Raw genomic sequence first — 60,948 nt, 5'->3', positions numbered from 1 at the left:
TAGCAGCTCGTTGGCTGTGGGGCAGCCCTAGAACTCAGGCTCCTTTGCACATGCCGGCCAGTGGAGAGGTGGCGCCTGCAGGGTCAGGTGCCAGCTGGGCAGGGGGTTGTCAGTGCCGATGGCGGATGCCCCTTGGCAATGTTGCGGGCCTGTCCCTGCCCCCCAGAGGGGAGATGCCACTAGCTGCAGCTTGGCAGGCCTGGGTCACATCCTGCTCCAAACAGGCCCCCAGCGTGGCCCTCGTCTGTTGCCAAGCCCAGCTCCTGTCCCCTCCCGGCATGGCCCCCGCGGGAGCGGCTTTGGGGACACTGGGGATCACAGCTGCGGGGGGGCAGACAAACCAGCTTACACTGCCTTGGCCCTGGGGTCAGTAACCCCCAGAGTAAGGCCCCTGGATGGCTCTGGGGGGATTCAGCCCAAGCTCTCCGCATAACTGAGCGGCTGGGAAGCGCTGGCGGTTCTGGCCCTAGAGGGGGGCAAAGAGCCATGAGCAGGCCTGGAGCCTGACATCCCACCCGGGCCGCCTGCCCCCCTGGGGTCTCCTGCAGCTGGGCTGGGCTCCGACTGGCTGCTTCCCAACTCGCGCGAGCAAGAGGGCAGTGCCGGGATGGGGAGATGGGACAGAGCTCAGCAGGTGTGGGGCTGTGCATGCTGTCCCCTGCCTGCCTGTGCCCCGGGGGGACCGACAGCTCCCCGCTGCCCACATTCAGCACTGGATGGCGCCGGGGGGAGTGAAAACAGGTCCAATGGCTGCCAGTTTCTGGGGGGCTTCAGGGGCTGTGGACAATTCTCTACCGGCTTGTCAGGGCAGCTGCCAACGTGGAGGGGGCTGTGCTCTCGGAGTGCATCCATGCAGAGGGCTGGGGTTCCCGTCGTGGCTGCTCCCAGGAAATGGATCCATGGGTGCAGGGCAGGGCGGACGTGTGAGGGGCTGATAGTGGGCGCTGCTGCAGGAGAGCTGGGCCCGAGGCCTGCTTGAGGAGGGCAACAGGGAAAGGGGCAGGTGGGGCAGAAGGTGGGCTTGGGGGCAGAAGGCTTATGGGTCCAAGGCAGGAGTCAGGAGAGCTGAGCTGGCTGGGTGAGCTCCTCGGGGCAGTGCCCAGCACTGGGAGAGGTGTGGGGGGCACCTCATTCAGAGCCGCTACTGCACCAGGCCAAGGGGCTGAGCTGGAACTCGGGGGGGGGGGGGGCAAATGGGCAGGAGTGGGGGAGGGGAGGCAGCAGACTGCAAAGGGAGGGGGGAAAGCGGGGGAGGGAATGAAGGGCAGAGCACTGCAGAGATTCTCTCAGCCTGACACAAATTTTTGAAGCCTCCCTTAATTATTTAGCGCCGGCTGCCCCTGGGGAGGGCGAGGGGGAGGTCAGTGGGTTGTGAACTCTGGGTGAACCTGAGCTACTGAATCTGTGTAATTGTGTCACACCCACCCACGGGGGAGGGGGGAAAGAGCTGGCACATTTAAAGGGAAAGTGTCCCGCTTTGGCCGGCGGGTAGGATGGGCTGGCGGGGGTGTTTGGGCCCACGTGCAATGTTCAGGCCAGTCTTCATGGGTGGGGGGGCACGTCTAGGGCCCCTGAGGCTCAGGAGAGGGGCCAAGGGCAAACTCAGCCCCCTCCCCACCCCACACATTCACCAGAGGATGGACCACACCTGGGCACTGGGCCTGGCACCCTCTGACCCTTGGCCTGCACTTTGCATCCCTGCATTAAAGTCTGGTGGTTACAGCACAGAACTGGGAGCCGGGATGCCTGGGTTCCATCCCCAGCACTGGGAGAGGAGTGGGTGCTAGTGGTTGGGGGGGCTGGGAGCCAGGACGCCTGGGTTCTATCCCTAGCTCTGACTTGCTGTGTGCTTTGGGGTAAGCGGGTAAGCAGCTATTCCTGCTGGCGAGGGGGCACATGATGGGTAGTTGGGGACATGGGGCTCTGTGTGTGGCAAGGGCGGGGCTGGGCATGGCCCATGCTCGGCGAGGGTACCCTGGGCTGGGAAAAGGGGGAGCTCCAGGGGTGGGGCTGGGGCAGTAACCCTCCCCCCGCCTCGCCGCGCGCGGCTCCCGATGCAGCATGGGGGGCGGAGGCGGGGCCGTTCGGGGGCGGGGCCGGCGGGTTACAAAGACGCTGGCCCCGGCACCCCAGAGCAGCGCAGACTCCCGGGCTGCAGGAGCCACCCCGCGGACGGGACGGGGTCCCAGCGGCGGGTCCCTCCCGGGGGTGGCTCGGCGGTGTCTCTGCGCGCCCGGACCAGCTCGTGAGTTGCAGCCCCCGGCCGGCCGGATCCCGCCCCCAACCCGGCTCCGAGGGGAGCCCCCGGTCCAGTTCCAAGCTGCCGCCTCCCCTGGGCTGGGATCCTGCTCGGACGGAGCGAAAGATACCCAGGGCAGCTGGGGAAACTGAGGCAGTGGAAGCTGGGGCGCCGCGGTGTGAGTGGCCCGGGCGGCTGGACCCGAACACGTGTTCGCAGGTGGCGTGTCCCCAGGACAGCGCCGGGACATCCCGGGGGGAGTCCCCGTGTGACAACCCGCTCGGGAACTGGGGGGGCCGTGGGGCAGGGAGGGACGGATATGGGGGGGCTGTAACCCATTTGCACTTGCTCCGGGGGGTCTGGCTCAGGCTGCCCGGGGCAGGCGGTGTTAGGTCACCTACCCCCCCGCCCCTTGACCCCTCCCTGTGGCCGGGATCGCCCCGGGCCTGGGCGGGTGCTTTTAACCCTCGCCTCGCCGGGCGGGCTCAGAGGAGGGGGGGGGTCCGGGTAGTGGGGGGCTGGTGCTGCTGGGGCCGATCGCCGCGTCTCTTTAAACCAACGAGGGGCCTAGACCCATAGACCCGACCCCACTCCCAGCACAAGCCGGGGCCGTGTCGCTCCACCAGCGCCATGGGGGATTTCTGCCCCTGGCTCCCAGCCCGGCCGGGAACTCCGCCGCCGCCTCAGGTGAGAGACCTGCCGGCTCCCTGGCTGGCACCTCGCCCCCTGCTCACCCCCCACGGGGGGCACCCGGGAGAGCGGCGCCAGACTGGGGTCCCGGAGCAGGAGCGAGTGGGAGGGCAGGCTCCGGTCCAGATGCCATCTGGGGGGGGGGGGGCAGATGGGGGCCGGGTCCTTGGTACGGGGCTGTCCCGGGCTGGGTCCCTGGTATGACGCCAGTCGGGGTCATTGGCACTAGGTGCCCCCCAGGAAAGAGGCGCTGGGGCTCGAGCCAGGCCTGGGGTGCCCGGGCTAGGAACTGCCGGGCCCAGGGGTGCCAGGCTCGGCCCAGACACGCCAGGGCACAAATTGAGCCCTGGTGCTCCCTCCCCCCTCCTCGGCGGGCAGTTGGGCCCCTGGCTGGGTCCCTGGGGCGCTGCAGCTACGTGGGGCCCGGCGGGCTGGGGCTCAATCTCCCCCATCCCCATAGTGAGGCGTTTGTCCCTTTAAAAGCCCTCCGCGACCGCAGTGACAGTCTGCGCTGCCCCCCCGCCGCCTGGTTCCCCCTAATTAGCATCCGCCAGGAAGTGGGGATCGTCCCGCGGGGCCCGCCTCATTAGAGCAAGACACGTCACCGAGCCAAACAGCGTCCCCCCGAGAGACGGGCAGGCCCAGCCCCCAGCCCTGCCCCAGCCCCTCCCGGGCGGGCGTCACTAGCCCCAGGGGGAGCTAAGAGGGGGAGCCCCAGCCAAGACCGCGCAGTTCCTTAACTGCAGAGCCGGGGAGAGAACCCAGGAGTCCTGGCTCCCAGCCCCCCCCTCTAACCACCACTCCCGTCCCTGAGCCGGGATGGAACCCAGGAGTCCTGGCTCCCAGCCTCCCCACCCCATTCCCCTCCCAGAGCCGGGGATGGAACCCAGGAGTCCTGGCTCCCAGCGTCGTCGTCCCCCCCCCCCCCCATTCCCCTCCCAGAGCCGCGGCGATCACAGTGGCTCGGTCTGTGCCGGTGGCGGATGCCGGGTCTGTCCGGCCCGGCTGTGACAGGGACTGGGCCGTTTCCAGCAGGGTTCCCGGCGCGCTACCCGCTGCCCCCGGCTGCCCCCTCTGACCCCCGGCCCAGCCAGGCTCCCCGAGCCGGGGAACGCGACCCCCTCCCGGCCGGCAGCTGGGGTCCTCCCCCGCAGCACAGGGCGCTGAGAGCGGCACCGCCAGCCTCGGTTTCCCCTCGGCCTGGGGAGCGGAGTTTGCTGGGTCTCAGCAGCCCCCGCTCCCCCGCGCGGTGTCCATGGCGACACACCTGCCCCCCCCCGGGGGGGGCTGGGACACGGGGCTCGACGCTCGGTGACGCCAGCCGGGCTCCCCGGGGCTCGGTTAGGGCGTCAGGCGGGCGGGGGAAGTGCGTCGCCGAGGATCCCTCGTGGCCCGCAGCAGCTCCTGTGGGGCGGGGCTGGCTGGGCACCTGGGGGTGTTTGTGTGTGTGTGGGGGGTTGATCGCTGCACGCGGGGTGGGAAGAACCCCCCCCCGGGGGGGGTCACTACGGGTTTAAACTGGTGTAAATGGGAGAGCCTGGAACGTGGAGTCTTTAAATGCAGCTTGGAGGAGCCGCGTGACCCCGCCGGAGGCTCTGGGGGGCTGGGCCTGTGGGGAGTACATGGCTGACGCGGTGGGGCTGGGGCTCGTGGGCTCTGCGGGGCCCTACATGCCAGGAGATGCCTGCCCCGGGGGCTGTTATTTCATCCCGGTTGGTCCTGCTCCATCCCTGGGCTGCTCCGGCTGGGGATGGGGGGAGCCCTGTTAGTCTGAATCCACAAGAACAACGAGGAGTCCGGTCGCACTTTAACGACGAACCGATTTCTTTGGGTATCAGCTTTTGTGGGCGCTGGGACATGTTTTCCGAAGCCCCTGGGGGAGATCCCAGTGGGGTCCCGACCCAGGGAAGATTGTCCATGGGACCAAGGCTCTCCCCTTGCTGAGCTGGCAGGCCGGTGCCCTCCTGCACCGGGACAGCAGCGATGCGGCTCAAAGCTCTGCCCCCACTGCCAGCCCGCTGCCCTGAGGTTAGTCCCTCCGCTGGGGTGGGGAAAGGGAGGCAGAGAGGGAACGGGACCTGCCCGGGGTTGCAGTGTGAGTCAGTGGCAGAGGTGAGAACAGAACCCAGGTCCCTCGAGGCCTGTGCCACCTAATCTCCTAGCTCTGGGCTCAGCTTGTCCAGAATCCAGGGGGACTTGTCTCCACTGGCCCCTTCCCAGGGCTGCTCCCTGGGCCGGGAACAGGAGGGTGCAATTCTTCATGCCCACACGTCTGGGTCCGTGTCTGCCCACCCCTGCCTCTGCTCAGCCAGTGCAGCCCAGCCCCCCCCCCCCCCCCCCCATGCAGTCACAGCTTGTGACATCTCCTACCTGCCCTGCCTGTGGACAAGAGCCCAAGGCCTGTGCCTTCCAGCCAGGGATAGGGGAACAACCTGGGGGTGAGGGCTGCGGAATCCTGGAGCAAACGGCAGGTGGTTTCCAGAGCCTGGGAAACCATCTGCACAGCAGCAACTTTCCAGGGCTGGAGTGAAAGTCCCCTGAGCTCAGGAGTGGGGCCCTTCCTTCACAGCCCCACCCCATACATGAATGGTTGGCACTGCAATGCCAGCAGTGGCCACTAGAGGGCAGGCATTGGCCCACAGTGTCCTTCATGGGGCAAGGAGCAGCTGGGTTTGGGGCTCCGGCCTGGGTCCCAGCCCAGCCGATCAGGAGGGGCTGGGGAGCAGGGCCCAGTAGCGGAACGGAAATCCCCCAGCTCAGCTCCTTCTCACTCCCCCGCCCAGGATGGGCACCTGGAGACCATGAGAGAGGGAGCCCGCCCCATCGTACTGGCCCCACTGGTCTGAGCTGCTCCAGCTGATGCCCCGTTTCTCCCCTTCCTCCCGCAGGTGGCCACCAGCCCCGGGCTGTGGTGGCTGCGCCAGACATTGAGGAGCCGGATACTCGAACGAGGGGCCCAAGAGAGGGCTGCGGCAGGAAGCCGACTGGGGCCGTAGTGCTCCGCTGCCCCTCTGAGCAGAGACGGTGCCAGGGAAGGGGCTCTGCCAGCCAGGATCAGGGTGGGACCCCACTGGGGGCAAGAGATGGGAGCCCCTAGAGTGAACCCTGGTCATGGAAGGGGGTTGGGTGTGAGCTGAGCAGCCTTTAGTCTACGCAGCAGACCCCCAGCTCCTACCACGAGCCCAGTCTACTTGTGCCCATCTATCCTGGGCAAAGGCAGCCATGGCCTGTTGGTGGGCCGGCTGGCTGCTCCTGCTCGTGGAGGCTTGGGGGGCCCACCTGGCGCAGGGGATGCTGGAGCCCTGGGCCCAGGAGGCTGCGTGGCTGGGAAACACATCCGCGTTCCAGGCCAGCAGCCTGCAGCGCCGCCTGCCTCAGGGGATCATCATCGGGGTGCGGAAGGGGGGCACACGGGCCCTGTTGGAGATGCTGGCGCTGCACCCCCAGGTGGCCGCTGCCCGTGCCGAGGTGCACTTCTTCAACCGGGAGGAGAACTACCGCCGGGGGCTGGGCTGGTACCGCCAGCAGATGCCCCTCTCGCGCCCTGGCCAGCTCACCATGGAGAAGACCCCAGGCTACTTCTCCTCCCCGCGGGCCCCCGAGCGCGTCCGCGCCATGGACCCTGCCGTGCGGTTGCTGCTCATCGTGCGGGACCCGGTGGAGCGGCTGGTGTCAGACTACACCCAGATCCTGCACAACCGCCGGGCACGGCGCAAGCCCTACCCACCCCTGGAGCGGCTCCTGCTGCGGGGGGACCAGGGCCTCGACACCCGCTACAAGGCTATCCAGCGCAGCCTCTATGCCCTGCAACTGGCCCGCTGGCTGGCCGCCTTCCCCTCGGCCCACATCCACGTGGTGGACGGGGGCGGCCTGATCCGCGAGCCCCTGCCCGAGCTGCGCCGTGTGGAGCAGTTCCTGGGCCTGGTACCCAGCCTGGGCCCCGACAACTTCTACTTCAACCAGACCAAGGGCTTCTACTGCCTGCGGGCTGGGGCCCGCCAGCGCTGCCTGGACGAGTCCAAGGGGCGGCCCCACCCGCCCATCGCCGAGCAGCTGCTGGAGCAGCTCTGCACCTACTTCAGCGCCCACAACGAGCACTTCTTCAGCCTGGTGGGGCGCACGTTCAACTGGTGCTGAGCTGGGCAGGGCCAGACCCCCCCCAGCGTGCCGAGCCCTGCGGGGACAGAGCCCCCCCCCCCGGGCAGAGGCTGTGAAATCGGGGGTGGGGGGGAGGAGTTGGTACCACAACAGGCTGGGCAGCTCTCCCTGCCCCCCCCCCCCCCCAGCTCAGAGGGCTTAGGTACTCAGAGCAGGCTGTGAGGGGACTCCTGCTGGGGCTGTATCCCCTGGACACGGGAGGGTAGATGGGAAACAGGGTGGGAGAAACCAATCAGGGCAGGAGTGGGTGGCTCTTCCCCCCCCCCCCCCCCCCCGCAGGGACAAGGCAGAGGCCCACAGCTGCCCCGGAAGCACTCCTAAAAGGGTCCAGAAAGAAACATTTGCCCCACAGAGCCATGGGGCAAGGCAGGTAGGATGAAGGGACAGGGGGCTTCTACAATTCAGGGCATCTGCCCCCTCAGGCTGCCAGCCCCCCACCCATCACCTCCCGGGGGGGGGGGGGAAGAGACCCACATCTCCCAACAGAGGCTGCCTGTTTTCCTGCCCACTCAATTCCCCAGCCAGCCTGTAGGGCCTTCTCTGCGGGCTATACGCAGCGTTGCAGGCCCTAGCTCTTCCTAAGCAAGCCTCAGCCTAAGGCAAAAACCCAACAGACACCCCCCTCCCTTGGTTTAGGGGTTGTCTTTTGCAGCCCAGGTGTGTCAGGCTCACTCTGGCTGGGGCAGGCTGGCAGCTGAAGCCAGGTGCCCCCTTATCCTGGCTTTTGGCTGACTCCTGCCTGGAGGGGAGCGCAGCATGTGGTCACAGTGCAAGCCATTCAGGCTGCAGCCCACAAGACTTCCTGCTCCCCCCCCCCCCCCACTGGGCCGGAAGCCCAGCCAACACCTAGCCCAGCTGCTCCATCTCTGCTGCCCCCTGGTCACCCATGGCCATTGCAGGTTGGTGCCTGTGGAACAGGTGGCCCATCCCCCCCCAGCAGCCAGCTCCTCCCTCAGGCAGAACACCCAGGCCTTGCAACTTTGCCTGCACAGGTGTAACAGCAGCTTAGTGCAAGGTGGTTATTGCTCTCTAGTGTCTGGCTCTGGGAACTACAGGTACCTGTAGCCCAGTTGCATCATTAGAAATGGCAGTGGGGTGTGGTTCTGGTGCTGGAGTCACTCAGACCCCAGGGGTAGACACATTTCACCCCCCCCCCCACCCTGTTACATAAACTCAGAACACAGCCTCATAACTCTAGTACTGAAGTATGCCCCTGCCAGCATACCTAGCACGAGTGTTAACAGTGCCAGCCCCCTGTCCTGCATGGGGTTTGAGCCATCAAAGCCCCAACTGCCTTAGCCTTGCAGCCAAGGAAATAGGGATGAACTCCCTCAGCTATAGCACTAGGTAGGAGCACACAGAGAAGCCCCAGAACAGCCCATGGGGGTCACACGGCTATGCACACAACCTCACACCCAGCCTGTACCTTAGTTCAGCTCCTGGGGTCCCCACCCACAGGGTAACAAAGGTGACTGTCTTTTCATTCTTGTATCCCACTGAATGTCAGTGCTCTAACTCTTTGTCTGACAAAAAGTTTGCCATGGGTCTTCAGCACATGTCAGGGAGCCCCAGCTGAGCGGAGGCAGTGGCAGTGCTGGCACTGAGGATGGCTACTGCCAGCTGAACATGGATTAAGTTTGTTGAGATTTTTTTAATTGGGTACAAACACACACTAGGGAAATGGTGTCTACATTGTTGGGGTGGTTTGTTCCCCCAACCAGTTCACTCAGTGCATGGTAATGAGGCACAGAATTGAGTCCTGAGCAAAAATCCCAGGGTCAAATTCCAATTTAGGTCTTTGCTCTGTAATAGATACAAGAGGAAAGTTCTTCCCCTCCACCCAAAGCTTTGAAATAAGAAAATTTTCCCTCTAAAAAAATATATATTTGAATGGAAAATGTAGTTAAAATTCTTCCACTGATGGGATTAGATCCAATACATGCCACTGGCAGGAGTGTGAGGATTGATTTACCACCCTGCCCCCTGCCCCAAACATCCTGTTACGTAACTGCCAGACCGGACATGAGAATGCAGATGGTTATTCCCAGATTGACCACTTCCAATGTCAATTTCCAGGTCTGACCTGAATGGACATTACCATGCTGAGCACCTTCCCCAGGAACCTGTAAGAGCTCCACGCACTGAGGGCTAAGAGGATGGGCCCTCTATCAAGTCTCTGTTCCCTATGTACATATTTTAGATTATGTTCAAGTCACTCCTTAACCTTCTCTTTGAAGAGTTACATAGCTCAGTCTCCTGGAGTCCCTCACTATAAGGCATGTTTTCCAACACTTTAACGGTTCTCATGTCTCTCTTCTCAACCCTCTCCAATTTTTCAGCACCTTTTGTTAATTGTGGACACCAGAGCTGGACACAGTATTCCAGAAGCAACACCAGTGCCAAATACTTTCACAGTTTAGCTGTTTGATGCAAGAGCCCCATTTTCACCGTTCTGATCTCAGCAGCACTGTTTCAGAGGTTTAGAAAGCCAAACCATATAGATAGTTCCCTCCCCTCCTCTAAGTACTGGTATGTAGCGTTTACTGTTTATACAAGCATGGCAGACAAAGGACCTTTAGAGTTCTTCAGATTCAAAGCTTTGAAAAAAGGCCAATTCTAGAGCAGGCTGAAAATATTTAAACCAGTCTGATCAGCATTACAAGATACGCTAGTCTGCACATTTCACCACACCAAGCTATTTTGCCACAGTCCTTGCTGCTTTCATATTCAAACACAGAAAAGTCTCTCCTCAGATCTGACAGTGTTTGGTGCAGTGATAGTTCTCATAAGTGAAACTCGTTCTCATGGGGAATGACTGGTAGATAAGTTGGTGGGTAAAAAAAATAAAATAAAACCTCTATCTGAATTGAGACTTATTTATGAATGCACAGATCCGTAATATTTTTGCTGTTGTTACAAAAAGTGATGGACTCAGAATTGTGCCAACATTAACAACATCCACCAGGTTGGACTTGTGCTATAAAAAAAAATAAAATCTGAAAGACAGAATCAGATGCTTTCAAGCAGCCATAAGGGGATGGAAATCAGAAACTGGTTAAATGACAGTTTACACTGTCAAAAAAAATTGCTCATTTAATCTCTGAAGCAGTAGGCAGAAGCAATAGATTTCAGCCCCATTTTCACCTCAGCATTTGCTCAGAAAGTGTTTTAAGGAAAGATCGTACTTGCTGTTTGAACAGCATCTTAAAACTGTCTCCCTAACCAGAAGCTTTTGTTAACAGCAAGTGTCTCCTGAACTACAGTACTCTTACCAGAACTAATGATTGCAGGTGAAGTGTCTTAAATGATGCTCAGAAGACCTAGCTTGAAACAAGTTGAGCACCAAGAGTTGAGCACTTGAACTATGTCACTTATTTCAAAGGTGCTGAGCACATCTTACTCCCATTGCCTTGCATGAGCACTGCAGGTGATCAACACCTTTTTTTTTTGTGGGGGGGGGGGTGGAGAGAATCTGGCCACATTCTCTCCCACCTCTCACCCCTTCTGAATAAGGCCTGATCAACCTGAACTTTTGGCTAAAGCAAATGGGAGCTCTAGATAACACCTGTGAAATATCAAGGCATTGTGTTTCAATATCTAAATCTGCATTTGTTTAACTTTGGGTACCCAAATTCCAAACTGAAGAAGATTTTACTCGGGAACGGCTTTAAGGCTTAGAAGGGAAGTGATGCAGACACCCATTTGATTTATCCACAGCACACTGGAAAGTAACTTGCGATGCTGCCATTCTACTCTTTCTATTCTGACAGCTGAAATCACTCATGGGTCAGGGCACAATCCCCACTACCACGATGAGCTGTTCTTCGTGGCTAAGAAAATAAGTACGTTTTTGTAAAAAAAAAAAAAAAAAAAAAAGATATATGAAGAGTTATCACAGGTCTCTAGGGCAGTGTGTTAATCCACACACATACTGCACATTTTAAATGAATAGAAAATGTATCTGTGATCCTTACTAGTGACAACAGGTATACTTAACAATGGAAAATGCATTCTAACCGTTGTGGTCAGCCCCTCCATTGACCTGTCAGCAGCAGTGATAGCAGAGCTGCTATCAGAAACACAAGTCAAATAGTTTCTTCCTTTAGATACCTGTGGTGTCCTCAGCTCTTGCAATGCAACTGGAACCCTGAATTCAGATCTTGGCAGATAAGTGAGAGAATGATTTTCCAGCAACATTTAGTAAGTTAAATTTTAAGTAGCAAATCAATTTTGTCATTACTTTAACAGTGATAGCATTTACCTTTAAATAGATTCCTATACTATAGGCCAATTCAATTTTTTTTGCACCATTAAAAGTTTACTCATTTGCTACCAAGATTGCCCATCCATTCAACAGGTTATATTACAAACCATCCAAGTGAAGTAGTCATGGATGTGGCTGATCTAAAGAGGGAAAGAGCTTTTGCCTGTATACCTAGTCCAGTGGAGTTTGAGGGAGCCAGCTTCACAGAGAAGATGTGAAGTCTCTACTACATGATTTTTGCACCTGAACACCACGAGAGCAAATTTTGTAAAAAATGGTTTTATCAGTTCCATTTTTGTATAAAACACACGGGAGAAACCTAGCCAATCAACACACGAATTGCTGCCACATGACAAGATACTTTTTGTCAAACTTTGAATCTAAAGAACATACAAATGTTTTCTCATGTCTACAGTCAATTGTCTATGCTCTTCCATTTAACTATTTCTTAAAAAATTCCACATATCCCCATATTTCTTCTGTCCCAGTTACAGTACAATGACAGGGAGGAAGAGGGTTGGTTAAAACTCCTCTCTATGCAGTTTTCTGCTGTCCCTTCTTTCCAATCAGAGACTTATGGATGTGAGGGATTACACCTGCAGAGAGAACAATGGATTAGAATAGTGGTGCACACGACATTTTTCAACAGAGTAAGTTCTGTTAGTTCAAAGGTTTGTCCATTGCCTGAATAGCTAGAAAGCTTTCAGTGTTCTGTTCTCTAAGTTTTCACCTCTTCTTGTTCTTTGACTATCCTAGAATTCCCCGATAATAATGCACATTCTCCAGCTGTAATTTCATCCCACCCCAATGGATCCCACCTTATCATTTCAATCATAGGTTTGTTGATCCAACAGCCCATTTCTAAGCTGTAAAGCTAAAATGGAAGTTGTAAGGGTACATAAAACAGACATAATTAAGTTGCCCTATACTTACTCCTAAAGTTGATTATGGCGATGTCTGCAGGTAGAGCAGGCTGTAGAGCACAGACACGGCACGCTCAGCTAGCACAGGCATAATGGCAGTGTAGATAGGGAGGCACTGCTTAGGCAAGTGGAGTACAGATATGCCAGAACCCGAGAGTACATACCCAACACAGCTCTCTACATGCCCAAGTAGTGCCTCCCACATCTACACTGCTATTCTTCTGCAGCATACTGTCCTGCTGCCAGAGCCTTTCCCCGTCGCAGTGAAAAGTTCAGGTAGCAAGGAAAGGCTCTGGCAGCTCCCCAAGCAGAGCCTTTTACTGCTGTGGGTAGTTACATGGTGCAGAGTGGACGCAGCCTGCTTTTCACTGCAGCATGTAGCTACATGTACCCTGCATGCCACCGGGCATATCCCAATATTCCACGTATCTCAACAGAACATCCACAAAGGAAAGCACAAAGGCATGGATGCAGCAACAGAAGAGTTAAGTAGGACCATTCATTTAAGTCTCTCAAATTACTGCAGGCTATTTTTTACAGTATAGAATTTCAACGAACTCAACATCGTTATTACACGATATATGAAGAGCACTTCTGTGAAGCTTAGTCTTCTTCCTACCTAAACTACCTCATACAGCCCAGTTCTATCTGTAAGGAAAGTTGCAGTAAAGAAGTAAGGGTTATAAAGAGGGAGGGTGGACAGAGAAGCTGCAATCCTAGGATCTTTAATAAAAGTGAAACAAATCCAGATTTCCCTCAATTTACAGTTACTTTAAGTTTAATGCTCATGGAAGGTGCTGAGTGGATTATCCATAGAATATGCACTACAAGGAGAAGAGTAATTCAGTGGCCCATCCAGTCCTCTTTCTCTGAGACTGCCAAATGTCAATTGCTATGATATTTTAGATGGAAAACGATACAAATCTGGCCAGAATGTCTGCCATTATTGATCTATGTGAAGTAGTGTGACAGAAGAAATTAAAGTGACGTTAACTTATTGTCTGTCACCTTCCTTGCAACTGGCTGTGCACTTTTGTATCAACCCAGTCAGTTATGAAGCCCAGCTATACATACCTCCACCAGCAATGGTAGCTTTAATAAGGGAATCCAACTCTTCATCCCCACGAATAGCAAGTTGCAAGTGACGAGGAGTGATACGCTTTACTTTGAGATCCTTGGAGGCATTACCTGCCAACTCCAGCACCTGACAAATTAGGAGGCTATTTTAGTAAGAGTTAGACCTGTTAAAGTTTACAGAAAGCAAAATGTGGTGTCAGCTGGAACATGAAATCATGAACAACTCTCAATTAGGTACTTACATGATGCGCATTACTGCAGTATGCAAGTGCCTCAATATCTAATGTATTTATCTTCATAACACTCCTGTGCAGTAAGGCAGTGCTACTGTCCTCATTTTACAGATGGGAAAATGAGGCACAGAAACAATAACCAATTTGACCACGGTCACAAAGGGAGTTTGTGGTAAAGCAGGGAATCGAATCCAGGTCTCCCAAGTCCTAAGCTAGCACCGTAGCCACTGGACCTTCCTTCCTCTAACCATTCATTGATTCCAAGGCCAAAAGGGACCAATGTGATTACTTAAAATTTTACACCTTATTTCCAGTCTGAATTTGTCTAGCTTCAACTTCCAGCCATTGGACTGTGTTGTCTGCTAGACTGAGGAGCCCATTATGAAATATTTGTTTCCCATGTAGGTACTTACAGGCTGCAATCAATTCAACCCTTAACCTTCTTTGTTAAACTAAATAGTTTGAGTTCAAGTGTGTCACTATAAAGCATGTTTTCTAATCCTTTAATCATTCTCATAGGTCTTATCTGAACCCTCTCTTATTTATCAACATACTCCTGGACACAGTATTCCAGCTGCAGTAGCACCAGTGCCAAGTATAGAGGTAAAAGAACCTCTACTCTTACTTGAGATTCCCTCGTTTATGGATTGCTTTAGCCCTTTTGGCCACAGTGTTACATTGGGAGCTCATATTCAAGTCCACCGTGACCCCCAAAATCTTTTTCCAGCGTCACTGCTTCCCAGGATAGAGTCCCCCATCTTGCAAATATGGCCTACATTCTTTGTTCATGGCACCCACTCACTGTTTAGTTACAATCAAAAGCCTATTCTGGACAAACAAGGTATACCTAGGATAGCTTGCCTTTAATATAAGTGGCCTTCATCCATTAGTTATAGATGTAAAGGTCCACTTGTCTTTTAACCGGTTATCCAGTGTATTTTTTGCAGTTGACATAGCTTATGGAGAATCAGACTGATCTGCTTAGTCAGTTTCACTTTTGAGCTCTTATACAGCATCACAAAGCTGCACAAACAGGGGGATGCAAGTTCAAAAATCCTGTGTGTTGAAATGAAGTTTATTAGGTTTTTACAAAATAAGAAGCTGAAGTTTGTGAGCCTAAACAGATTTTCCAATAGTTTAATCAACTCTTTGCATCTATCACCCAGCTTAACCAACTGGAGGGAAAAAAAAAAACAACTATTGTCATTTAGATTTTAATATTGCCATGCTGCTTGGTTTCTACCACATACATTTGGAAGAATATTTTAGAGAGAAACTATTTGCTGCTATTTGTTTAATTTATTAGGATAAATCAAGTTAAAGTTTAACAGAGAGGAAAACTGAACGCAATGAAGGTCTAAACCAGGGGTCTCAAACTCAAATGACCACGAGGGCCACATGAGGGCTAGTTCATTGGCCCAAGGGCCACATCACTGACCCCTCCCCCCCCGCTGCCCCCATCCCTGCCCCCACTCCACCCCTTCCATGAGGCCCCGCCTCTTCCCACCCCGTCCCTGCCCCCATTCCAACCCCTTCCCTGAAGTCCCCACCCCAACTCCGCCCCCTCCCTGCCCCCAGAGGGTGCATGAGGGGTGTGGTGGGGGCTCAGGGCAGGGAGCTGAGGTACAGCAGGGGGTTGGGGTGCAGCAGGGGGCTCAGGGTAGGGAGTTGGGGTGCAGGAGGGGTGTGGGATGCGGCAGGGGGTTGGGGTGCAGCAGGGGGTTCAAGGCAGGGAGTTGGGGTACAGCAGGGAGTTCAAGGCAGGGAGTTGGGGGGCAGGGTGCAGGAGGGCTCCGGGGTGGCAGCGGCACACACCAGGGCAGGCTGCCGGCCCCGGCCCCGCTCCGGGAAGTAGCTGGAACCATGTCCCTGCGGCCCCTGGGGGAGGGGGACGCAGGGCTCTGCACACTGCTTGCTGTGCCTCCAGGTACCTCCCCCGAAGCTCCCATTGGCCACGGTTCCCCGTTCCCGGCCAATGGGAGCTGCAGGGGGGGAGGGGTGTGTCTGGAAGCCAGGGCAACACCCCCCCATGGCTGCAGGGGGCTGATGCCAGCCGCTTCAGGGAGCGGCGCGGGGCTTGAGGGGGGCAATCCTGCGGCTGTAGTCACCCCTGGCCTGGAGGGGGGGGGCGCGCGGGCGCAGGCCGCTTGGCGGGCCGCAGGAAATAGCCCCGCGGGCCGTGTGTTTGAGACCCCTGGTCTAATCACTATGTGCTCTGCAAAACAAAAGCTGGGATAATCATTCATATCACATTTGCAACAAACGGAATTACAAACATCTTTCTTTCGGTATCCAAACAATGCTGCAGTTCGGTGTCAGCAGCTTCCAATACTTACATCCCACTTGTCTTCAACATATTTATTTGGGTAGCTATTCAGAGCTACCAAGAATATATTTAGTTTCTTGTAATATCAGGCAAATTTAGTTGCAGACACTTCTCCGATCTTTCTGCCCAGCTGACTGGACGTTTGTTCTCCATAGGTTTGGAAACACGAGCATGCGAAATAAGGAGGACTATAGACAAACAGAAATATATCCACCTACCTATCTCTCTATTCGGTTATGTACAATGTGGTTTTGACAGTGGTTACTTCAAAACCTACCTCAGCAGTGAGATACTCAAGAATTGCAGCACTGTACACTGCAGCAGTAGCACCAACTCGCCCATGACTCGTAGTGCGAGTCTTCAAGTGTCTGTGGATACGACCCACTGGGAACTGAAGTAGAAACATTTGTTAGGCACTTGAGATCAAAGTCTATGCTGAAGCACTAAATTCTTGCCTAATGTTGATTAATGTCTATAATAATCTGGTGTAAGAAATGTAAATGGAGTAAAAACTTACTGAAGTAGAATACTGGATTAACCCCCACAGTGAATACAAATAAATGGCGAGCTTATTTTCAATGGGGCTGGCGAGTTTTACATCTCTAAATTTTCCTCAACAGGGACACCTCTGAAAAGTATGTTAGTTTAAAGTCAGGATTAAGTTACACGGCCTTTACATACTAGTCAGTCAAGTGTCAAATCACATACAGGGTTTGTGTTGTAAAAAACCAAAACTTTTTAAGATGCAGATCTGTACAACTAAAGAGATTACACTGTGTACTGTCAAATCAGCAGAACAATTTACATAAACCATGCAACAGGAGAGTGTTCATTGACTACTACCAGAACTGCCTGAATTCACTCTACAACCAAGGAAGTTCCAATACAGAAAGTTACATTTTACAACTAAGTTTTTGGTCACATGGTGGGAGTGGACTTTAAACGGTCATATGCAGGCATAGGAACTTATTGAATGGGCACAGCAGACTGTTTGGACTTATATATAGTGCTGTGTTTCCAAAGCACTCTGGAAGTATCCAAGTTAATCCCCACAACCCTGAAAGGCTGGTAAGTAACAAACATTAATATGATAGACAAGAATTGACACAAGTACTATTTGGGGACAAATAACACATTCAAAGCTTTTAAAGAAGTCCAATCAATCATTGCATTTAGTTACAAATTGTGATAAATACCAAAAAATTCAAAGTAATAGGAATTGTAAAATTTAATTCACGTTAGAGGGTCAGAGTAGCAGGAAAAAGCATGTCTATAGGAGCCAGAAGAAACCTTAGCATTTGATTTTGTAGTTATAAGTAGTCATGCAAAATTTCACAATAAAGCTAGAAGTGCATTTCCATTTTCCTTCCACCTCCCCGCCCCTGAACTTGCTCCACAAAAATGAAAGTTTTACTTAACAAGATTAATTATTACATTCAAATTGTAAATACTAAAGCAATACATGATTTAGCACCACTTTACCTGCAGTCCTGCTCTTTGTGAGCGAGAAACTGCCTTCGCCTTGGCCTTTCCACTGTCCTTTCCAGCCTTGCCACCAGCCTGAATAAGAGAGCAATATTAAGAATTAAGAAAGCAAGCCCATGCAGAGAAGAAAAATCTGCACTGCTTCACCTTACCTCCACCACCACCACACTTAAGAATCCAGGAGTCTTACCTCTTCTGCTTAAACTTGGAAAATTTATCCCAAAAACGAGTAAGGAACATCTCTCAGTGGTTTGAGCATTGGCCTGCTAAACCCAGGGTTGAGAGTTCAATCCTTGAGGGGGCCATTTAGGGATCTGGGACAAAAATCTGTCTAGGGATTGGTCCTGCTTTGAGCAGGGGGTTGGACTAGATGACCTCCTGAGGTTCCTTCCAACCCGGATATTCTAGGATTCTTTAAAACAAGTCACTTTTGTATACAACAGTTGGATATGCAATGTCTCGAGAGAAACTCCCAAATATGCTTCACTGCAAACTTTCCTCAAGCATCAAGAGTTCTCTATATTAAAAATTCTTGAGCATGAAGGCTTAACTATTTAGTTGCACCTAACTTTTCAGGTCTGCAGCTGCTTAAAAATGTTTACATAAAACGCTGTAACCAAACCCACCCCATACATATATTCCTTTCTCACCAGTTTTCTTAAGATCTCATGACTGCTTCATGCTAGAGCCAGAAAAATTTGAGAACACAGCCATGCTATTTCAAAAGTCAGTACTTGTGCTGATATAACAGTTTGTTAGCAGACCAGAATCTTAAGCAATTCTATTTCAATTCTATTCTATTTCAGTTGTAATTTTCCACAATGAATTTTCATGAATTAGCTGATCACCTAATGGATATTCTTACCTGAACTATTTTATTCGGCTGAATAGGTAAATTTATCTGACAATCCCAAAAAATCTAGACACTAACCCCACCCCCGCCGGTTTTTGTTATACTAAACTGCAAGGCTCACCATGCAATTATGTTGATAAATTACCTAAGGTGTAGAAGCTGGGGGTGGGTGGGGGGTGTGTGAAAATTCATAGATTCCAAGGCCACAAGGGACCACTGCGATCATTTAGTCTGAGCTCCTATTAACAGGTCGTAGAACTTCCTCAAAATTCCTAGAGCATAGACGCGCTCCATGGGTTACGCAAACCCGACTTATGGAAATCCGGACTTACGGAAAAAGTTCCGTAAGCTCCCCCCCCCACACCACCCGTAATTGTCAGAGATACGTTCCCGACTTATGCAAGGCATTCCGGAACGGAATGCTTGCGTAAGTCGGGGAGCTTCTGTATCTTGATTTTAAAATAGTCTGTGATGGACAATCCATCACGACCCTTGATAAATTGTTCCAATGATTAATTGCTCTCAGTTAAAAATTTACGCCTTATTTCCAATCTGTATTTGTCTAACTTCAACTTCCAGCCATTGGATCATGTTAGACCGTTCTCTGCTATACTGAAGAGCCTGTCATCAAATATTTGTTTCCCCATGTAGATACTTACAGACTAATCATGTCACACCTTAACCTTCTCTTTGTAAACTAAGTAGATTGAGCTCCTTGAGTCTATCACTATGAAGCACGTTTTCTAATCCTTTAATCATTCTCATGGCTCTTCTCTGACCGCTCTCCAATTTATCTCCTTGAATTGTGCACATCAAAGCTGAATAAAGTATACCAGCAGTATAACCTCTCTACTCCTACTTGAGATTCCCTGGATTAGCCCTTTTGGTCACAGCACAGGACTGGAAGCGGATTATTCACCACAAACCCTAAATCTTTTTCACAGATACTACTTCCTATGGTAGAGTCCCCCTACTTATAAGTATGGCCTGTATCTTTTGTTCCTAGATGTATACATTTACATTTAGATATTAAAACGCCCATTGTTTGCTTGTGCCCATCTTACAGAATTTTCTGGATCGCTTGGTATCTTCATTGTTTACCACTCTCCCAAACTGTGTCATCTGAAAGCTTTATCAGGGATGATGATTTTATGTTTTCTTCCATGTCATTAATAAAAAACGTTAATAGCATAGGGCCAAGAACGGATACCTGCAGGATCCTACTAGAACAGTGATTCTCAAACTTTTGTACTGGTGACCCCTTTCACATAGGGAGCCTCTGAGTACGATCCCCCTTATAAATTAAAAACACTTTTAAATATATTTAACACCATTATAAATGCTGGAGGCAAAGCAGGGTTTGGGGTGGAGGATGATAGTTCGCGACCCCCCACATAATAACCTAACGACCCCCCGAGGGGTCCTGACCCCGTTTGAGAACCCCTGCACTAGAAACACACCTGTTCAGTGATGAATACCCATTTGAGAGAAAGTGCATCTCCCACCCCTGCACACACCACATATGGCCAGATGTTAAGCTTTGGCCCTGTCAACACTGGTTCTCCACTTGTGAGGTAACTCCCTTCTCTTCATGTGTCACTATATAATGCCTGCATTTGTAATTTTCACTCCATGCATCTGAAGAAGTGAGGTTTTTTACCCACAAAAGCTTATGCCCAAATAAATCTGTTAGTCTTTAAGATGCCACCGGACTCCTTGTTCTTTTTAGCAAAGTCATCCAACCCCATTAAAATAATGCTTTCTTCTGCTAATGCTGTGAACTAGATTCACTTGTAGTGAGGATGCAGTGCCGCCTACTGGATAGAGAACTGGACTGGGACTCCAGACAGGAGACAAGGTTCTATTTCTGCTCTGCCACTAGCCTAGTGGGTGACTATGGGCAAGTCACTTCACCTCTATGCCTGAGTTTCGCCATCTGTAAAATGGAGATAATGATGTTTACCTCTTTTATAAAGTGCTTTGAGATCAACTGATAAAGATAACGTATTATTGTGTTGAAAGAGTAGTTTTGATACTCCTGGATCTTTTGGAAAGCAATGAACATGCAGCTTTCAATTCACCTACTATTTCCCTACTCCTCAATTAAGCCAGTTTTCAAAACAGGAACATTGTTTCCACTTAAAGAAAAATACCTACCTCCACACTAAGGAAACCCACTACCTAACCATCTTTAGCTTTCAACAGCAGCTAAGATAAATGAAGGCGTTAAACAATGTAAATCCTCAAATTTAGTGTAATCCTCCCAAAAACAGACTGGCCTCTTAGTGTAAAGTGACATCCCATCAACTTGCACATGCCTGGCAGACTGCCTGATAACTGTCTAAAATTTCAGCCACTTTTTTTGCTCCCAACACTGAATTACAAAATACAATAGTACTTATTACCTGCCAGGGAAAACTACTGTCTTGACATAGTCCCACCTCTCCCAGACCCAATTATGAGGTACAGGGTGCAACATTTCCTTCCCTTTAATATATTTGGGCAGTTTAGCAATTTATTTCAATGAGACATCACTAACCAGAAATCTAAGCAAGCTGTAAGTATCTGAACCCTATATCTGCCCCAACTTTCCTTACCAATTTACATTAAAAAAATAAAAATAAAAAATAAAAATCATAATTTCCCCTACTGTTCACAGTCTTCACAAAGTGTTGTCAAATGCATACAAGTAAATAGATGGAAAAAGGGTCTCTTTCCCTTGCGTGTCCTCTCCCCCTGTTTTTCAGCTACAATCTCCAATACTACTTGTAACATTAGTAGGTAAAAAGATTTCAAACAGAAGTATGATTTTTAAGTTGTGTCCCTTTAAGACTAGTCCTACTTTTATTTCCTTATAAAATGCTTGATACATTTTTATTTCCTGTTGCCACCCAACAGTTCCATTATTTTTCAGAAGGTGGAAACATTTAAAAAATGCAGGGCAGGGTTTGTGCATAATAAACTATTTGCACAGCGGCAGTTTAGAAGACTACATCAGCTTTATCTACTCAAGGTGGGGGAAGGGGGAAAAAAAAAAATCACAGATGACTTTGTATATTGATGTATTAATCCTCGAGTCCCAATTGCTACTATCAGAAAAATGAGTAACAGAACAGAAAGTTCTTTCAGAGAGATTTATACGAAAGGTACGAGTGAATTTGCTATTTGGGACTACTGATTTCAAGGATTACCCTTCGCCACCCTAACGTAGTAAAGTTAGGGTTAGGGAAACTGGGGAATCCCCCTAAACCAGGCTTTTAATAGAAACACCCCTGAAACTTTACCATGCAATGAATACCACTGCCCCATAATTAGTGTAATTTCCCTTTGATTTCATCTCTTCATATACATACACATTACATATAAAAAATCTGAACTCTACTTTTCTGTGAGCTGCACAACATTTTGGGGCTATTAAGAAATGAACAAGGAGGGGATTTACGAGTTTTCCCACAAACTCCTAAAGAAAACTAAATTAAGACTTCCACACACATGGACTCAAGTGACAATGGAAGTAATTGTGGAGTCAGTTAATAACTGAAGATAGGACTGGATAGAATGTTTCCCGACTAGGAATTGCTAAGGACCAACCAGCCAAAAAACTAAACCATTCAGAAATATTAAGTTCCACTAAAATTGGGAAGATTGCAGCTGGCCCAGAATTTCCAGTGGCACTGTACCATATTACCACAGTGGGGAAACAGCTTCACAATGAATTAAAGAAGAGAACAGGGACATTATGAAACATATTATTGTACTGGGTGTAATAGTAGCTATCTGAAAGTGGCACTCAGGTCAGAGCACCCTCCACTTCACAGTACGGCTTGAAGGTTCTGATTAGGCTACTTCTCAAAGAGGACTAAGGAATACAGATGGAGTTAAAAAATTGGATGACATTTTCCATTCAACATTCCACATCCAGAGGGAAAGAGAGCTCCCTGACCAAGATAGAGCTTAAAGTTTAAAAAGCTAATGTCTATATTAAAGGGTCATTACCAACTTGAAATCTAGCCTATTTAAAAAATTGTTAGAAGTCCCCCCCACTAATTTTTGATACTTAAAAAAATATATTTTTTTTTACACACACAGCATCAGGAAAGACAAAAAAACCCTACATAAACAAGGGAAAAGGAAAAAGGAAAATAGTAAAAGTGACTAGAGCACAAAACTCAGACAAATGTGGTGGTTTTATTTTTTTTTATTTTTTAACCTGATGTTATCTAGATATCTTGGGTACTTATATGGCCCAATTATCATCTCTGTGACCTCACAATTGTTAATGTATTTATGAGGTAGCAAAGTACTATTCTCCCCATTTTACAGATTGGGAATGATGGCACAGAGAGACTAAGTGACTGTCAGAGGTCACACAGGAAGTCTCTGGTAGAGCTGGGAACTGAACCATGGTCTCTAGAGACCTAAGCTAGTGTCCTAACTAGTGGGCTAATCTGTCTCTACCCTTTAAAGAATTGTATCCTGCTCAAGCAGAGATCTCTTGGAGACAAATCATCATCAACACAACAATGGCTTACACTAAACATGCATACTATTTTAGTGATTAACATGTGAAAAGCACCACTGTTTAAGCAAGTGCAAAGTCTTCACACCTGTGTATAGTAATTTGGTAGTTTAACATTTAAATACTGTACCTGCTCCAGATGTTACAGTGTTACTCCAGTTAAGCTAGTTTAAAGACTGAAAAGCTTAAGAAGAGAAGCTGTTTTTGGAAACTCATTTGAGCCACTGTTGCCACACACATGCATTGTATGTTAGGCCAGGTCTATGCTACCAGTGCTTTGGTGATATAGCTATACCACCAAAGCACTCCTAACATGTATGCTGCTTAAGAACATAAGAATGACTATTCTGGGTCAGACCAATGGTCCATCAAGCCCGGTATCCAGTCTTCCGACAGTGCTCAGTGCCAGTGCTTCAGAGGACAATTATCGAGTAATCCATCCTGTCATCCACTCCCAGCTTCTGGCCATCACTGGTTTAGAGACACAGAGCATGGGATTGCGTCCTATCTTGGCTAATAGTCACTGATGGACCTACCCTCCTTGAACTTATCTAATTCTTTTTTGAACCCAAGTTATATTTGGGTCTTCAAAACATTCTCTGGCAAAGAGTTCCATAAGTTGTGCATTGTGTGAAGTACTTCCTTATGTTTGTTGTAAACCTGTTGCCTATTAATTTCATTGGGGTAAATAACACTTCCCTATTCACTTTCTCCACACCATTCATGATTTTATAGACCTCTATTGTATCCCCTCCCCCCTTAGTTATTTCTTTTCTAAGCTGAACAGTCCCAGTTTTTCTTAGCTCTCCTCATATGGATGCTGTTCCATATCCCTAATCATTTTTGTTGACCTTCTCTGTACCTTTTCCAATTCTAATACAACTTTTTTGAGATGGGGGCCCAGATATGCACACAGTATTCAAGTATGAATGGACCATGGATTTATATGGTGGCATTATAATATTTTCCTATCCCTTTCCTAATGGTTGCTAATATTAGCTTTTTGACTGCCACTGCACACTGAGCAGGTGTTTTCAAAGAACTATCCACGATGAGTCCAAGATCTCTTTCTTGAATGGTAACAGCTAATTTAGACCCCATCACTTTGTATGTACAGTCGGGATGTTTTCCAATGTACATCATTTTGCATTTATCAACATAAAAATGTCATTGCCATTTTGTTTCCCAGTCACCCAGTTTTGTGAGATCCTTTTGTAAGTCTCTGCAGTCAGCTTTGGACTTAACTATCTTGAGTGATTTTGTATCATCTGCAAGCTTTTCCAACCCCTTTTTTCAGATAATGTATGAATAAGCCGAACAGCATTTGTCCCAGTACAGATCTTGGGGGGACCCTGCTATTTACCTCTCCACTGTGAAAACAGACCATTTATTCCTATCCTTTGTTTTAACCAGATCCATGAGAGGACCTTCCCTCTTAGCCCATGACTGCTTACTTTGTTTAAGAGCCTTTGGTGAGAAACCTTGTCAAATGCTTTCTGAAAGTCCAAGTACACTATATCTGCTGGATCACTCACGTCCATATATTTGCTGACAGCCTCAAACAATTGTAACCGATTAGTGAGGTATGATTTCCCTTGACAAAAACCATGTTGACTCTTCCCCAACATACCATGTTCATCTATGTGTCTGATCATTCCGTTCTTTAATACAGTTTCAGCCAATTAGCCTGGTACTGAAGTTAGGCTTACCGGCCTGTAATTGTCAGGACCGCCTCTGGAGCCTCTTTAAAAAAGAAAAATCAGCATTACAGTAGCTATCCTCCAGTCTCCTGCTACAGAGGCTGATTTAAGCGATAGATTACACAACACAAAGTAGTAGTCCTGCAATTTTATATCAAGGTCTTTCAGAACTCTTAGGGTGAATACCATCTAATCCTGGTGACATATTATTGTTTAATTTATCAATTTCTTCCAAAACTACTTCTACTGACAGCTCAGTCTGGGACATTTCCTCAGAACTGTCACCTAAAAAGAATGGCTCAGATGTGGGAATCTCCGGAACATCCTCTGTTATGAAGACTGGTGCAAAGAATTTATTTAGCTTCTCTGCAACGGCCTTGTCTTCCTTGAGTGCTCCTTCAGCTTATACTGGAAAGACTGCTTTTGCCTCTACAACTTATTCCAGGCCCCACCCACAAGAGCAAAATAAATTATACCAGCAAAGGCGCAATTTTGCCAGCACACTGTATCAGTGAGAGATCACAACTCTTCATACCCCTGACCAACATAGCTGTGCCAGCAAGTGTGTAGTATAGTCCTGACCTACTTTACTATAGAAGAGGACAAATTTATATAAAAATCAGTAAGGTTTTCAGAGGGTCACTGCTCTCTAATCCTGACCACTAGTCATTCTTCTGGCAAAGAATGACTAAATGAGGCTTTGTTCCAAAACAGTCAGTTCTATCCCTTAAAGAAAAAGGCCACTGATTATAAATTGTCTAAATTAGCTATCCAAATTACAACATTTTCAAAACAGTTTACCTGTCACAGATTTGGCATTTACATGCCTGTGAAGGGGGCTGTTTTTGGTTCAATATCAAGTAGTACTGAGTCAGCTTTACCATTAGAAATCAAAATTTCAAAGTTTGTTGCAAGACTTCTTAGTTAATCTTTTGAAACCAATTTCTGCTGCTTTCTAGTAGAGAAGCTCAACCTCTCCCCTAGTTTTCATAAAATTGTCAAGATGGCAGGTTCTTGTCTGCTCATTAGTGTGAGCTTATAGCGGGGCAGTTACCCTGCTCCTGAGAGAAAAGGCTAGGCTGACTGAGGAAGCAGCCCCAATCAGGCCACACCTGGCCCGGTTATAAGGGCTCAGGGATAAGCTGGGTCAGTCTCTCTCTAGCTGTGGAAAGGGAAGGACCTAGCTGTTGGGGAGAAAAGGGTACCTGGAGTGGAGCAGGGCTGGGGAAAGGCCAGAGGAGCTGGGGAGCTCCAGCCTGGCAACTCCCTGGGCTGAGGCCTTGGTAAAGGCCTATGCAGGTATTTGGGCTGGGAGGTGCAGCCCAGAGATAGGCAGAGGGTCCAACCTCCTTGCCAATGATGAGTAGCCATGACAGACTGCAGTTTGCCCCAGTGAGTGGGGGGGCTAGATGATGACTGGCAGAAGCCACTGAGGCAAGGTGGGTGAGAGGGTTGGGGGTTCCCCTGGGAGGGGAGACCTAGACTGTGGTGGGGTACTGCTGCGGCAGCACCCCAAGGTAAAGGGCACGGGGGTCCAGGAGGGACCTGGAGGGCCAGCGGCATGCGAGACACTAGCCAGTAGGAGGTACTCTGTATGCTGGAGAGCTAATTCTCGAGATAACCAGCAGGAGGTGCTGCACCGGTGAGTCTCACTTTGCTACAGTACTATATTTGACAGGTGAAACCAACTTGTCAAAAAAATCCACTAGGTCATCCTGAATACATCCCCTGCCATCTGACATTGTTTAGGGCAGTGGTCTCCAAACTTTCTGATCGTGCACCCCATCAGTAAAAAAAAAAAAAAAAAAATGGCTCTACCATTGCCACCCCAAGTGCGCAAAAAAAAAAAAGCGCTCAGACTCCTGCCCGAACTGCTGAGCACACACACAAAAAGCTGCCCAAACTGTCATGCACCCCAAAGGATCCTCTTGTGCACCCCACTTTGGAGACCACTGGTTTAGGGCACAAATAAGACTCCATCACCCATCTATCTTGGGCTACACTTTGCATGACCACTATGTTAAGTCCCATAAGCCTTCCCTCTCTGGTAGCATCCAGAGGGATTCTTTCAGTCGGCTCCTTTAGCTACAAGATTTATCCTACTCACCATAGGTGCTCAAATGGCACACACGATTTGGAATGGACATGGGTTGGCCAGAGAGGGTTGAAACTTTGCAGAAGTTCAAGACGTACAATAGCTTTGAGGAATAAGACTAAGATAGAATATAGCAAGGTTTCAGATATAGTACTTCCACTCAGGTCTTGCAGTTTCTGAGCAGAACAACAATAATTTGTCTAAAAAGTCTCTTGCTTCATCAGTGAAGCTGCATTTAAGGAGCCCAACCAAGGGGCAAGCAAACTGTCTCTGCTCTGCTGGATCTCTGAGTGCCAATGCACAGCAAGGATTCAGGAGCATAGCTGATAGTTCCACCTCTATATTTAGTGGCAGACAGTATATAATAACTATAGAGCTGTTCTATCAGGATGAGTACACCACCTGGTTGCTGAGGTTGTTCACGAGGATTTGAATCTTAGGCAGTTAAGTCACACCTCCATCACTCAAGGTTGCCTGCAGAATCAAGGTAACTACAACATTGGTCCAAGTTTTCTTCACGATCATAGTGAGACTTTAGATTTTAAAAAAGTAATTTCTACAGAAGCAACATTTCTCTCAAGGGAAATCTCACTATATGCCACAGGTAAGCAAATGCTTGAGCAGGACTTGGCCTACCTTAGTAATTTACACTTTGTAATTAAAACAGTTCTTTATACTGGCATTTTCTTTTAGTATAGGTTGCAAGCCAAGCTTGCTGTTACCATACCCACAGCCCAGGAGCAATGACTTGGAAAGTAACCTGGATACTAAGCATAAGTGACTATTACTACCATTAGGCTAATTTAAAGTACTTAGATGGTGGAATTCAAGAGGACTAATGATATTTTCCTATTCAGGAGAGCAAAAAGACTCTTTTGGATTTAGAAATTTACATTTTTCTTGCAATCTTAATAGTTGTAATATGTTTTATTGTTTAAATTAAACATCTCCTGTGCAGGATCACTGTTCAGCACAACTCTGGAAATGTTTCCTGACTGAAGCTGATGCTCCAGCAGAGACAGAACAGTATGGTGTTGTGTCCCCACTCTCTCTCCTTCCTCCCCCCCACCGCCCCTTTCAGCTCAAGAAAGTTTGGTTTAAAAGAATTTTAAACTATTATGTGTTGTCTTAGTAGATTCCACATTTTACCTGCACAGCCATATTTTAGCATTTGGGGGGAGGGGGGAAGAAAGCAATCAAACTTTAGCCCTAATCTTATGACAACTACTTTAAGTCTCAGAGTGAGTCATTTGAGTGTTTTATTTCTGCTTTTATACATTTTGAAGAAGTGGAAGAGTCTCAGTACTAAGTGTTGTTTTCTTAAGCAATAAATCTAGATGTTCAGTCTTTTCTAACCACCATGCTAAACTTCCTTTTGTTATTTAGGTACTGCCATGGGTGAAGTTTGATGTGCAATAAATATTTGTGTCTTGTGACACTATGGGGCTCTCTTACCCTATTGATGATATGGATTAAGTCCAAGATAAAGGACTAGGCAAATAAATATCAGAACTTCTGGAAAGATTCACTGGTTCCCAGAGATCATTGGTCACCCAAGGAAAGAAGCATTTAAGTCAGGTAAATCCCTGTATTCTATTTACCATCATGATTATGCTACTAGAAGATATTCCTAGAATATGCTGCTACATTTAACCTGATGTTGTGTTTATAATATTGCTTGTTTATGATATAGTAGCAATGCTTCACTTAATTTGAGACAGCATTTAATAATACAATTTGTTAATCAGTTGCCAAGAAGTAGGAGATGAGCTTATCAGACAGTTATTCAAGGATAATTTCTTAAATCTTGCAAAGCACTCCTACTTTAACCCTTACAATTACATCCCTTTGCTTTGGGTCAGGAAAGACCATATGCACAAAAGGGAAAATGCCCATAAAACACAGCCTGTAGAGAGCTCCTTGTGACTATTTTGATTGATGATTAAATCTGCAATGAATTAAAAAATGAATTCAGTTCAAGACAGAAGCAAATATGGCTATGTGCATTTTTAAAATTTAAATACATCTATACAATCTAGGTGCAGTTCTCGAGCTTCTGCAAATTTCCAATGTGAACTTGTTCAAAGTTTGCATATTCCTGCCATAAGTGTGCAAAACCCTGTATAAGCATTAATGTTAATACTCCCCTGAAGCTGGAAATACTATCCCCATTTTATGGATGTAGTTTCTGTGAGTTTGAAATTCAAGGTCACAAGTTCTCAACGGAATAGCCTTCCCTCACCATCCTGTATTCATTCCTCCAGATTCTGTACTGCTTAATGGGGTTACAGCTGTCTTTAAGAGCCCTCACTGAACTGTAATTTGACAGTGAGAAGAGCCTCAGTGGAGTACAGAGTAGATCTTAACTCATGTCTAGAGATTAAACTTGAATACTGTGGTCTAATAACTTTGAGCAATGACATCCTGCTTGCGCTATCCATTAAGTGGAAACATGGTCCCTGACCCATGGGTTTTACTACCTTAGACAAAAATAACTGACTTTTCTAGCATTACCTACTCCTGTAAAGGAAGACAATTCTTAACTGCAGAAGACACCTCCAAGTACCTCAACCCAGAAAAAGTTTCAAAGAAGTTACCTTAAGACTATTTACAACCAAACTATTTACTACCACAGCCTTCTGTGGTAGAAAGCAAATTTTGAAAAAGCATAACATGTATATGAGACTCAAGTAAACTTTTTAATGCAGTCTCCCTCTTGAGTTGACTCCGCTCTCTGATCCGGCTTCCAGATGTGCAATTATTAATGCGCGTTTACTACACTTTGCAGCCCCAGCTTTCGAAGAGCGCAGACATCGCTACACTCTCAAGGGAGAGGATGAGACAAAACTAAGCTTGGCCGAAGGTTCTTTTCTACCTTCAATTCCCTGCGTATCACGTGCAGTTTTGAAAATCTTCAGATTACTTCCTACACCCCCTTGGAGCACGGAGGGGGGCAGCTACCACTTCGCCAGCGGGGAAACTGAGCGGTCACAGCGGGTCACTGGCGAACTTCGGACCGGCACCTCCCAGTCCAGCCCCCCGCCGCGGGAGCCGCGGAAACGCGAGTGACGGCTGCAGGGCTGGATGGGAGGCACGGACGGTGACCGAGGGTAACGCAGCCCGGCGCGCGGTCTGACAGCCGAGGACAGGGCCGCTGCTTGGGGAGTCACTAACCCGCCGTCCCGGGCCGGCGCCAGGAGCGCGCTCGCACCCCGCCGGCCGGACTTTCACCCGCTCGCCGCAGGCAGCGCCCGGCCCAGCTGCTTTGGAGAGGCTTCCGCGGGACGCGGGCCCCACTCGCCCGCTTAGGAGTCCCAAGGCGCCCGGCGCAATCGCGGCCCGAGGCAGCTCGGCGGCCCCGCTCCACACTGCGGGCAGGGGGCCCCGCGCGACCCCGCCCCGGGAGCTAGGGCAGGGGCGCCCCCCGCCTGAGGGACCCCCGGGAGCCAGGTGCCCTCTCTCAGCGCTGCCGCTTTGGAAGAGGGCGCAGGCACCCGGCGCTTCCCGCCAACAGGAGCCCGGCCGGGTCGGCCGCCGGCCCCGTCCCTCCCGCCCCTCACCATGGTTTCGCCGCTGCCGTTCGAGGTCCGGTCCCGATTCCGCCGCGCTAGAGCCGCCTCAGGAGCCGCGAGACAATAAACCGCCTGAGCGCGAGGAGGGAGCCTGGCCTGCCGCGGCCGCTCCAAGCCAATCAGGCCGCCCCATGCTAGTTTGAACCTCCCGCCCCGACCAATCCCGCCATCGCTTCTTGCCTCCTCGGCTGGCTGGCCCCGCCCCGCGGCCCGTTTAACGGCTGTTTTTCCTTTGCACACGGCACGCAGGGGCGAGGGAAGTGAGGCCGAGGGGGCTCGGCGTGGGAGGGAGGAATGGGAGAGTGACGTGGCCAGTGGCCAATAGTAGCAGCAAAACCGTCCTCGGAAGGCGGGGCTACACAAATGATTGCTCTCACTGCCAATGGAAAGAACAGAAAGTTTCCCGCCCATTCTCTCCCCTTCCCCCCACTTGTTTGTTTGCGCTCAGAAAAAATGGAGACGGGGGTTCCGGGCGGAGTCGTCTCTCCGGCTGCCCACGTAGGGGAGTAACAGTGCACCCCCCATATACACCCCTCCCTCCCGCCCGCAACGGGGACCGAGCCCCCATCTCCTTCCTCCGCTGCAACGGGATGGGGCAACCCCCAAGCCCCCATCTACACCCCTCCCCCATTCAGTGGGGCATGCACCCATCCCCCATATACACCCGCAGCTGCCCCTTAGTCTACATGGTGGGGAACTTGCAGCCTCAATGGGTGTGACCTTCCTCCCCCATACAGAGGCCCCACACCTATCACCTCATGTATGCGGCAGCCCCCAAGATGCCTTCCCACCTACACAGGTAGGTGCCCCACCCCGACACAATTATTACATAGTTGCATTACCTGAGCACGCAGAGGCCTCTCTCAGGTGCTGGGTCCACAGTGCTGGGCACTGTACATGTCTGAAGAAGACACACCTAGTCCATGCCCTCACTGAGCTTCTCGGGAAAGACAAATGCCATTCGAAGGGTGGGGGCAGAGCAATACAATGACATTTGCACATTTCTGTTTACTGTTATTATTTACATTATGGTAACATCATCTAGAGGCCTCAGCTGGAATCAGGCCCCCACTATGCCAGGTGCTGTACAAACATGGTAAGAGACAGTTTCTAGGGATCTGACAAATAAATAAGACTGGGTGGGAGGAGAGGGGACTTGTCCAAGGTCAATGGTCAAGTCGGGAGTAGAACACGGATCTCCTGGTATCTAGTTTGTTGCTCTGCTCTACTCACTGGATCACACTGCCTCCCAGTTTCTTTTTATTAGATGTGCCACCCTCACCCAGAAGGGGGCTCCCATCTTCTAGTATGTATCCTCTCCCCTAATATGACCCACTCTTGATGGAGGGTGCCCAAACTCACACAAAGGTAGGTCTGCCCAATATGTGTCCCTCCATCACACACATAAATGAAATAGGATTGCCAACTTTCTAACTGCACAAAACCGAACACCTTAGGTCCGCCCTTACCCCGAGGCCATGCCCCCTGCCCCACCCCTTCCCCGAGGCCATGCCCTCCGCTCACTTCTCCCACACCCTCACTCACTTTCACTGGGCTGGGGCAGGGATGCAGGAGCGGGTGAGGGCTCTAACTGAGGGTGTGGGCTCTGGGTGGGGCCAGAAATGAGGGGTTCAGCGTGTGGGAGGGGGCTCTGGGCTGGAGCAGGGGGTTGGGGTGCAGGAGGGGGTGAGGACTACGGCTAGGGGTGTGGGCTCTGGGGTGGGGCCAGGGATGAGCGGTTTGGGGTGCAGGAGGGGGCTCGGGGTTGGGGCACGGGCTTACCTCTGGCGGCTCCCAGTCAACGACACAGCAGGGCTAAGGCAGGCTCCCCGCCTGTCCTGGCTCCGCACTGCACCCCGGAAGCGGTCAGCAGGTCCAGCTCCTAGGCGGGGCGGCCACAGCCAATGGGAGTGTGGAGCCAGTGTTTGGGGCAGGGGCAGCACGCGGAGCCCCGTGACCCCCCACCTAGGAGCTGGACTAGTCTGCCTTAGCTCCTCACCACTGCCGACCAGACGTTTAACTGCCTGGTCGGTGGTGCTGCCCGGAGCTGCCAGGGTTCCTTTTCGACCGGGTGTTCCGGTTGAAAATCGGACACCTGGTCACCTTAAATTGGAAGGCTTACCACTATGTGCCTCTTCCCTGAACCCCACTGTGATGGGGGTCCCTGGGGTGAAACCTGGACTGTGGGACTGCTGTGCCCTCCAAACCCACCAGCTGGGGCTGTCCCTCACACTGTGATGCTGATGTCAAGCTACAACCTCTGATAGGCACTGCACTTACCATCCACAGGCAGGGCCACACCCAGCTGAGTTACATGAATGATCTCCCAGCCACTCATGAACCACCAATAAAGAGGCTTCAGCCTCATGCAGTGTTTTTTTCATACCCCTGACCAACAAAAGTCTTACAACAAAAGTGCTAGTGTAGACAAAGCTCTGCAAAGAGATTATAGGTCCGAGTGTGCAATGTTCCAATTTGCCTGACTCATAGGGGTCTGTTACGAAGTCCCACCTAACTTGGATACACAAGTGCGACCCACAAAGGCTAAAGTCCTACTGCAAAGTGATCTGCCCTGGAACACGTAGTCTGCACAGTCTGGTCCTTGGCAAGCTTGTAACACCCGGAGCTGTTAATGCCAAGGGTGACCTTTGTGAGAACAGGTGATGGAACTTTCTCAGCAAATGGCCCAACTTCTCTATTACAAGAAATCAGCATGACTGCAAATCTCACCCCTTTCAGAACAAAATGTAAGGCAGGGCTTTCCCCACAATAATAAATTCCTATCTGCGCTGTGCATCCTCTCCTCCGATCTGGGGAAGATAGAACCAAAGGTCATCTAGTAAATTCACTTCTGCCATGATGCCCACAATGTACCCAGCTGACAACAGCTAGAGGTGTTGAATCATCATGACTGTTTAGCTGTGCTGAGGTAAGGTTGTGGTACCATTACTTTGCCCATCAAACTCTCCCCGCCACTTTGTTTTCTTTGTATACCTGCTATGTTCTATTGCAACCTAGCTTGTAAGCTCATTGGGGCAGGGAATTAGTATCTGTACAATGACTAGCTCAATGGAACATTGGTCACTGGGATCTTTAGGCATTAACTATTATTAGTGTTAAGATGATAACTGCATGTAATTCTATGTGGCTCTCGGGTATCATGGAGGTAGACGTGGTATATGGCAAATGCTAAAACTCCATGAGCCAAACCGCACTGCTCAAAAAGGAGTGCTGCATGTTGGGGCTCGTAGCACTAGGGCCACGCCTTCGGTACTAGCGATGATGGTGGCTGGCGGCAGGTAGGTGTGGTTCTGGTTCCCCCACCTCTGTCCTGCAGGGTCTAGGAAAGTTGCCAACACAGCACCTTGGCTGGGCAAAGTTTAGAATTGCACTTGTGCTAACAGGCCACACCTAATTTATATCGACTGGAGCTAATTACAGCCACCCCCTTTGTAACTGGGGCTTGGCGGAGGGAAGAATTTGTTTTTAACTTCTGTTGAGAACCTTTTATATGAGAACACCTTTCTAGCTGACACCTCAGTAAGTAAGGGTTCAAGTGTGTACTTTCCCCACCCTTGTGGATGTTGGCCAGGATTCCCATGTGGTATCAGATCAGTCCAGCCACTGAAATACACTAGAATGTGTGGAAAGATAGTATTTTTTTAAAAAAAAAAGCTCTAGTCAGTTGCAAACAAAAACCCCACACAACTGACGCCAGGGCCTAACTTCCCATTTTGCCTCTCTTAGGCCTGGTCTACACTACGAGTTTAGGTCGACTTTAGCAGGGTTAAATCGAATTAAGCCTGGACACGTCCACACGACGAAGCCCTTTCTTTCGACTTAAAGGGCCCTTTAAACCGGTTTCTTTACTCCACCTCCGACGAGGGGATTAGCGCTAAAATCAGCCTTTGCGGGTCGGATTTGGGGTAGTGTGGACGGAATTCGACGTTATTGGCCTCCGGGAGCTATCCCACAGTGCTTCATTGTAACCGCTCTGGACAGCACTCTCAACTCAGATGCACTGACCAGGTAGACAGGAAAAGCCCCGCGAACTTTTGAATTTCATTTCCTGTTTGCCCAGCGTGGAGAGCACAGGTGATCACGCAGAGCTCATCAGCACAGGTAACCATGATGGAGTCCCAGGATCGCAAAAGAGCTCCAGCATGGACAGAACGGGAGGTACGGGATCTGCTCGCCATATGGGGAGACGAATCAGTGCTAGCTGAACTCTGTAGCAGTAAACGAAATGGCAAAATATTAGAAAAGGTCTCAAAGGCCATGAAGGACAGAGGCCATAACAGGGACACACAGCAGTGCCGCGTGAAAATTAAGGAGCTAGGGCAAGCCTACCACAAAGCCAGAGAGGCAAACGGAAGGTCTGGGGCAGAGCTGCAAACATGCCGCTTCTACGCGGAGCTGCATGCCATTCTAGGGGGTGCAGCCACCACTACCCCAACCGTGTGCTTTGACTCCGTCAATGGAGAAACACGCAACAGGGAAGCGGGTTCGGGGTACACGGAAGATGATGATGATGATGATGAAGACAATGAAGATAGCTCACAGCAAGGAAGCGGAGAAACCGGTTTCCCCAACAGCCAGGATATGTTTATCACCCTGGACCTGGAACCAGTAACCCCCGAACTCATCCAAGGTGTGCTCCCAGACCCTGTGGGCACACAGGGGACCTCTGGTGAGTGTACCTTTGTAAATATTACACATGGTTTAAAAGCAAGCGTGTTTAATGATTAATGATTAATTTGCCCTGGCAATCGCGGCCAGTACAGCTACTGGAAAAGTCTGTTAACATGTATGGGGATGGAGCGGAAATCCTCCAGGGACATCTCCAGAAAGCTCTCCTTCATGTACTCCCAAAGCCTTTGCAAAAGGTTTCTGGGGAGGGCTGCCTTATCCCGTCCGCCACGGTAGGACACTTTACCACGCCAGGCCAGTAGCATGTAGTCTGGAATCATTGCATAACAAAGCATGGCAGCGTATGGTCCTGGTGTTTGCTGGCATGCAGACAACATCCATTCCTTATCTCTCTTTGTTATCCTCAGGAGAGTGATATCATTCACGGTCACCTGGTTGAAATGGGGTGATTTTATTAAGGGGGCATTCAGAGGTGCCCGTTCCTGCTCAGCTGAACAGAAATGTTCCCCGCTGTTAGCCACGCGGTGTGGGGGGAGGGGTGAAGGGATCATCCCAGAGAATTGGGTGTGTGTGTGGGGGGGGGGGGCGGGTAGTTGGGTTTGTGCTGCATGTTAACCCGGAAACCCCAGCCCCTCCTTTTACATTGCAAACCCATTTTAAATGGCCAACCCAACGGGTCCTTGGTATGGGAAATGAGGGCGCTACTGTTTGAAACCATTCCCACATGTTATGAGGGTTAAAAAAGCCAAAAGACTGTGGCTTACCATGGCTGCCTGCAAGCCGAATTCTGTTGCCTGGCACCGTGTGAGTGATCTCTCACACCAAACCGGTAGGCCCTCAATATAAGAGGAAAAATGCAACCTTGTAACGAAAGCACATGTGCTGTGTAATGTGAACAGCAAAATTTAACGTGAAAGAGTGTACCCATTGTTCTCTAAAATGTGTCTTTTTTAACCACCTCTCCCTTGTCCTCCACCAGCTGCAAATGTTTCTCCTTCGCAGAGGCTAGCAAAGATTAGAAGGAGAAAACGGTGGACTCGGGATGATATGTTCACGGAGCTCCAGATGTCCTCCCACGCTGAAAGAGCACAGCAGAATGCGTGGAGGCAGTCAATGTCAGACTACAGAAAAGCACAATATGAACGAGAGGAGAGGTGGCAGGCTGAATCGCGGGATGAACAGAGCAAGTGGCGGGCTGAAGATGATAGGTGGCGTCAGCTTGCAGACAGCAGGCAAGAGTCGATGCTCCGGCTGCTGGAGCATCAAACTGATATGCTCCAGCGTATGGTTGAGCTGCCAGGAAAGGCAGCAGGAGCAGAGACCGCCACTACAGCCCCTGTGTAACCAACAGCCCTCCTCCCCAAGTCCCATTGCCTCCTCACCCAGACGCCCAAGAACACGGTAGGGGGGCCTCCGGCCACCCAGTCACTCCACCCCAGATGATTGCCCGAGCATCGGAAGGCTGGCCTTCAATAAGTGTTAAAGTTTTAAAGTTTTAAACTGCAGTGTGTCCTTTTCCTTCCCTCCTCCCCCACCCCTCTCGGGCTACCTTGGCAATTATCCCCCTAGTTGTGTGATGAATTAATAGAGAATGCATGAATATGAAGTAACAATGACTTTATTGCCTCTGCAAGTGGTGCTCGAAGGGGGGAGGGGAGGGTGGGGTGGTTGGTTTACAGGGAAGTAGAGTGAACCGGGTGTGGGGGCGGAGGGTTCATCAAGGAGAAACAAACAGAAGTTTCACACCGTAGCCTGGCCAGTCACAAAACTCATTTTCAAAGCTTCTCTGATGCGCACCGCGCCCTGCTGTACTCTTCTAACCGCCCTGGTGTCTGGCTGCGCGTAATCAGCGGCCAGGCGATTTGCCTCAACCTCCCACTCCGCCATAAATGTCTCCCCCTTACTCTCACAGATATTGTGGAGCGCACAGCAAGCAGCAATAACAATGGGGATATTCTTTTCGCTGAGGTCTGAGCGAGTCAGTAAGCTGCGCCAGCGCGCTTTTAAACGTCCAAATGCACATTCTACCACCATTCGGCACTTGCTCAGCCTGTAGTTGAACAGGTCCTGACTACTGTCCAGGCTGCCTGTGTACAGCTTCATGAGCCATGGCATTAAGGGGTAGGCTGGGTACCCAAGGATCACGATAGGCATTTCAACATCCCCAACGGTTATTTTCTGGTCCGGGAAGAAAGTCCCTTCCTCCAGCTTTCGAAACAGACCAGAGTGCCTGAAGACGCGAGCATCATGTACCTTTCCCGGCCATCCCACGTTGATGTTGGTGAAACGTCCCTTGTGATCCACCAGGGCTTGCAGCAGCATTGAAAAGTACCCCTTACGGTTTATGTACTCAGTGGCTTGGTGCTCCGGTGCCAAGATAGGGATATGGGTTCCGTCTATCGCCCCACCACAGTTTGGGAATCCCATTGCAGCAAAGCCATCCACTATGGCCTGCACGTTCCCCAGAGTCACTACCCTTGATATCAGCAGGTCTTTGATTGACCTGGCAACTTGGATCACAGCAGCCCCCACAGTAGATTTGCCCACTCCAAATTGATTCCCGACTGACTGGTAGCTGTCTGACGTTGCAAGCTTCCACAGGGCTGTCGCCACTCGCTTCTCAACTGTGAGGGCTGCTCTCATCCTGGTATTCTGGCGCTTCAGGGCAGGGGAAAGCAAGTCACAAAGTTCCATGAAAGTGCCCTTACGCATGCGAAAGTTTCGCAGCCACTGGGAATCGTCCCAGACCTGCAACACGATGCGGTCCCACCAGTCTGTGCTTGTTTCCCGGGCCCAGAATCGGCGTTCCACGGCATGAACCTGCCCCAGTAACACCATGATTTGCACATTGCTGGGGCCCGTACCTTGTGTGAGGGCTGTGTCCATGTCAATTTCCTCATCACTCTCGTCGCCACGCTGCAATTGCCTCATCGGCTGGTCCTGGTTTTGCTTTGGCATGTCCTGGCTCTGCATATACTCCAGGACAATGCGCGTGGTGTTCATAGTGCTCATAATTGCCGCGGTGATCTGAGCGGGCTCCATGATCCCAGTGCTATGGCGTCTGGTCTGAAAAAAGGCGCGAAACTGACGGAGGGAGGGAGGGGCGACTGACGACATGGCGTACAGGTACAGGGAATTAAAATCAACAAAGGTGGCTGTGCATCAGGGAGAAACACAAATAACTGTCACACAGAATGGCCCCCCCAAAGATTGAACTCAAAACCCTGGGTTTAGCAGGCCGTTGATTTCACGGAGGGAGGGGGAAGCAAATGAATACATCTATTTTTTACATCTTAAGCTGGCAGCAGACGGTGCAGCATGACTGATAGCCCTCGGCATCTTCTGGGTGCTTGGCAGAAGATACTGTACTACGACTGCTAGCCATCATCGTCAAGACGGTTCAATAGGACTGCCGGCAGGACTGAGTCTCCAGGAGACAAAGCATGTCTGCCCAGGTGCCTCTGATTGAACTGGAGTACGACGACAACGGATACCAGTTGTAATACACCATCTACTGCCAAAAGGCAAGGGGCTGCTGCTGTGTAGCAGTGCAGCCCCATGTCTGCCAGCACCCAGATAGCCGATGAAGGCTACCAGTCATACTGCACCATCTACTGCCAAAAGGCAATTAGCTGCTGCTGTGTAGCAATGCAGTCCCACGTCTGCTGGCACCCAGATGACATATGGTGACGGTGAGCTGAGCTGAGCGGGCTCCATGCTTGCCGTGGTATGTTGTCTGCACAGGTAACCCAGGTAAAAAGGCGCGAATCGATTGTCTGCCGTTGCTCTGACGGAGGGGGAGGGGCCTGACGGCATGTACCCAGAACCCCCCGCGACACATTTTTGCATCATCAGGCATTGGGATCTCAACCCAGAATTCCAATGGGCGGCGGAGACTGCGGGAACTGTGGGATAGCTACCCACAGTGCAACGCTCCGGAAGTCGACACGAGCCTCGGTACTGTGGACGCGGTCCGCCGGCTACATGCACTTAGAGCATTTTATGTGGGGACACACACAATCGACTGTATAAAACAGATATCTATAAAACCGGCTTCTATAAATTCGACCTAATTTCGTAGTGTAGACATACCCCTACAGGGCCTTTTTGTGTGAAAGAGTGGCATTCTCAGGCTCTCAGGCCTGTCACAAAAGTGTCAGTATTTTTGGCAGCACTGCAGTCTTAAAAGTGACAGATAAACTGGGTCAGGAATGGAGAGGTAGATTCGATCCAGACAAATCGCAAATAATCATGGAAGTTAGGACTGGGAAAGGTCTGTTAAATCATCTAGTCCGTCACCCTGCAAATGCAGCATTGGTCCCAATACTTTTAGTGTTTTATCCACGCTTGTTTTAGACCTGGCAGGCAATTGGATTTCCACCACATCCCTACGGAGCAATTATTCCACAGCCAATGATAGGAAAGTTTCCTGATAGTTCAGCCTATGGTTTATGTTTCTTGACTGCATCACACTGAAGAACTCTACTCCTTCTTGAATATTTACACCTGGCAAATTATTGCAACCTCCTCTGCCCATGAATACATTCAGGTTGGAAATGAGAAGAAGGTTTCTAACCATCAGAGGAGGGAAGTTCAGATACAGCCTCCCAATAAAAGTAATGGGGGCCAGCAACCTAACTAATTTTAAGAGGGAGCTTGATAAATGTATGAATGGGATTATATGACAGGGTTGCCTCCCTCACTCTTTGTTGTCATTACTCATTAAGTTATGTCTTCCCCATTCTGCTGTTTGCTAAGTCCCATCCCCAATAATGTACTGTCTAATTATAACCTATCATTAGTTCGTGTGTGTAAAGTCAAAAATTAGGAAGTGCCAGAGCTAAGGTTGCCCGTGCAACCTTCATTTGCCCCCCCCCCCCATGCACCCTGCATATGAATTCTGATACAGTCTTTAATTATATGATCAAATACTTGTTCTTTCATAGACCCTCACTTTAGTCAGTGCACAGGACAGACGGTGCTCACTGAATGAGCAGCTAGATCATATTTTGTTTTGTTCAATATGTTTCCATTGGCCTTATTTGCTGCAGACAATTCACACCCTGCTCTGAACACAGAATTATTAATTTCCTCCTGGGCATTTCTGTGGTGCTTGTCACTATAATATCTGAGGGCTTTACAAACATTAATTCATTCGTTTGTACAATGCCCCGTGAGGTGAGGGGTGGTATTATCCCCATTTTACACACGGAGAACGGAGGCAGAGAGTGATAGAGGTCACAAGTATCCACTGATTTAGGGTGCCCAATTTTAGATGCCGGAGTTTTCAGAATATTTAGCTTTTTATAGCACTTTATATGCTCAGAGGACAACTCCCAGAGACTCCAGTTGTAGTGTGAATGCTCAACACTTCTGCTAATCAGACCCCAGGGTCTCAAGTTGGGTGCCTAGAAATTAGGTATACAATTAGGGACCATATGTGAAAAGTCTGGTTTATATGATTTGCCCAGCATCACGTAGGAATGCTGTGGCAGAGGCAGGGATAGAAGCCAGTTCTCTAGGGTGGCATGAGACCATTCTTTCTCTTCTTGCAACCCCCTGCCTCATTTACTACACACTTCCCACCTCAATGTCCTCTTCCAGTTGCCTTATTTTTACCCTATGACCCTCACTGCCATCCCTGTGTTTTCATTTGTTGTCCCCTGCAATTACTTGTCTGGGGTCCATTGGCCCCTTCCGTTCAGTGAGCTTAGTTCCCACCACCTCCCAGGCTCATATATAGGTACACAATTTCCACCTCCTGCAACAAACGAGGCAGGGGTCCTAGAGATAACAGCCTCTTCACTACACAGCCTCGATTAATTGCTGGAACACAATCCATCCTGTGCAGAGTACGAGGCAGGGGTCCTCTGGAAAAAGTAGTGGGTGGTCAGGTGATTAAAGACACCCCTAAAGCATATACACAAGGGAGCTGAATGAAGTTGCACTGGCAACCTTAATTCTGGCATCTCCTAGTTTTTGAATGCTTGAGTTTGTAACCTAAACGGCCTTTTAACCCAGTTTTTAGTGGCTAAGTCCCTGTGTTGCTGCAAATACCAGCACAAAAACCAAACTGAGACCCCCATGGATCATCAGCAGGGTTGGAGTCTTTAGATCCACAGCACAGACCTCTGCCACTTGAAGCAAGGGAATAACTGACAGCTGTAGTGTGAGTTGTCATCCCCTCTGTGGAGGAGCCACTGATTAGAGGGAGCGAGACACACACCTTGCCTGTGAGTTTCCCAGGTATTTGCTAACAGCAGAGGAATGTTCAGACTCATGGGTTCTACAAGGGAGTTTCTCCAGGGGGGAACAGACCTTTTGTGGGGGAGGGATAGCTCAGTGGTTTGAGCATTGGCCTGCTAAACCCAAGGTTGTGAGCTCAATCCTTAAGGGGGCCATTTAGGGATCTGGGGCAAAACTCTGTCTGGGGATTGGTCCCCCTTTGAGCAGGGGGTTGGACTAGATGACCTCCTGAGGTCCCTTCCAGCCCTGACATTCTGTTCCTTCCCCCATGCCTGATCTCTTTTGCACCTGCCCTATGTCAATTGCTGTAGGTCTCAAACCCAGGCCTGGAGGTTGCTGCATAAGAACCTTAACCGCTATGCCACCATACAGCAAGGCCAGACCAGCAAACTGAAGTGGGATTATTGGACTAGCAACAGACTCTTGACTGGCCAGCTCAGCATAAAGCTTCCTGTTCCTACCACACCCTTTGTCTGAGCACCTAGTTGCTAGGCCTGCTGTGCTGACCAGACCCCAGAGAGCAAGTTCCTGCCACCTGGCCTGGTTCCTGGTCCTGTTTCCACACCTTGTTCTTGGTTCCTGCTTTCTCATCCCAGACCCCTTCCTCACCCAGCCCCTCTTGTCCTCTGTCCATCCAATCTCAGCCTTCACCCATTCCTGGCTCCCAGTCCTAGTTTCCTTGCCCAGCTAGTCTCAGTCCCTGCTCCACACCAGCGCTAGTCTCTTCCCACCCCCGCAAGGCTTATTGTCCCAATCTGTTCCCTCTCTTGCCCTCTCCCAGTTTGGTTCTTGTCCCGAGGCTGCTGCTCTTTCTTCTGGCTGCCTGGACACCAATAGGAGGGGCACAGAGAGCATAGGATAGACAGTCTCCCTGCTCTAAGTTTTGGTTCCTAGCTCTACAATGGCCCACAGTTGCTGGAAGGAGCAGTTGCAGGGAAGGTCCTGAATTCCTGCAGCCCTAGGCTGGAGCACACCCAGTACAGACAAAATATTCAGAGAATTAGGTTTGTTTGTTTTTTTTCTTCCCCCAGCCTAGCAGGAGGGACCACTGGACCCGGGAACCAAATGAAGACAGGGGACAACTAATGAAAAACAGGGTCAGGAGTGAAGGTCACAGGTTCAAAACTAGGGATCCAGAGGGAGACACCAAGCAGAGAACCCTGGACAGCGCCCACTGCTCCTCAAAGCTGTTTAGGGAGCCAGTGGCCATTGCCCAGAGGAACTCTGCCCAGAGGCGTGAGACCAGGGAGGACTGGAAATAGGACCCACAGTTGCAGAGCACCCCCCCATCCAGCATCCTCCTCCTGGTATTATAGATGGTGATTTTGGCCAGGGCCAGGAAGAGGCCTCACAACTTCATGAGGTTGCTAGATTCTAAGACACATCTTTACTGAGCCTGTGTGAACTGAGATTTTTTTAGCGCCCTATAACTTGGCCAAATTTGGACATTTTTTGTTGGTTTGTTTTATAGGAACAGCAAAAGACACACCTTGACACCAGGGTGCCCTCTTTGCCAAATTTCAAAGTCCTTGCTACAAAACATGAAGGTGCTGGAGCTTCTCAACAAAAACAGCTGTAAAATGATTTTTTTTAACGTGGACAAAACAATGTATTCTTCTTTAATCTTGTTCTCTGAAATGGCTGAACAGTTTTGTTGAAATGTTTCAAAAATTTCAGATTGAGGCTGTCTAGTTGGCAGCTGGTATCAAGCGGAGTGCCCCAGGGGTTGGTCCTGGGGCCAGTTTTGTTCAACATCTTCATTAATGATCTGGATGATGGGATGGATTACACTCTCAGCAAGTTCACAGATGACACTAAACTGGGGGGAGAGGTAGATATGCTGGAGGGTAGGAATAGGGTCTAGAGTGACCTAAACAAATTGGAGGATTGGGCCAAAAGAAATCTTATGAGGTTCAACAAGGACAAGTGCAGAGTCCTGCACTTAGGACGGAAGAATCCCATGCACTGCTACAGGCTGGGGACCAACTGGCTAAGCGGCAGTTCTGCAGAAAAGTGGACGAGAAGCTGGATATGAGTCAGCAGTGTGCCCTTGTTGCCAAGAAGGCTAACGGCATATTGGGCTGCATTAGTAGGAGCACTGCCAGCAGATCGAGGGATGTGATCATTCCCCTCTATTCGGCACTGGTGAGGCCACACCTGGAGTATTGCATCCAGTTTTGGGCCCCACACCACAAGAAGGATGTGGACAAATTGGAGAGAGTCCAGCGGAGGGCAACGAAAATGATCAGGGGGCTGGGGCACATGACTTAAGAGGAGAGGCTGAGGGAACTGGGATTGTTTAGTCTGCAGAAGAGAAGAGTGAGGGGGGATTTGATAGCAGCCTTCAACTACCTGAAGGGGGGTTCCAAAGAGGATGGAGCTCAGCTGTTCTCAGTGGTGGCAGATGACAGAACAAGGAGTAATGGTCTCAAGTTGCAGTGGGGGAGGTCTTGATTGGATATTAGGAAACACTATTTCACTAGGAGAGTGGTGAAGCACTGGAATGGGTTCCCTAGGGAGGTGGTGGAATCTCCTTCCTTAGAGGTTTTTAAGGTCAGGCTTGACAAAGCCCTGGCTGGGATGATTTAGTTGGGGTTGGTCCTGCTTTGAGCAGGGGGTTGGACTAGATGACCTCCTGAGGTCCCTTCCAACCCTGATATTCTATGATTCTATGATCACCCGGCATAGGAAATTTCAGCCTGAACAATTAAAGTTTTGTAAAGTTTATAAGCAGAGCTCTGCCTATATTGGTAGCTGTAGTGACGCCCCGTCCAACTCATCATTTAGCCATGCTGGACACATTTAGTGCTTAAGAATTTCCTTATAGCTCATTCCCATGACCTTTTTTTTTGCTCTTCTCCGAGCCTTCTCCAGTTGTCAGTGTCATCCTGGTACTGAGTTACCCAGAAGGGAATGCTCTATTTCAGCTGCAGCCTCACCTATTTCTGCCTTGCTTTGCAACGTGATGCCTCTTCCTATGCAGCCTAAAGTCACTCGGGCCTTTTCCCCATGGCATAGCACACACTGTGTAGGCATTGCCAGACTGGATCAGACCTGTGGTCCAGCTATTCCAGTATCCTGTCTCCGACAATGGCCAGCACTGGATGCTTCACAGAAGGTTCAAGAAGTTGGTGCACGGTGATGAGCTGGTGACTGTTCACAGCAGGAAGGGAACTGGGGCTACCTAGTTTAGGTCAAATGCTGAAGCAGAATGGAGTGTCATCTGTCCAATTCGGTAATGTCCAGGCTTCCATCAGCTTAAAAGTAAGGGGTCTCTCAGACAATGGGTCTCAGATGCAAAAGTGATGCCCTCTCTGGCAGCTAGTGAGCCTCAAGCCTTCACATCCCTTTCTTCTGGGGTCCGTCTGACTGCTGGTTCACATCTCCCCTGTGGGAGTCACATGGATGGTGCCAGTTGGGCTCCTTCACATTCCCCTCGAGGAACTCCTGCAACCCAGGCAGGTTGGCAGCCAGAGAACAGGCATCTGGGGCTCGTGTGGCTGCCCCCCTTGGCAATCTCTGCAAGTGGCTGCCTGACTGGGGGGTTGAAGCCCCGGGGGCACAAGGCATGGTGGAGGGTCATCTGCTCCAGCACAGAAGCATACAGGAGAAGGACAGGCACCGACTGAATGAATTTGACCCCTAGTCCTAGGTGTAGTCTTGGGTCTCATGACCGTCCAATTACACTGGTTTTGACTCAACTTGTACAATTTAGATTGGCTTAATCCCAATCAAGGACATCGTATTTTAGGGAAGGTTTCATTCAATCTACTTACACTTTGTCTCATTTGTCAGGATGGTTCTTTCCATTTTCGCTGATTAGCAGAGCCACTTGTGTTCCAAAAAGGCCTCTGCGTTATCGGCTCTCATCTCCCATTTCTCCCTACCTGGCTGTCCCCAGGCGGAATGTCTGACATCCCTTGTTTCCTGGGCAATGACACAGAATAAAATATTTGACATTTCGTGACATATTGGCTCCCAAAGACATGAATTGTGCTACATACATACAGCCCCACTGAAATGCTGCCACTTCTGGGGAGGAAAGCAGCAGCCAGCACATGGCATGCTGCACAGTAGTAAATGGAAGTGAATTTTCTGCCAAATCCTGACATTTAACAATTGTTCCATGGGATCTTTAGACCACACAGAGCAGAGTGGATCACATGATATATGTCTCAGCCCCCTGCAGCCGTGTCTAGTATTCCTTCATTAATAGTTCTTTCCTTTCTATATATATTCACAGACCTGAAGTGGGCTAAGTTTGGGAGGTTTGCTTGCCTAGAGGTTTTTAAGGTCAGGCTTGGCAAAGCCCTGGCTGGGATGATTTAGTTGGGGTTGGTCCTGCTTTGAGCTGGGGGTTGGACTAGATACCTCCTGAGGGCCCTTCCAACCCTGAGATTCTATGATTCTATGAGGATCTAGTCTATATTTCAACAATCAAAGTGTCTCATTAACTCTGTCCTTCCTGTTCAGTTTCCCTTCTCTGGTTCCTTCTGATCTGGCAACAATCCTTTGCACCTCTACAGCGCTTTTACCCTGCTGGGAGGCCATGCCATCTAGTGGACAAGCCAAAAGCCTGGGAGGCTGATCCAGTAAAAAATATTACCTCACCCGCTTTCTCTCTCTAAAAGTCTGGGAGTCAGGAGTTCTATTTCTGGCTCTGCTTCTGAGTCACTGTGTGACCTGGAGCAACCACCGTTCCAGGTCTTGTCTTCCCCATTTCTCCTGGAAGATTCTATGGAGAACTAGAGAACCGGTGAGATACTGGCATCAGAAGGACCAAGAAGGTGAAACCTGATTAACTGAGAGGGGAAGAAATTTTATTCTCACCATTTAAAACTCTTGTTAACGTAAAGCCTAACATAAAGTTGGCAGAAGAGCTCTCTCTGGTAAAGTGTCAACACGGGAACCCCTTCAATTAAAGGTTAAGAAAGCTCCCAAGCCACATCTCTGGGTCCTCCAAGGAGATCTCCAGCAAAAAAACAGAAGACAAGACTTGATATCCCTATGGTAAAAACATAGACACACTCTGCCCTTTAACCATCATAAAGGGCACAAACTCGCTGAGCTAGGCAGGTAGCAATACCACTGCTTGTATAACCTGTTTGCTTTACTAGTCTCTCTCCTCCACCTGTTGAGTCTCTCATAGTCTGAACTGTGAGCTCACTGAGGCTGGGCCTGTCTTATCTGTGCGCCAGACTCTTGATTGATATTCCTGGCGCCACCACAGCAATAGAAATGTTAACGACTTCCCACTTTTCAGCGTCGCCTCCAACATCCCTGTGGTCCCACCACCCCGCTGTAAAATGGGGGCTAATTATACTTCCCCCACAGAACCAGGATGAAGTTTGACAAGACGCTTTGAGATCCTTGATGAAAGGTGCTAGGAAATGACTGCAATCTTCTCCACTTCGCTGTATGGAGCTGACCGTGCAGCAGTACTGGGTGTGGACACTAGAGGGCGTGTCTCACCAGCACCTGGCCTAACACTGTCGCTGGGATGGGTGCATGCACATAGCCCTAGAGAGATGGGGAGAGAGAGAAAATCTGATGTGCTGGACTCTTTAGTGTCTTCGTTTCAGTTGGATCTTAGTCCCTAAGGGATGAACGGCACCTAGAGAGTTATTGATGGGTCGATACTGGCTGCTGGAGGCACTTGCAGTTCAGCCAGAGCATCCCACCTGTCAGCCTACAGCTGTGGGTCCTGTGTAGGGCAAAGAGCCTGTCTTGACAACATAGTGCAGAAACCCCAAATGATTACAGCAGCCAGGCAGCTCAGCTGCGTCCAGCCACAGCCATTCCCCTCCATGGAAAGCAGGGCTGTCAAACTCTGCATTCCATGGTTAATCATGGCCCATGGGCTGGGATATAAATTGAGATCTTCATTTTCCCTTCAGGTTTCAGAGTAGCAGCCGTGTTAGTCTGTATCCGCAAAAATAACAGGAGTACTTGTGGCACCTTAGAGACTAACACAAGTACTCCTGTTATTTTTGCGGATACAGACTAACACGGCTGCTACTCTGAAACCTGTCATTATGCAAGGCACTGCATTTAGCCGTATGGAGTGGAAATCCATCAACTTCAAATAAATTTGTTAGTCTCTAAGGTGCCACAAGTACTCCTGTTATTTTCCCTTCAGTAGACAGGGGAGGCTCCATGGGAGGCTTAAGGCGAGCTCAAAGGGAGGATATGGCCGCGTTATTCAGTAACTAAACTCTTTGTTCAGGACCAGATTGCCACGTCATTCAGTGAGAAAATCTCTTGCCCTTTGTTCCTCTTCCTTCCCCAGCCTCCTTTCTCCATCTCTCTCCTTTTTCAGTGACTCTCCTCTGTTCTTTCTTCTGCATTTTCTGCCCTGCAGAGTTTCCACCTCCTTTTCCTGTCCTGTCTGCGAAGAACAATCAGCCATGGGCTAGTTAACGTGACACTGATGTGCTACAAGCAGATTCATAGGGGATGGGGGAGTTCATCCCTCTGAGCCATTGTTTCAGGCTGGCTGCAGACTCAGGCGCAATCGCTGCATTTGCTTACACTTGGTTCATGTTTGGCAAGTTCTCTCTGTGGCAGCCAGGGCTAGCAACATATGTTTTCTTTTTAAGGGAAGCTGAGATTCTGCAGGATGGTCTGTGGGCCAGATCCAGACGGCGGGCTGTCAATTTGACACCTCTAACATATTACTCTGCAGCTGGGAGAGGATTCTGCCCCTATATGTCTAGCTGTTTTGTATCCTGCATGTCTGAAAGTGACAGCAGCCTCTGAGCTCCAAGATATTCTAGCATGATTACGCTGAAAATGGAGTTTTGTCCCAGACAGCCTCCAGCCTGGTGATTAGAGCCGCAATATGGCAGACAGGACTAGATGACCTCCTGAGGTCCCTTCCAACCCTGACATTCTATGATTTCTGGGGTCTGACTCTGACACTGACTCACCGAGTGACCTTGAGCACATCACTGAGCCTCTGTGCCTCAGTTTCCCCACCTGCTTTGTAAAGCTCTGTGAGATGCCCTGATGCAGATGGCTGTGTCAGTGGCTGCTATTATTATTGCTAATCAGACTGTGGCAGAGGATGCTGTGAGATGAGTTATCTGATGACGGCAGTGCCCGTCCATCACTCTAATCAGGCAGTGGCATTTCCAGAAGAGCCAAGGCCGGCTGTGTTCAGGGCTCACGGAGAATCATTAATGGACTGGAAACTGCTGCTTCCTCAGTCATTAGTGCTGAAATCACAGCGATGACTGATCGAGTTGTCTCTTTAGAGCAGCGCTGGGAATAGTCCTGTGTCTCAGACTGACAGAACCTGTGTGACAGAAAACAGACTGCACCGGAGAACAGCCACTCTTAACCTCTTCACTGCTGCAGTGCACATGGGGCAGGACATGCCTTCCATGGAGTCCTGTTGCTTCAGATCCCCAGTACATTAGGCAGCAATCCTAGAATCGTAGGGCTGGAATGGGACCTCGAGAGGTATCGAGTCCAGTCCCCTGCACTCAAGGCAGGACTAAGTATTATCTAGACCATCCCTGACAGGTGTTTGTCCAACCTGCTCTTAAAAATCTCCAGTGATGGAGATTCCACAACCTTTCTGGGCAATTTATTCCAGGGTTTAACCACCCTCACAGTTCGGAAGTTTTTCCTAATGTCCAACCTAAACCTCCCTTGCTGCAATTTAAGCCCATTGCTTCTTGTCCTGTCCTCAGAAGTTAAGAACAATTTTCTCCGTCCTCCTTGTAACAACCTTTCCAATGCGACAGTTCAATTAGGATGCTCAGAGTTTGTCAACATGCCGGGAGCTTAAGGGCCACATCTCACTGGCGCTGACTGCAGCTGCCCACATCCTTAATACACAGCAAGGGGGTGGCCGGCAAACCTGTGTCCCAGGATGCAACACTCCACTTTTAGCTAAAGTGGAAGCTACTCAGATCAACCTGCAGCATGGCATGCTGAGACTTGTCTCCACCTGCCACCCCCACCCCCATATTAAAGATGAAGGTGCGTATGGGCCACACAGTAGGATACCGTGGGGCAGTTGTGGCTGCTGCTCTGTCTGCTTTGACGGCCTCCTAACACCCAGCTGTGTCCCGCTGACTCGCCTGTGACGTGTTGCCCCTCTCCCCAGTGTGGAGTGTCCCGTCAGTGAAGCTGTGAGCCAGGACGTAGGACTCTCAAAGGTTGCCTTTCCTCTTGCCCCTTCCCCTCCCCCTGGAAGGGGCGTCTCTGCTCAGTGACACCAGATACCGTAGTGAGGGGTAGAGTATAAGAACCCCCGACAGACCAGGAAGGGGGCCTCCCCGCTGCCTTTCCAGCCAGAGCATTCGCAGCTGGATGCACATGCACCAGCTCTTTGGCTGGGAGGCCAGAGGTAGAACCATCTCCAGAGAGTCTCCCCTCCTCAGCAGGGCCGGCTCCAGGGTTTTGGCCGCCCCAAGCAGCCAATCAAAACAAAACAAAAAAAGCCGCGATTGCAATCGCGATTTGCGGTGGCAATTTGGCGGGAGGTCCTTCGCTCCGAGCAGGAGTGAGGGACCGTCTGCCGAATTGCTGCCGAACAGCTGGACGTGCCGCCCCTCTCCGGAGTGGCCGCCCCAAGCACCTGCTTGGTAAGCTGGTGCCTGGAGCCGGCCCTGCTCCTCAGCCACCGGGGGTGGGGAGTGACACACAACCAGTGACACCTCTTCTGTGCAGATAGCCAGGGGGGAGCCAGCTCTTCCCTCGCCTCCCACAGGGGGATGTCATGGACGAGGCTTCCCGGAGCTTAGCACGTCTGCATGGTTCCCTGTTGTGAGGCTGCTGAGCAGGGCCGGAATGGGGCCCCGCGCCTAATTGGGCCCCGCAACGTCCGGGGCTGCCGGCGGAGTGGGGAAAAAAAAGCCGCGTCCTGCTTCTCCCCCCTCCCTCCAGCGCTTACGCCGCCATACAGCTGATCAGCGCAAGCCTGGGAGGGAGGGGTGAGGAGGAGGAATGGGGCGTGCTTGGGGAAGGAGCGGGGCTAGGGTGGGGATTTGGGGACGGATCCAATGGGGCAGTGAGGGGGCAGGGCCAGGGTGGGGATTTGGGGAGGGATCCAATGGGGCAGGGAGGGGGCGGAGTCGGGGAGGGGGGGCGTGAGACAATTCGTGTCCCGGCGTGGGGCCCCACACCTGCTAAAGCCGGCCCTGCTGCTGAGCATTGGTTTGCCCTGCGTCGGCATCGCAAGACCCTGAAGCACGCGAGGGATGGAACCGTACACGCAATAGGCATTAGAGCCCTGGAATTAATACATTAGAAGCAAGAGGAAGACCAAAGACAGGGTAGGCCCACTGCTCAGTGAGGAGGGAGATACAGTAACAGGAAACTTGGAAATGGCAGAGATGCTTAATGACTTCTTTGTTTCGGTCTTCACCGAGAAGTCTGAAGGAATGCCTAACATAGTGAATGCTAATGGGAAGGGGGTAGGTTTAGAAGATAAAATAAAAAAAGAACAAGTTAAAAATCTCTTAGAAAAGTTAGATGCCTGCAAGTCACCAGGGCCTGATGAAATGCATCCTAGAATACTCAAGGAGCTAACAGAGGAGGTATCTGAGCCTCTAGCTATTATCTTTGGAAAATCATGGGAGACAGGAGAGATTCCAGAAGACTGGAAAAGGGCAAACATAGTGCCCATCTACAGAAAGGGAAATAAAAGCAACCCAGGAAACTACAGACCAGTTAGTTTAACTTCCGTGCCAGGGAAGATAATGGAGCAAGTAATTAAGGAAATCATCTGCAAACACTTGGAAGGTGGTAAGGTAATAGGGAATAGCCAGCATGGATTTGGAAAGAACAAATCATGTCAAACTAATCTGATAGCTTTCTTTGATAAGATAACGAGTCTTGTTGATAAGGGAGAAGCGGTGGATGTGGTATACCTAGACTTTAGTAAGGCATTTGATACGGTCTCGCATGATATTCTTATTGATAAACTAGGCAAATACAACTTAGATGGGGCTACTATAAGGTGGGTGCATAACTGGCTGGATAACCGTACTCAGAGATCAGATTTCAGAGTAGCAGCCGTGTTAGTCTGTATCCTCAAAAATAACAGGAGTACTTGTGGCACCTTAGAGACGAACAAATTTATTAGAGCATAAGCTTTCGTGGGCTACAACCCACTTCTTCGGATGCATATAGAGTGAAACATATATTGAGGAGATATATATACACACATACAGAGAGCATGAACAGGTGGGAGTTGTCTTACCAAGTCTGAGAGGCCAATTAAGTAAGAGAGGAGAAGAAAAAAAAAAAAAAAAAAACTTTTGAAGTGATAATCAAGATAGCCCAGTACAGACAGTTTGATAAGAAGCAAGTGTGAGAATACTTACAAGGTGAGATAGATTCAATGTTTGTAATGGCTCAGCCATTCCCAATCCCTATTTAGCCCTGAGTTGATTGTGTCTAGTTTGCATATCAATTCCAGCTCAGCAGTCTCTCGTTGGAGTCTGTTTTTGAAGTTTTTCTGTTTTAAGATAGCCACCCGCAGGTCTGTCAAAGAATGGCCAGACAGGTTAAAATGTTCTCCCACTGGTTTTTGAGTATTATGATTCCTGATGTCAGATTTGTGTCCATTAATTCTTTTGCGTAGAGACTGTCCGGTTTGGCCAATGTACATGGCAGAGGGGCATTGCTGGCACATGATGGCATATATCACATTGGTAGATGTGCAGGTGAACGAGCCCCTTTATTAATGGTTCCCAATGCTGCTGGAAAAGTATAACGAGTGGGGTTCCGCAGAGGTCTGTTTTGGGACCGGGTCTGTTCAATATCTTCATCAACGACTTAGATATTGGCATAGAAAGTACGCTTATTAAGTTTGCAGGTGATACCAAACTGGGAGGGATTGCAACTGCTTTGGAGGATAGGGTCATAATTCAAAATGATCTGGACAAATTGGAGAAATGGTCTGAGGTAAACAGGATGAAGTTTAATAAAGACAAATGCAAAGTGCTCCACTTAGGAAGGAACAATCAGTTTCACACATACAGAATGGGAAGAGACTGTCTAGGAAGGAGTACAGCAGAAAGGGATCTAGGGGTTATAGTGGACCACAAGCTAAATATGAGTCAACAGTGTGATGCTGTTGCAAAAAAAGCAAACGTGATTCTGGGATGTATTAACAGGTGTGTTGTGAGCAAGACACGAGAAGTCATTCTTCCGCTCTACTCTGCGCTGGTTAGGCCTCAGCTGGATTATTGTGTCCAGTTCTGGGCACCACATTTCAAGAAAGACGTGGTGAAATTGGAGAGGGTCCAGAGAAGAGCAACAAGAATGATTAAAGGTCTAGAGAACATAAGCTATGAAGGAAGGCTGAAAGAATTGGGTTTGTTTAGTTTGGAAAAGAGAAGACTGAGAGGGGACATGATAGCAGTTTTCAGGTATCTAAAAGGGTGTCATAAGGAGGTGGGAGAAAACTTGTTCATCTTAGCCTCTAAGGATAGAACAAGAAGCAATGGGCTTAAACTGCAGCAAGGGAGGTTTAGGTTGGACATTAGGAAAAAGTTCCTAACTGTCAGGGTGGTTAAACATTGGAATAAACTGCCTAGGGAGGTTGTGGAATCTCCATCTCTGGAGATATTTAAGAGTAGGTTAGATAAATGTCTATCAGGGATGGTCTAGACAGTATTTGGTCCTGCCATGAGGGCAGGGGACTGGACTCGATGACCTCTCGAGGTCCCTTCCAGTCCTAGAGTCTATGAATCTATGAATCCCAGGGAGTTCCCATGCTCCAGGGATTGGCAGGAAAGGAGGAGTTCGTGTTCTCACAACGGGGTGGAAGAAACCATCACGAACGCCAATCCAGCAGCTGCTGACATTTGGTCATAGGCAACAAGCCCGACCTAGACCATCCCCAGTCAGTTCAGCCTTTCAAGCAAGTCAGCTGAGCCTGCTGTCTTCTTTCACTGTGGTGGAGTTGAGCCCTTCCTCTTCCCCTGCACGGCATCCGGGGTGAGTCAGACCCACCCCCAGATTTCTCCCGCAGCTGCAGGAATCTCTGCAAACTCCACCACACACACTTCCTGCACCCATCGCTTCTCAGCTGCAGGGGGAGGGATTCCTGTATGGGGAGCTGCTGCCCCATCCGCCCAACCCCCGTGCATCCAGACCCCTTCATACCCAGACCCTCCCACCGACCATCACCCCCCCACACACTCAGAAACACCCCCCCAATGAGCCCCACTCCCCCTGCACCTGGACCACCCTGATGAGCCACCCACACCCGGATCCCCACCCCACCAAGCTCAAACCAGCTGCACCTGGATCCCCACCCCACTGAGCCCCACTCCCCCAGCATCTGGACCCCCCACTGAGCCCCCCAGACCCCCTGCCGAGCTCTATCCCTCCCACACCCAGACCGCCCCCCCCCCGCTGAGCCCCAACCACCTTCACCTGGACCCCCCCGCAGAGTCCCATTACTGTTGCACCCAGAACCCCCAACAAGCTGCTGTGCATCCAGATTCCCCCACACCTGGATCCCCCACTGAGCCGCCCGCACCCAGATTGCCCCACACAGAACCCTCTGAACTCACACCTGGATCTCCCCACACTGAGCCCCTCCACCCTTGGATCCTGCCTTGCTGAGCCTGCCTGCCCACACCTGGTGCAGCTGGCATGGAGGGGCAGGGCCCTAGGGTGTTTCTTGGGCAGGCCCGGTCCTTGCGCTGTGTCAGGATTGGGTGCAGCCTCACCACTGAGTCTGTGTCCCGGGGGGAAGCTGCACAGCGATCTCCCACCTCTGTGCAGCCAGTGGCCTGTGCTCCCCACTGCCATGCCGGAGCCTCCACATTTCTTTGACAAATAAAATTTACAGAATTTTAAAATATTGTGCTCAGAATTTTTAATTTTTTGGCACAGAATTCCCGGAGGAGTAATAAGAGCTGGGCTCAAGAGATGAGAAATTAGGCGGCTGCATGAGGACCAGCCACTAGAGGGAGCTGTGCTCGCACACACTGTCGCATTCAGGGAGTAGAGGTCACCTTACAGGAGGGCTGTCCCATGCTCCAGTCAGGGACACGGCTGTAGCCCTGCTGACGTTCCTTGCATGGTGCAATGCAGCCCGCGGGCAGGCCAGGTTTCGGTGCCCCAGACAAGCTGGGCTTGGCAGTCAGCACTGCACACAGGTCCCAGTGGGGCCAGGATCCCTGCAGCCTGGTGAGCAGGAGGAGCAGTGCCGAGGACGTTCCCCCTTCCCCTCCCCTGCCTCTCGGATTCTCCTGCAGCTGGCACCGGGCTTGTCTGCATAACTCCCGGCTCTTTCCATGTGTGCGTTCTCCCGCACATGCCAGTGCGTGTACAGTAGGCTGCATTCATGAGTTGGGGCCGCACCTGCCCCTTCGGGAGAGTGGCTAGCAGCTGCAGGGCAGCATCTGGGGATCTGCTGAGCTGGCAGCCGCTAGAGACCCCCTCAGCCCCGTCCCGGGTAGCAGAGAGGAGACCACATACACTGGGGATGTCTCCAGCACCTGCCAGAACGGCTCAGCTTTGGGGCTATTTTCTCCTCTGGTTTCTGAAGGGTGTAAAATTGTTTGAGCTGTGAAGGAAAAACAAGTACAAGAGACCGACTGGGGGGCTGGAGTGAGGCCTTTGGCAGGAGAAAGCAGCTGTTTCCAGACAGATGCCACTGCCCCCACTCAAGGCTCAATCCTGCCTTCTGATCACCATCCAGGCAAGGGCTCTGCGGGATGTCAGGAGGCACCAGTCCCATCACTGGCACCCGGTGACCCACTGGCAGCCCCAGCAGCAATCGCTCTGGTGTCCCCGTGCCTGGAAGAAATGGAACAGGTCCGTTTTCCAGCACAGCGCAAGGCTCCACGCCAGGCCCCGGATTGTGTGACATGCTCAGGGGAGGTGGCGTGGTCTGCAGAGGACAGTTATTGCGGTTAGTCGTGTCTGGAGAAGAGCGGGAGGCACGTCAGAGGGACCTGAAGGCAGGTGAATGGGCAGCACGGCAGTGGAAGGATGGGGTCGTTTGTGTCTCCTGTTATTCTCTCCCGCCCCGATGCCAGAGTGACGGGCACGTTAGGCCTGGAAGACAACCCAGCCCCCCTGGAGCTGTGAGAATGAGAATCAATGTGGATTGCCAAGAGTTCGGCCCATCCTGGATCCCAGTGCGATCGCTTAAACCTCAAAACCTACCTTCCCTGGAGCCTCCATTTCTAACCCCAGCAAGGCTGATCCAGCTTGTCACCACAGATAAGCCGAGTTCCCCAGATCACTGTGTCTGGGTCTTTCAGCTGACCACCTAAACTGCAGAGGTCCCATCTGGTCTACAGGGACCTTAACCAGCCTGGAATCTGCCCTTGGGACCTTGTCCAAAATTTCCAGCACCAGTGTGCGATGTGCTGATGGTCACGCTCCACCCCAGAGGTGGCTGCATGTCCGTAGCCCAGTGTTGGGGAAGAAAGAGGCTGTTGATGTGCAAGTGCCCAAAGTGAGAGCTTGGAACCAAGCTGCCCCCTCCATTCGCCCGCCTCCTTCACAGAGTGGAGAGTGGGGTTTCTCATGCTAGTTTGAAGGACCAGGAGCCTACTCCTGGCATCAGCTGAGAGCCAGGGGTCAGTGTGGGCAACTGTCCCGCCAACCGCAGAGCCCCACGCAGCTGGGCCCTCAGCCATTAGCAGAGCTGCCGAGACGCAGGCCAGAGGGCTGGCAGCACGTGGGCGACATGCTCCTGCCACACTGAACGTGGCCGGTCCCGTCTCCCAGCACCAAGCTGTGGTCAGCGCCTGGTTGGAGAGCAGCTGCTGAGACCGAACCAGGCAGGACCGAGGCCAGGCCGGTGGGAAGAGGCCACAGCATTCAGGAGATCTTGCGTCCAACATCCCGCACTCCCAGTGCACCCACCCGGAGACGGGCTAGTCAGTCCACCCCGCCAGGGTCCTGTCAGGCTCAGCAGAGCTCCCTGGTGCCAGCGAACGCTCGTTTACACAGGCTGCCCCGTTCCGTGGCCTGCAGGCTCCGTTTCTGCAGCAGTCCATGGGGACTGGAGCCTCCTGGCCTGAGAGGGGTCCAGCGGGTACAGAATGCAGCATCCCCTCTGCTCAGCACACCGGCCGCATCGCCCATGTCCCGCTCTGCGCTGCTCCCCAGCTCAAAGTGCTGCCACTCCTAGTCCTCCTCACTCCACCCAGGAGATCCCCCTCCACAGCCACCTGCCACCAGAGCCACTACTCAGCCAGCAGGAGGACCCCACGCAAGTGGGAGACAGACCTTTCCCGGAGCAGGGCCTAGACTGTGGGACTCACCGCCACAGGAGAGGAGAGTTCCCCATGCCAAACTAGTCCCGGTGCAAAATGTGCTTCTCCCTCCAGGAATACTTCACACACCCACTGCACAGCCTCCCCACCCCAAACAAGCAGCAGGGACTCGCCCAGCTTGGCTTCAGGCCCAGGGGCTGCCTCAGTTTACCTTCCATTTCACCCCAAACCAACCACTGCATCTGGGGACTTCACAGCACTACTCCCCCCTTCCTGGAGGCTAGGCTGGGGTCCAGTTGAATGCTCCCATCATACAACCCCCAGTGTCAGTGCCCGAGCCCCCAGCTTCCATTAACAGGCCAGCGCACCAGTGTGCACAGAAGGTTTTGGGGACCTGGAGCAGAATCTGAAACTGAGCCCCCCCCTTCTGACAAATTATCACCGAGAGAGGCCTCCGGGGAGGGGGGGGGAGTCCAGAGTGAGCCTGCCCCCTCCCCCCCACCACACAGCAGCGGCTCCTGTCCCGTGGGACTGGGCCCACTCCATGCTCTGGCATTGCCACCTGGTGCATGGGATCGCAGCCTGCTCAGCGCTCTCGTGACAGAGGGGCAGCCGAGCCACACCCGAGCAATGCTGTGACCCTGCGTGCCAGGGCCCATCCCCACGCGGTTTGGGGCCTTCTCAAACGGGGGCCTGGGGCAAACTGTCCTTTTTGCGCCCCCTCCCCCCTTCTCTGGGCAGCCCTAAGCTCTGCCTGCGAGAACCCAGTGAGCGAATGGAGCTATTTCTCCTCCTTGCTGGGAAGAGAGCTAGGCAGAGTGTCTCTGTGTTTAAATACCCGGGTGCTCAGTTACTGGGGGAGGGGGACATTTAAATTACCCCCGTGTCTCCGAGCTACACAGCCAGACAGAACATTTCCTCTCCAGTGTCTGCAACAGTATCTGCTGTGGGTCCTCCCTGCCAGCGCGCCCTGCCCGGCCCCTCACTGCCGGCTTCGGGACAGCTGAAGCAACAGACGTGCTGTAAAGGCTCCCCGTCCCTTGCAGCCCATCTGAGCTTTCCTATGACATGGGCTTCAGCCATGAACGCTGAGGGGGTGAGCCGGGGCGACGCCTCGTCCTTGGCAGTCGCTGGCACCTGTCGGCTGACGTCACAGCTGTGGCAAAGTACCTTCTTCTCTTCAGCAGGCTCAGTCCTTTTTAGCCTTGGAGACACAGGCTTGGGCAAGGCAAATCCTTGCAGGTAGCACAGGGTTTGGCTATTCCTTTTCTCAGTCAGCCCCTTGTGCTTGTTTATGTTCCCTTCTGGGGACAGAGTGCAGCCTTCCTTGCAGGAAGGGTTCAGAGCCTTGCTGCTCCTAGCTTACTGGCAGCTTCCCTGGTTCTCTCCCTCTCTCTCCCCCCTCCTTCCACGCCGGGGAGGGTTTAAAAAGGTCCCAAGCAGTTGGAGCCAGCTGAACCTAATTAGTTCCCTGGTAACCCCTTGTCCAGCTGAACCTTATTTCCCCATGGTTCTCTCTCCTCAGTGGTTTGGGAGAGGCCTTTTTAACCCCCTGGGACTGATTACTCCCCCCCCCTTTGTAGCTTTTTGTCCTGGGTTTGCCACACATCCCCCCCCCCCCCGCTCAACACTACGGGGTTGGGCTACTTGGGTCGGAAAGCAGTGCACTCTCGACAGGCCATCCGCATTGCCATGTCGGGTCCCAGACCTATGTCGTACTGTGAAGTGGAAGGGTTGAAGCGACAGGAACCATCTTGTTACTCTCGCGTTTTTGTCCTTGTTTTGGTGCATCCACTGCAAAGGGGCATGGTCCGTGACAAGGGTAAACCTCCGTCCAAGTAGATAGTAGTGGAGGCTCTCTATGGCCCATTTCACAGCCAGGCATTCCTTCTCCACCACGGCGTATTTCCGTTCCCTAGGTAGGAGCTTCCTACTGAGGAAGAGGACGGGGTGTTCATAATCTCCGACCATTTGGGAAAGCACCGCTCCCAGCCCTACTTCAGAGGTGTCGGTTTGTAGGATAAACTCCTTCCCCCAGTCTGGGGCTACTAGTACGGGGTCTGTGCAGAGGGCCGTCCTCAGATCCGCAAAAGCGCCCTCGGCTGCAGCAGACCATTTTACTATGTCAGGGCCCCGAGCTTTTGTTAGGTCCGTTAATGGGCATGCCCTGGTGGTGAAGTGGGGAATGAACCGCCTATAGTACCCCACTAGTCCCAGGAATGCTCTGACCTGTTTCTTCCGGAGTGGTTGGGGCCACTTCTGTATAGCTTCTAACTTGTTGAGCTGGGGCTTCACCACGCCCCTCCCCACTATATACCCAAGGTACTTGGCCTCAGCTAACCCGATCGAACATTTGGAGGGATTGGCAGTCAGCCCTGCTTTCCGCAGGGTGTCCAGGACCGCTTCCACCTTCTCCACGTGCGTCTCCCAGTCGGGGCTATATATGATGACGTCATCGAGATAGGCTGCCGCGTACTTTCCATGGGGTCGCAACAGTTTGTCCATTAGCCGTTGGAAAGTAGCGGGGGCCCCATGCAACCCAAAGGGGAGAACAGTGTACTGATATAGACCTTCTGGAGTTGCAAAGGCTGTCTTCTCCTTGTCGGCCTTGGCCAGGGGGATCTGCCAATAGCCCTTGGTAAGGTCAAGGGTAGACATAAACCGTGCCTTTCCCAATCTGTCAATCAGATCATCTATCCTGGGTATAGGGTAGGCATCAAATTGGGACACCTCATTGAGTTTGCGGAAGTCATTGCAGAACCTCATACTGCCGTCCGGTTTAGGCACTAAAACCATGGGACTGGACCATTGGCTATGAGATTCTTCAATGACTCCTAAGGCCAGCATTTTCCTGACCTCTGTCCTAATCTCTTCTCTCTTGGCCTCTGGGATCCGGTATGGCTTGACGTTCACCTTCACTCCAGGCTCCGTGAGGATGTGATGGTGAACCTCCGTAGTCCTGCCCGGCTTTTCGGAGAACACATCCTGGTTGCGTTTGATCAGGCTGATCACTTCTGATCGTTGTTCCGGCGTCAACTCCGGGGATATCCCCACCAGGTCGGGCTGGTTGCTTTTAGGGGATGGCACCCCCAGTGCAGCCACCGGAGCTTCTCTATCGTGCCAAGGTTTCAGCAGATTTATATGGTAGATCTGCTCCAGCTTCCGGCGGCCCGGCTGTCGGACCTTATAGTCGACTTCTCCTACCGCTTCTATTACCTCGTACGGCCCCTGCCACCTGACCAGGAGCTTGCTTTCGGCCGTGGGTATGAGCACCATCACCCGGTCCCCCACCTGGAACTTCCGGGTCGTTGCTCGGCGATCGTAGTTTGTCCGTTGTGCCCCTTGGGCCTTCTCCATGTGTTCGCGCACAAGGGGGGCGACTTGGGCTATTCTGTCTTTCATCTGCAACACATGTTCAACAACGTTTCTCCCAGGGTTCGGCTGTTCTTCCCAGTCTTCTTTAGCCAGGTCCAGTATGCCCCTGGGGTGGCGACCGTATAACAGCTCGAAGGGGGAGAATCCAGTGGAAGCCTGAGGTACCTCCTGTACGGCAAACAGCAAGTAAGGCAGCAGGGCGTCCCAGTCTTTCCCGTCACGACTAATCACTTTCCGTAACAGGTTCTTCAATGTCCTATTGAAGCGTTTGACCAGGCCATCGGTCTGGGGATGGTAGACCGATGTTCTAAGGGTCCGTATGTGGAGCATTGTACACAGGTCCTTCATCAGCTTAGACACAAAGGGGGTCCCTTGGTCCGTCAGGATCTCCTTAGGTATTCCTACTCTGGAAAAAATCTGGACTAATTCTTTGGCTATGGTCTTGGACGTGGTATTCCGTAGGGGTACGGCCTCGGGGTATCGGGTGGCATAATCTAGTACTACCAGAATGTATTGATGGCCCCGGGCTGACTTTTCCAATGGCTCTACTATGTCCATAGCTATACGCTCAAATGGGACCTCGATAATTGGCAGAGGTACCAGAGGGGCCCTTAAGTGGGGTCGGGGCCCATGTATCTGGCATTCCGGACAGGATGTGCAATATCGCCGGACCGCTGCATAAACGCCAGGCCAAAAAAACCTCTGTAGAATTCGATCCAGGGTCTTATCTACCCCTAGATGGCCCCCGAACAGATGGCTGTGGGCCAGCTCCATTACGGCTCTTTGATGCTTCCGTGGGACCAAGAGTTGTTGCATGACTTGCTCTTGGACCCGGACTACTCTGTATAGCAGGTCATTCTTAATCATATAATATGGCCCTGCGCTCTTAACTCTCCCCTCCACGGGTACCCCATTTACCTCGACTACTTCTTTGAGAATATTGTGGTATATGGGATCATTGGCCTGATCCTGACCAAAATTCCCGCGTGCGGTCCCCATTTGTCTAAACTCAGGGGGGTCTACCTCCGTCTCCCCCTCGGGGAAAGCCCCTGGGGAACCAGGTCCGGCGATAGGGTTGTTGATCGCCGACCCAGTCCCACTGTCAGTCGAGCCCCTTCTTTCCCCTACAAGCGTAGACTTCTGGCACTGGGTCAGGACCCTCGTCCCCCTCCTTTTATCCGCCCTCCATTCCCTCCTAGTCTTCCTGGACTTCCCCGGCGGGGAGAACAAATCCTGGCTAAATTCATGGAAGGCCGGGGGAGGGTTAACGATCTGGGCCACGCCCTGGGTCCCAGGGTCATTATTTTCTTCTACCTCCTCCCCGGGGAGTAGGC

At 51.0% G+C, this 60,948-nt stretch overlaps 2 protein-coding genes across 3 annotated transcripts; one reads left to right on the top strand and one right to left on the bottom strand.

Annotated features, from left to right (window-relative positions):
* Positions 1-6,151: 6,151 nt before the first annotated feature.
* Positions 6,152-7,066, top strand: LOC135874881 (heparan sulfate glucosamine 3-O-sulfotransferase 1-like). The gene has a single exon (XM_065399827.1). The coding sequence runs from the start codon at positions 6,152-6,154 to the stop codon at positions 7,064-7,066; it is 915 nt and encodes a 304-aa protein (XP_065255899.1).
* Positions 7,067-11,614: 4,548 nt separating this feature from the next.
* On the bottom strand, positions 11,615-30,275 carry LOC135873501 (histone H2A.V). Of its 2 annotated transcripts, XM_065398040.1 has the most exons (6): positions 30,123-30,275; positions 24,398-24,510; positions 17,393-17,470; positions 16,188-16,301; positions 13,349-13,478; positions 11,615-11,947 (listed from the first exon to the last, which is right to left on the bottom strand). In XM_065398040.1, the coding sequence occupies exons 2-6, from the start codon at positions 24,404-24,406 to the stop codon at positions 11,886-11,888; spliced, it is 393 nt and encodes a 130-aa protein (XP_065254112.1). In that variant the 5' UTR covers positions 24,407-24,510; positions 30,123-30,275; the 3' UTR covers positions 11,615-11,885. The 2 variants fall into 2 exon arrangements, with proteins under 2 accessions (XP_065254112.1, XP_065254113.1); XM_065398041.1 differs by lacking the exon at positions 24,398-24,510.
* Between the last annotated feature and the right edge of the window lie 30,673 nt (positions 30,276-60,948).

Source organism: Emys orbicularis, chromosome 2, assembly GCF_028017835.1.
Source record: "Emys orbicularis isolate rEmyOrb1 chromosome 2, rEmyOrb1.hap1, whole genome shotgun sequence".
In the NCBI taxonomy this organism is placed as follows: domain Eukaryota; kingdom Metazoa; phylum Chordata; order Testudines; family Emydidae; genus Emys; species Emys orbicularis.
This window is presented reverse-complemented; position numbering and strand designations above follow the sequence as displayed.

Bases quoted from the DNA above. Each gene is read 5' to 3' on its own strand.
- LOC135874881 (XM_065399827.1), top strand. From the start codon at position 6,152: ATGGCCTGTTGGTGGGCCGGCTGGCTGCTCCTGCTCGTGGAGGCTTGG.
- LOC135873501 (XM_065398040.1), bottom strand. The intron at 16,302-17,392 runs GTAAAGTGGTGC...TTTCTACTTCAG, and splicing joins CACAAAGAGCAGGACTGCAG to TTCCCAGTGGGTCGTATCCA. The intron at 11,948-13,348 runs GTATGTATAGCT...TTCTCTCTGCAG, and splicing joins AGCTACCATTGCTGGTGGAG to GTGTAATCCCTCACATCCAT.